The sequence below is a fragment of the Ammospiza nelsoni genome, chromosome 6 (assembly GCF_027579445.1).
Source record: "Ammospiza nelsoni isolate bAmmNel1 chromosome 6, bAmmNel1.pri, whole genome shotgun sequence".
Classification (NCBI taxonomy): domain Eukaryota; kingdom Metazoa; phylum Chordata; class Aves; order Passeriformes; family Passerellidae; genus Ammospiza; species Ammospiza nelsoni.
In genome coordinates this window covers 23,587,038-23,659,126 of record NC_080638.1, presented here as the reverse complement: position 1 = coordinate 23,659,126, position 72,089 = coordinate 23,587,038, and positions in this window count along the sequence as shown.

Sequence of the window (72,089 nt, the reverse complement as noted above, 5' to 3'; positions counted from 1 at the left end):
TCTGTGAAGTGGAATCCTACATCTCTGCAAATCTCATCAATTGTGTTATTAACAGCAAAGAAACACCGTACATGCAATTTTTAGCAGACCATCATGAAACACCCAACCCTCCTTCCCTCCCCCCCTGTCCCCTATGCCAGCTATTTCAAAGCTTTTATTTCATGTTATAGTAAAAGATATATATAAAATGCTTTCTCAACATACATGGATAGAAGAAAATTAATACTTTACAAATACAAAGATCTTCCATCTTACTATTATAGGCACTCCTGGATTTATCCTACATACCTTAAGGTACTTGACAAATTTAACTTGGCTGTAGCAATGAGCTACACAGAACTACAATTGATTTATCCAATATGACACAGGAAATCTTGAAAAGAGCCAAGCCAAGAATCCAGATCTTCAGAATTCTCATCCTATGACTTATCCATGCATTTGCTGTCACTCTGTATTTCTTTACATGGGTTGCAAGGCTTGAAATTTATGCAAAGTGAGTGGAGATATGCTAGGTTGTGTTCCCTTTACTGTCAGAGAAGACAGTGTTGGAAATACGTTGGTGGGCCATATAAGGAGTAATGGATTGCTCTTTGCTAATCAAGATGTCAGCTGACAGGGCACCTTTTCATCCACTGCAGTTCCAACATTAATTTACAAAGCAATAGTTTATACTAGGAATTGTCAAAATCATTAAAAGAGAGTTTTCATAACCTGACTCAAGACACAGGCAGTAGTAAGTGATTGTCTGAAGTCAGTAATGAACACTGGTATATTTTATGTGTTTCCTGTTACTTTAGCTGAGTCAAACAGATATTTGAAGTGCACGCTATGATCTCCTGAGATGAAGGAATTACATAATTTCCAAAGATGAAAAAGGGGTGTATTCTATAAGACCTGAATGTGTTTGCAGTGCTAGCAATTCAACAAGAAAAAACCAGAATGAAAGGTTGGTGTTCTACCTGGTACAAGGCTGAAGAAGTTGCTCTTGAGTACATTACTATTCATCACACAATAAAGACAAGGTCATACTATCAGTGGTTTTTGGCTTTTGAATTCAAAAGGGTCTTTATCAGGAAGCAAAAGGAACCAGCCTGGCAGTTCTGAACACTGAACACCTTTGTAAAAAAGCTTCATCCATGCACTCCTGCCCATGTGTGCCTTCAACACCAGGCAGTGAATGGCCACAGAGCCCAGAGTATCTCTCTGCCTGGACGTGTTCCCTCTGCATCAGAGATGAAGAAGGTCTACAGAGAGAAATGTGTGTGGTAGTGCCACAGCTCAGACTTCTCTGAACATAAACAATGGACATCAGTCTTCAGGGCTGTCAGCCTAACATTCAAGCTGGCATTAAACTCACTTTTTAAAAGAACATACTGACTGATAGAAGAGTTTAACAAGGGCAAAACCAGGACTCTGGATAACCTAAATGTGTGAAAAGAACAGAGGACATGCTCTTTTTCAAGAGTTTACTTCAGAGTCTAAAAGACTAATAGCAAATGGATGAAAGCAGGGAATACACCAAAGGATATTTTCAATGTTTTTTGGTGCCACAGAGTTTCAGTAATAAGTGAGATGGCTAAGCTTGCATGAAAACAACAAAAGGGAAAACTTTAAAAACCATAAAGAGAGATGCTCATGTGAAGTTAGAGTATCCTACAGTTAATTGTATCCTTTCTCAAAGCCTACAGCACTTTCCCCTAGGAAAAGTTATGGCTAGTCTAAGTACTTCAGATTTCTGTGGTATAAGAAAGAGGATATCAGGATCAAGTTTTTTATAAAATAATGATCTATAAGGCAATCTGTGACTTGATTCAGTAAAGCATGTTTTTATTGCACAGTCAAAAGAAAATTCTAGAATTGTGGTCATAGACAACTTGCTAAAGTCTTACAAATAGAAAAGATGGATTTCTAAATTTCCAAGATGTTGAAGAGTGATGGAAAAGAAGGAGCGATGGTGAAGTTATCTGAAAAATGGCTGGTAAATTTTAAAGTATCAGGAGCTACAAAAGTAGAAGCAACTACAGCACAGAGGAATAATGGGAAGGGCTAAGAATGAGGGATTTTTTTAAAAAAAAACAGCAGCTGCATTTACATTGTGGTTAATCTGGAGATGAGAAAAATGATCAGCTCTTAGGGATCTGTGCTTCTAATAAAGAAGCTATGAGATTGGTTAACATCACTGGTGAAATCTTGTTCTACTTTGATAAAATTTTAAATGAAAAGACCAAACCAAACTAAAATCTCAGTTCCTATTAAACCAGGCTAAACAAGACTCCTAAGGTCTCTTCTTGTTAAAATAATGAAATTCATTACTACGTTTCCTCATACTGTCTGAAAGTTCTGGTAATCATAAATGAGAAGACTAAGAACAGGAGCAGAGTTGATATCAGATTAAAACTACAAAGCCTCTTCATAAGATTGTCAAGGATAGTCCTTTTTAAGTACATGACGTTTCTCTATTTTTTTTTCTTCTTATGACTGTTTGTATCATAATAGCACTTACTGGATAGAGTGAAGGGTGAGCTGGATGCTTCTAGCTGTGTTTACAAATAGAAAGAGAGAGCTGGTATCCTAGAGAGCTTATCCATTAAGTAGGTAAAAGTATGAGAAAGAAAATCTCAAAGGATTAAAGCCTGGGATGGTTAATCCTCCCTTTTTGCCCAACATATGACTCCAGAATAGTTCATGCATACTGGGAAGATTCTGAGATCCAGAGTTGTAAATGGCTGGGAGTATGTACCTTGTTTCTAATTAATTGAAAAATTCAGTTCAAATATTGTAATTTCCTTTTGAAATGTATGAAATGTATTAAAACCTCAATGAGAAAATCACTTTAATAAAACGGATTATGCTATTCATGCACAACTCTAATTTTGTGGTTGAAGCAGTCTCCCTAGCTGTCTCCATGTAATATCCCCAGTCTGTCCTCATGGGACATTTCTAAGTGTTCTCAGCCTGCACTTCAGTAAGCAGGTAATATCAAAAGAAGAGACTCAAGAATGGGATCAACAAAGTTTACTTTTGTGCACCGTCAGCTATTGCCTGTAGCAACACTAAGTTAGGTTTAACAGGAGAAGTAATGTTTTTGAGCAAAAGCTAATTTCTGGAGGTCAAAACAGACAGGAGAGCTCCACTTTTTTCCCTGTTAAGAGAATGAAACACTTTAGTGGTTTGTGAGTCAATGGAGGATGACAGATTCTTTAAATGGCATTACTTTTTGTTCTGAAGGAGGCAGCAGAGACACAAATATACTGGTATTTCCTTGTTTTATGGAGGTAACAACAATACCCTTGCATCAAAGATTCTCTCTCATTGCTGCAAAGGGATTTTTTTGCTAAAGTCAAAGCAAGTACATTCGGTTTAAATGTCCATGATACTGAAAAATAACAGATCATTCTAATTCAAATATGTGTAAAATTAAACTTACTGATACTAATGTAGCAAAAAAATCAGTCCACCCTGTCAAATCTACATGTCTTGAGCTTCTAACATATTTAAATATTCTTTTTAAATTTTGGTTTGTTGCCCTTTCTTTTCACTTGAACTAGGTTGTTGGATGTTTCAAGTTGCATGGGTGATGTGCTCATTCTTTAAGTCCCTAGGTATGCGCAGGCATGCAGAGGTTACTAGAGAACTTCAGCACTGTCAAGCTGTTGCAGAGAAAAGACTGCTTGGTTACAGAACTGTGAGTTACAGATTATGGAGACATCTTCATCTGTGGGACAACAGGCTTCAGTGCTTGATGCAAAGCTGGAGATATGAAATAGAGGGATAAAGGAGAAATGGAATGAAAAAAAAGAAATAGTGGCAAGATAAAAGCCCCTTTCTTCTCTTAGAATACAAATAAATGTTTGCCTTTGGCTTCTAGGGTTATTGAAATAAAGCAATTTGAAACCATGAGTTCCTTGCTGCATGAACGCCTGTCTGACAGGTCCTGGCATTAGTGGAATTTACTGATATCCAGAAATATGTAAAGAAGATTTAACTACAGGAAACAACTACTGTAAAATAAATTTTTGTCCCAGCTGAAGTAGAGACCTGCTTTGTGATCTGGTGATATTGTGCTAAAGTGGCCAACTAATAATGTTTTGTACAGGTGCCTACTGAATGTAACCTGCAGCTGTAATGCAACCTGAGCAGATCAGATCTGGGAGTACATGGATGTACAGAGCTGATAGTACACAAAGAAATTTGTCTCTTTGTTGCACATGAACGTCTGGAAAAGACAAACCTTAACAACCTTTCCAGCAGTTTAAAGCAATAGAAATTCACTTTTCAATACCAAGATCCTCAAATGAAGTCTCAGTATACCCAGGAATTTCTACATGTACATTATCTCTCCTCCTTCTGTGGGAACCACCTTACATTTTGCAGGACCTCCCTGCAAAGACCTTTAACAGTCTTTTCACTGTGTCCTGGGGCACACCTGGAGGAGTTCAGTGGCTCAAAAAGGGTCTTTAAGGGGTGATAGGGACAGTGCTTGACTTGCAGCACCGAAACACTCCTTATGCTTCTCAAGTGCCAATGCACATTTGCTGACATTTAAAAATGAGCCTTTTTTTGTAATGGACGATTCTTTTTAAACTACAATGAAATAAAGATTCTTTAGAAACAGGAGATACTGGAAGAAACCTGCGTTATCAATGACAGAACTTACTACAGTTATTCTGATGCAAATTATTCTCCTTTGCCACAATTTCAGAGACAATAAATCTGCATTCTCTACATTAGATTGTTTCACTGCTTTTTACAGAGATTTTCTTCTACAGTATAAATCCAGTATAATGGGCTAAGATTAGCAAAGTTACTTAACAGATTGTTCTAGTGGCACACTTATTAGTACTAGATATAATGAAGATTTAACTGTGTAGAACTATAGTGTCTTTATATTTAGCATAAGGAAAAAGTACTCTCCTCCCTAACAAAACACACACGAACAAGTGAAGTTTAGAGTGTAGGCCCATTGCCTTGAAGGATGAATATTATATCCAAATAATCTTTAAACATATACTAGAAGTTTATAAACCAGTTAACGGTGCTCTAATTCACAGAATGAAAAAACCCATATCTATTATTTGTTTCAGATGCAAGAAAATAATAAAAAGAATCATAAACATCTGCCTGCTACCAAGCAGGGAGGCTGAAGAATTCCTGTACTGATGCTAGGCAACCCTGGAGGAAGAAAGCACTGACTTGGAACACAGTCCTTTCAAAATTGGTGTTACAGCAGAATCCCAACAGTACTTTCAAATCTGTCACAGCTTTCTAAAGCCACTGTGTCACTTGTCTATGACAGCACAAAAATAAGCAGTGACAGATAGGAGCTCTTCATTAAAGAACACCAGGATATAATGATATTCTGAATGATAGCAAAGATGCAGCCAGTATGCAGAGGTTGCCATACCTTTGCTTATGCAGCTGTTATGTGGGAATGCAATAGAAATTCTTCATTGGAAGAATCAGAAGAGTTATTTGGCACACTCTGTTCAGGGAGAAATAAGGCTCACCCACAGAGACTTTTTCAGATTTAGGAGATGATAAATTTTAGGGCAGATATGAAAATCTTCAGCTTGCTTTAGCATTTTGAAGGCAAGTTTTCACAGACATCTTAGAAGTGAATAACACCCAGCTTTTGATGGCTTGTTACTGCCATCACTTTGCTAGATGAAAGGAGACCTGCATTCTCCAAACTGAAGTGAGAGATGTTGAAATACTTGGTTATGGAAAACTGTGGGTTGGGCCTTCTCTGGGACTGAGAATCACTTGCCTAAAGGGGAAAATGCTCACATAGCACCCTTCACAGACTTTACAATCACCCAGGATGTACTATATCCTCTCAGTTCTGGTTTCTGTCCTGTTGGAATAGTCCTTTGTTCTGAGGTGAAGAGTCTATTTTCATGCACAGAACTTACTGTTTATACCGACAGTCTACCTCATTAACTGTTAATTTACAGATTTCCATAAAATATCTGCCACTAACAAACAGTTCACTCCAATATGTATGCTAACAATATACTAGTTGGGTAGGGAAGATCAAAGGAAGATTTCCTTTCCTAGCACTAATGAAAACAACTCACAGTTTTCAAACTTTTAGTCATTCAATATTTAAATACTCACGAAAAAAACCCCAAAACCATGGTTTGTGACTCATCTGGAGTGTTTACAAGTCCAGAAAAGCTACATGGTCACATTTGTTGGTTGTTAGATGTAGTATCCTTATGATTGCCATTACTATTAAGGGGCTCTTCAGAGCCTCCATACACTGATGAAGACAATGCAGTAGTTTTAATAAACATTTTCCTTAAAGACTGATTCTACCTAATCTTCTGATAAGCTTTTACTCCCTTTCTCTGTTTTTCACAGTCATTGTCATGGTATCTGACTACTCCACATTTCACTTAACCTAGTTTTTAACTGTTTTTGTTTCATATAAAATAAAAAAAATCGCTAACCTCTTCTTAAATGTTGTGTGATATTCTAAATGGGTTGTAGAATGCATCACATTTTAACCAAGAGAGGCAGGCAGCTTTCTGTCATCTGACTCTGTCTTGAAAAATTAATTATAATTTCTTTTTTTTAAAAGCTCCTACACTGATAGGTCACAGCTGGGAAAGGAAATGCTTCATAAAATCAATGAGTCACTTCTGATCTGTTGCCTACTGCTCTGCTAAGGTCACCCCTGCCCAACTGCTGATCATCTGATGGAGATAACACAATGTCAATGGGTATCTCCAAGGGGAAAACAAAACCCCCATAACAGCTTACCTTTTTACCTGCTTGCTGTCTGTAAAAGATATGATTTTTTCCCTAGAATTTTGTCCTTAGTAAAACAGGTACAGTCTTGGAGGTCATTAAACTAAATTTAGGTAAACAGCTTCAGGGACTGTGAGCTCCTTGTCACTGTTCCTTCTGGTAAAACTTTCTGCTATGAAAATTCCTACCAACCCTTTAATGACATTGCAGAGGATGTACACATTTGGCTACTAAGAGCTGATCCTAGACTGTTAATCCTGCATGTTCCTGAGAAAATTTGCCCTTTGATGGTCTCACTGTAAACAACATAGATCAGGTCCTTTCTGATCAGAGGAAACAGCAAACTCTTCCCATACTGACCCTTTCTCAAAGTTGTTTTTCAAAGTGGTCATTCACTCTTTATTGACACATCCAAGCCTACACAGTTTAAACAAGCTCCAAAAAGACAGAAGCTACTTTTAAAACCTTTTGATCTTGAGCTAATTTTAAACCTACTCCAGCTGAAATATTTACTGCATGTCTTCCTCATAAATTATGTCATATTCAAAAAGTGAAAATCCTATTTCAGCATCATCATCTCAAGTGGAAAAACTGCAAATCCTCCAACAGAAAATTAGAGAACATTTGTTCTGTCTGTAACAGCTCAAGTGTGCAGCATTTTTTTTCCCTGGCACAGATGTGTTTAGGCTTGCTAGCTGAGGAAACTATTGTAGCTATTCTGCTGTGTCCCTGAAGCCAGGCATCCTATGGCTACAAATGACTGTATTATTTAATCATTAAAAGACAAGACTTTGAGTAAGAGAAAGCATTTCTAAAAGAAAAGTTACCAAGAACTCTGGGATCTGACTGCATAATTCAATCTCATTCCATTTTTTGAATGAAAATGGAATGCTGCTGAAATGATGTATTTGTGCCTTGGGAATACACTCAACGATCATTGAAGTGCAACGATGTACTTTTTTCAGCCTTGGATAAAAATCAGCTTTGTCTATAAGAGTACAGGAAAATATGCTCTCTGAGCATTTCACAAACATTAATCACTTCATCCCTCCATTGGAAAGATATGTGCATTGTCCTTCATTTGCAAAGTACTTAGCACTGCTTCCAGCCTTAGGATGCATCTGAAATTCTTTGAAGGGGTTTCAGTTTTAGTAAGCATTTGGTATTTTCTCCTGCAAAATGTGTTTGGTAAAATACCTTCATGGAAACACTCAGTTTTGAAATGTAAAAGACATCAAATCATCAGGCATGTATGCACTTTTATATTGAATGCTACCATTTTGCTCATGTAAATGAGACACAGCTTTTGTAATTTACCAAGAAGTGACTCAAAAATAAAAGACCTGGTGAAATTCTGATGAAGCCTAAGCAACAGATGCATATTGCAACTAAATACTAGCTGGCTCTTTGAGTGTACTTCATTTCTTCTTGCCCTTTACATTTCCTTTCATTAATATCTGATTTTTTTTAGCTTCAGTTTTAGCAAGTCACGTTTTTACCTGTTCAGTTGCTGAGACTAAAACCAGCTAAAAGTAAATACACTTTATAACAGTCTAAAAAAAGCAACAGATTTAGGAAAGGTGGCAAGCACAGGAAAGTAATTTAAAAGTATAGCAGCAGCGCAAATATGGGAACTTTATCAGAAATAAGGTAAAAATAAATCTTACACCCCTAAAGACTAGAAAATGCTAATTTTTTTTGCTGTCCCTGAGACACAAAAATATTCCTTTAAATTGGAGCAAGTAAAGAAATGTCACTTTTAGATTAATTTTTGAGACGTGAACAGATGTGGTTCTGCTGCGTTCTTAACCTTGTATGCCTACTTAAGTTCATACAAATGACTGTGTCCTGGCTATGGGAGATTAAAAGAACCTAAGGTTAGGTCTTAATCACACTTCACTACACCTTTCAATTAACATCTCTCCATGGTTTTCCCCTCCTGTTGACAGTGGCTGTCATGGCTCGTTCATAGCTCATCATTGACAAAGAGATTAAATATTGTCCAAGGATATAGAAAATGGCAACCTGTACACTAGGGCTGAGACAGATCACATTCAGTTTGACATCTGACTGCAGGAACTGATTGCAGAACAAGCTCTGCTTTGGTCTCCAGGTGTCACCAGTGCTGTAGAAGAAAACATGAAGTGCAGCTATGGGAACATTCCCTCCAGGAGCAATACACTCAGTATTGAATGGAACACTTTAAAATGGAGAATTAAAATATTCTGGCCCTCACCTTTTACAACATTCTATATGTAAAATAGCATGAATTTTCACATTAAGTGTTAATTTTGTCTTTGTTTTTTAAGACCAAAACCTCAACTATATCTGTGAATGGAAAGGATACAACATGCCTATAGTACTATATTGTCACATTTTAAATGCTATCACATAGATTTATATATGATCACAGAGAATTATAGATCCAGTTAGACCTGTGGCAAACAGGCTGTATAGTGAACAATGTCATACAGTTTCATTTACCAATTCTTGAAAAAAATTAGAAGTCAGCTGCTTTGAAGTTGTACTTTGATCTCACTACGACCTACAGCCCGGCTTGTAGCCAAAGAAAGGGAGATGCCATGAATGAAAAATTGAGCACCAGAATTTTAGAGTAGTGTCAAGAACACAGACGGAGGGAAGCTGAGACTGCTAGTAAGTCAAATTTCATTTTACAATCACTAAACATTTGGTGGTACCACACAAGACAGATGAAGAAATTTCTGTGGTGCTGAATCCCATGTTATGCTTTGAACCTGCTATTAAGATTACCCAGTAATTCTAAATAGCTTCCTGAGGTCACACCATTCACTGCACATTTAAGGTCCAAAAGAAAAGACATGCAGGTGAACAGACTACTTAGGCATGCACTCAGACAAGCTTCATTGTTAAACTGTGATTGGATGTAAAACAAGAACATTTTCATCCCTGTCTTCAATCATACTCTTCAATGATGTTTGAAAAAATTATCCTGAGTTCACAACTGCAATTATCACTCTGATTTCCTTCATGAGATCTCAGATTTTTAGCTCCTCATCTGAGGTCATCGAGTGGTCCAAGGGTGGGGGTGATGCACTGCCACACATTCCCTCCCTCTTTGAAGCCTCTAGGATGTTTTGCCCAACTACTTCAAAAGAAGATCAGTAGGTCCTCATGCATGTATGCTTGCAGTTTCACAATTTTGCTGACACAAAATCCTTATCTTGTAACAGAAGGAAAATATTATCATTTTTCACACTGTATACACACTATATGAAAAAACTTTATGTACTTCTACAAAGTTACCTATTCTTTATCCTAAATTGAAGTCCCTATGATAACACACTCCTTTTTGTTTCTTTATAGGCTAGAAGATCTTCAGACAGAGCCTTCTTTTGCCCTTCCTTTGTTCCTCCCTCCTTTCCCTTCATTCCTCCCTCCCTCCCTCCCTCCCTCTTGGCATAATTTATCGACATGGGCTGTCTGACATTTCACTGTGATGATTACCTCTGGGAAGGAGACTTGATTATTAACAGGTCAGCTGGACTCTTTATGCTTAAAGAACAAAGTTTTCCTCCCTTCCAAATGCACCCTGAGTTTAAGGATACCTAATTTAATACTTTGACTCTTTGCAAAGACATCACAGAATATTCTGAGCTGAAAGGGATCCATCAGGATCATCAAGTCCATCTCTTAAGTGAATAGTCTATGCAGGGATCAAATCCATGACCTTGGTGTTCTTAGCAAAATGCTCTGACCAACTGAGCTCACTGATGTGCTGAAGAGAGGCTTACTAGCAACTACATCAGGTATTAATGACAGATAAATTGATATCAAATATTAAATGTTCTGGAATCACTTAGTTTCTTGAGTTAAACACCCAAGGCTAATTCAGAATAGCATACCTGTACTTTTGTTTTCCATGTGTAAAACAGAACTGTACCTCTCTTCACACAGCTGATATAAATATTAATATCTTTGCTAAGAACTATGACACAGCATCATGAAGACAATAGATTGGCCTTTAATTCTATATTCAGTGAAAGTATTAGATGGCATTTAGTAAATAAAGCATGAGAGTCTCTGCAATAAAGGCTGAAGATGAAAGGCACTATTGAACAGCTACCATTCAGTAAGTACTACCCAATTGGTGCACTAAATGAGGCAAGGGACCCATGGGAAACATTTGATCTTGTAATTAAAGACTATCAGAAAGGCATATGCAGAGGGGATATGAATAAAGGTTGCACTGGAAACATTAATTCTGGAATTTCATAACTTCAGAGTGTTCTATTTTTCAAACTTGATTTATTTTAATGTCATTTTAAGGAAATATGTAATATATATGATATTTGTAGTCCTTTATACTAAACTGTGCTTCACTCATAGCTTCTGAGGGGAGGAATTTTATTGTCAAGGGCATCAGTGAATGGTAAAATATCTTTGAAATCACAAAGGAGAGTGACATACCCTAAGCAGACATACTGAACATTGTCAGAATAACAATAAGATGTAAGAGTGCTGAGGCCCATTCTATAAGTGCAGCTGTTAAAAGAAAAGTTTTTTTCTGGTGAAAAGCCCCATTACTCAACAAATTTTAGGAGTAGACACTGGAAAATATATGAATGAGAATGACCTTGTTTTGACAGGGAAGGAGAAAAGCCTCATGGAATCTGCAAGAGCTCTTCCTAGATTACATCTCAGCACTGTTTCAATCCATTTCTGCCCTGGGGTAGCTCACTGTTACACATGTTGCTGTTCTCTCTGCTATGGGGTTGCACTTTATCTTAAGTAAATGTGGAAAAGTTTGCAGCCAAGAGCTCTGATTACTAACTAGGGAAGATTTTGCTTAGAATCACTGACATGGCTCCTCTCAGAGGTTCTTTGATGGTGATGGTGTCACAGTCTGAAAGAAATGTGTAGCTGGTTCAATTTTACCCAGAAGTTCAGCTCAGCTGCTGAGCTGACTAAATTTTTCTGCTATGCAGAACCTGGAAGTAGATTCCTAATGTGAATAATCATATCAGGTTTATTTCTGAACCATGAACATAAAAGCATCATTTAGGATTGTATCCTATTGGTTTGACAGCTATACTTTTCCATGTCCAGAAGTCAGGCCTTGCCAGCAGGAACTCATCTCAAAAGCTCAGTCAGACTGATGAAGCTATCTGCAGATAAAGCTATACAATAGATTTTGGACTTGCCTACAAAGGGTGCAATGCAACCTACCTCACAGTCACTTCTCCTGGAACATTCAGCTACTGTCAAGGAAAGTCATACAATCAAATATCACCATCCAAACATTCTAGAGTGAGCCCTGGATTGTGGTAGGCTTGTTTTGCTTCAGTGTTGGTATCACACTATTTATACAAAGAAAAGAGAAGCAGCTTCAGTGTAGTACTGTAGCGATCTACTAATAGTACAGCAGAGTTAGTATCTTTTCTTAGGAGTGTGTTGCACTATGTGAGCACATCAGTATATTTAGTATAAACGTTCCCATTTAGCAAATTGTTCCCTGCTTCATGCAAGCAGCTCAGACTGCTTTTGTCTGCAGTCAGAAGCACCTTCCATCACAAAAAGTCACTTAGCCAGTTGAAAATAGGCCTTTAAGTAGCTGTGATTAATTAAAAATATTGTTTATGGTACACAAGTCTCTCAGATGTTACTGCTCAATTCCAGTTCAAATTCTACACATCTGTATATTATGATGTGCAAAATCTAAGTGTTCATCTTGAAGGTACAACTGGCACATATTGCAGAGTTGATCATTATGTAAATGAACAAATTTTTAGGTCAGCAAATCAACAGAAACTACAGTTCTAGTCTCGTGAATACTATTAGTTATAATATTATTTATTTCTTCAAACTTCTACATTAAAAAAGGAAAAGAAATACCTTAACAGTACAAATTCACAAATATTTTAAAAACTTTTTAAACAGCATTTCTGTTCTATGCACAACATAGTTTGTTACTTTATCAGTTTGTTTTCCTTAAAGCCAACTAAATGGCAAGAAATCTTGTCTAATCTTTCTGGTAAACACAACTTCAGACACAGAGACAGTTTTATAGTGTAAATAACAGTCAGGTTAAATTGCCACTATAAAAACTTTCTACTCATGATCAGTGGTTTCTACTTTTCTAGAATGTATTTGCATTTTGACTTTGCAAAAGCAGAATATTTTTTTTTGTTCTTGTTGCTCTTGAATATATAAAGAACCCAGCCCAGCAGCTAAATCAAGATAAAAGACATCAGTATTCTCTTTTCCCTGGGATGTATCAACCATCACTAGGAATGCAGACAGTAAAAAGGCAATTTGGGACTCTGAGAGCAGGTTGCAAAAATAATTTACAGTTGTGTTCACTGTTGGCATAATACTAAATCACATCAAGACTCTTCATTTGTTCAGCCTACACTCAGTACCATATTAAAAGCTAGTCTTTCCATTGGTATTTTTATTGTTTTTGCAAATAGGATATTTTCTTCTAGAGGTCTAATGTGCCAATAGAGACATCTCTGCACAGATACCAATTAGTTACTTACGTTGTAACGATAGACTTTACAAATCAGGCACAGTGTGGAATGAAAGGAACTTATTACAGCATTTGTCAGGCAAAGTTGCTTCTCCTTCCTTTTCAATTATACGCAGGAGCAGTTCAATCAATGCTCATATATTAAATTTACTGCCAGTTTTAATTACTGATAATCTAGGACAAACACACTGAAGTCTTACATATTTACATATTTTACATATTTTTTCTTTCTGGAACATTTTTCTATTGAGTGCCATCTCAAAGTGCTTCATAAAATGTGAGTTAATCAAGAGAGCCACATGTAGCAGTTAATAATGTTGCCCCTTTCTGTAAGCAGTCTGTACTTAAATAAATAATTTTTCTAGCGTCTCAGACTGAACAGTGGAAAAATCAGAAAACCTTCTCATAATGACTCAGTTTGGTGTGTACCAAGTAAAGCTATCTTCTGTCCCCTTCAACTATGATCTGACACAGAAATACTTGTTGGGATATAACTTCAAAATTATTACCTTTGGTTATGTTGTGATTCTCCTCTGTTTAGAAAAAACACTTTCCCTCTTTGCTGGATTCCCTAGTTTCTTCTTCCATGAGCCAGAGACTGCTGTCACTGAGATGTGTTTTCACTGCTTCTGCACTGCTATGCAAACTCTCCTATCACTCAAAAACCAAAGGTCTATCTGAGTCCTTGTCCTGTCCTTGGCACAAATCTGATCTTTATACTGTAAAACATATGTAATAACCTTCATTTCTACACTGCTTATTTTCAAGCTTTATAACCCTGAACTCTTATTATCAAGATCTGTAGCTCTGTAACTCTGGGTTCCAGACAGGGAAGAAACACCCAACCAGTGCAGGCATGAGCCATTTCCCCAAGATTTCAAGCTTGTCTTAAAAGACTACTAAGTAGTTTAGACCGGTAAATACCTCTCCCGCTGAAAAGGTTTAAGAAAAATTTTCTTGATTAGTAAATTTTAATATTCTTCTTCCTTATGCCTTTGGAAGGTTAATATTCTTAAAGAAAAAAACCCCCAAAACCAAAAACATTTAGCAAAAAGAGAAGTGTTTTAATCTGTACTCCAGAGTATCTCTAATCCTCTGAATTTTCAGGTGCTTCTCTGAAATGCCCTCAGAGGCTGTCTGGGTCACAGGCTGCCCTCTTGGCTTTGAGACCCCAGTTCTTTTCTCTAGCGTTAGAGCTCACAGATTATTTCCACATTATTCACTACCTTCGTGACATGCTTTTGTCCTTCAAAGCAAGGTTTTACAGTGTAGTAACAGTGCTAGGAACTCATTTCCTCTGAACGGCAAATCTGAAAAGAGGCTGCGATGGCTCGTGGCACCCTGTCAAATACTGTAAATTGTTCTCACAGCACCGTGTTTCAAAGCCGATGGCAGTGTAAACTTATGGGTGGGTACGGTTGGAAGGTAACACCCACAGTGAGATTGTGGGGTATCAAATCTGCTCTCTGTCAAGGAGGTCAGAACAAATTGGCTCACTTCAAGAAACAGAATATTTTTTCTGTCAGGTCTTCAGAACCAGGCTAGATTCCAAATCCTAGGTGTGTTAATTCCATCTTTTGTAGTGCTGACTGATGATTTGTGAAAATGGAAGAAACATGAAAGAAGAAACATTTGCTCTCCTATATTTGTATTGCCTTGACAGAGAAAGAAAAAGGCAGTTTTTGTCTCTATTAAATTTTATTGATGACGCTCGCACCAAATCTGTGCCATTCTTTTTGAGAACTATTTCTGAAGTTCTGTGGATTTTATTGCAAAAACCCCCAGTAGTGCTTCAAGACAGATGGAATATAACTATTAAAAACCGCTTTGTTTTAAAAAAGAAAATTGAAAATATTTTATATTTAACAATGAAGTTATGAAAACCTATATGATGACTTAATCTATCACTGTACTAAAAGCATAATATGAAATACTAGTAGAAAATGTAGTATGCTTGCTATCATAGTGTTAATGTCTGTCAAGTTACCAAGATGGTAGAAGTAAGTTGTCAAATTCCAAACATTCACTACATTGACTTGAAAACTCAATCAAACTGGCTGCAACCTCTTCCTATGGTACAGAAAAGAAGCCATTATTAAAAAAAAAAAAATAATTATAGATTTCATGTAAGGGAAGAAATTTGGACAGACTTGATAAAAAGGTAAAAAATTTTGTTTCCTCTTCTAGCCCAGGAATAAAATCTGGGTATAAAAAGGAGAAGATGAACAAGTTTTAGAAAGATAAAGGATTTGGTGATAAGAAAAAGTCTCTTTGATGCATTAATAATTAGTGTTTTTTCTTTTTCTTAGAGACCTTTCTTGGTGGTTTGGAAAGATTTGCATGAGGTGAGGCCTAAAGTAACTTTGCTTAGATTTAGAAGAAAATGAAAATTAAACCAAAGATTTTGGTTGTTTTCCAATTTTTTTTTCAGCTTGCCATAATTTTCAAGACAATCACTACATAATTAATAAAAATGTAGAATAATTTTTAAAAATTGATGTCATAATTAAGGACTTTAATGACTATAGAGTGAGCTTTCTAAATTATCTACATTATGCTTACCATATCTACATTATGCTTACCAAGACAAATGCCATATACAAGAAATGTCCTATAGAAAATTATATATATATATATATATATATATATATAAAACTGGAATGCGCCAGTGGAAATAGAATTTAAGAAGTGTGAAGCAAATTATCTACTCACTGATTTGAATAATGATCAAAATCCTGTAATTTCAATCTCCTTGAGTTAATTCAGTCTGCATGAAAAGCACAATAAAACAAAGAAAAGCATTTTTGTACAGATCACCTCAAGGACTTGCAACAGCTTATAGCATGTTAGCTTTGTAAAGAGCTTAGCAAGTGAATTTTGGGGAAGCCTTGAGTATCCAAGGGATTATTGGCCTGAGGCAATGAACCAATTGTAAGAGCACAAGGGATAGCAGCATGTTTTTCTTCTCTGGCTATATGGATCCCAAAAGATGGCTTATGATAATTTTCCATTGTGCCTTTTCCTCTTTCCCTTTCCATAAAATGCAGGCCTAGTAGTAAGTGTGAAAAGTTTTTTTTTTGGCAGCAAACATAGCAAAATGAAACATGCCTAGGAGACACAAAAGGTTGGGAGCATGAGAAAATTAAAATTGTCAGTGTGTCCCATTGCCCATCAGTCTCACAATATAATTACTAATTTTCTAAGGTAAGTGCAGAGAATATTTCAATGAATTAAGGAGAAAGACCTGAACCTGAACGATGTTTTGAGTCCGGCTTAATCAATAACATCAGGGAATACTGTGCTTAAATTATGAATATATTCATTTTTACTGAAGCTAAGGATTGTGAAAGATACCCTGGATGACAAGCTAAAAAAATTAATTTCTATCATTCTATTTGATCTCCAGCCTGTCAGTTTTAGAGAGCGTATAGGCAATTTCATTTAGCTACGCAGTACAACTCAAGTGTGTCCTATAATACTCTGAATACAGTCAGCATTATTTATAAAACCAGCCTATGCCCTTATTTAATGATTTGGCAGTCGTGCTAAACCATTGAACCTTTTCGTGAATGGTGTTAGCTGAATGTCAATACGCACATATGATTGCCTTTCATCTGCACAGAGAAATGGTAATTAGGATTTCCATTGAATTTCTGACAGAGGCGAAGTTGAATTAAAGCCTATTTATAAATATTTTAATATCATAAAACAGCCTTAGAGCATTCAATTTGAGCAGCACTGTAAATATGCCCTTCATTATGTAAAGGTTGGCTGTTTAATAACAATATGCAAATATCTTTGCAAGAGAACTTGCTTTTGTTTTTTCACTTTGTTTTTTAGGCACAGTGTTTCTCCCACTGGGGAAAGTGTACAGACAACCCTACTATCACTTTCATTGTATATTTGTATGTATAGAGCTTATTTATACTTTTTGATTATAATCCTTAGCAGCTTTTTTCATTAAAGTTTCTATTAAAACTTGCATAATGTCATGGGAATATTCATTATTTACAAGTCAAAGTCTAGTTGCAGAAGCAGAAATTCAGACACTTTTTAGCATGTATGAACTGTTGCATTCCACTGACTGCAGATAGGGATCTGTGCCATAAATCCAAATTCTGTCTCACACTAGAATTTAATTCACTTTGTCTGTTTCAAGATAAAGCTGATCATCTTGCTCCAAGGGTGACTTTCTGCAGCCATAAGTAAGTGACTTTATTTTGGAATTGGATTTTCTGCCCCAGAAAAGTCTGGAAACGCCTAGCTTATTAGTGTATTCCTTTTTTTTAACAGGAATTCCAATTATGTTAGGATGACACAGGGACAGCAAAAATGAAATCAGAATTTGAATGAATTTTGACAGATGCAGGTGAGATTTCTAGTAAACCAACAAGGTGCAAGATGTAAAACTGCCATGACAAGCAGAGGAGGCAGACCCCAACAAAATAATATTCCTGCTCACCTGTAGAACCCCAGAAAGGTTAGAGCCTATGATCTGCAAAGAAATCAAGAACATTCTGACAATTTTACTGCTAGTAAGCTATAGACCTTCAGGGTTTTGTGCAGAACTGTCTTTCTATTCAGAGCAATATTATGTATTCTGTGTCTTTTGTCTCTTTCTTTTACAAGGTAGTTTCATCCTTCATCATCAACTTGTGGTAGATTAAAAAAATTAAATTCCTGTTTTGGCCTTTATACATAGAATCTCTTTAACATATCTTTCTAAATTTATACAACACTGACAGAAATTTGCTATCTTTCTACTTGTTCTGAAGCTTGTTGCATTAGCTGAAGTAATATACAACAATTTATAGATCATTAAGCAATTTGTTTACAATGCCAGGGATCATTTTTGGCCTAATTTTTATGTGGGGGGTCAAAATAAAAGACGTACAAAAACTTATATGTATGCTCTGAAAAATAAGCACAGACAAGTGACTTTGCAAAAGTTTTCGTGCAAGAGTCGCCTCAAGGAATCATAGAGGAGAGATGGAAATGACCAAAGTGATGGAGATGTTCCCTTTATCTTAATTGGATTTTCTAGCATGTCCATCACTGAAGACAATTACAACTACAGAATGGTGGCTCAAAAATATCAGGAGCAGTTGAACTAGAAGAACACCACAAGGTACCACTTCAGCATTAACTAGTGTACCAGCAAAACAATTTTACACCTCAGTTTTTACTTACTGATCATGTAGTACCATTCTGGGTCACAGAGGAAGTAGTGAACTACCCAAGTAGTTCAGTTCCTCTGTGGCAAGCATGTAGCTGCTTGCCAAGGAAAAGTGAGACTTTCATTTGTCCAGGGAGACATTGCAAACCTAGCACTTGGTAGAGTATCCTGTAGGATAGCCATCGTCTCAAATATCAGTGCTGCATGGATGGAGTGTAATTTCTTGACTCGGTTACTCCTATTTCAACTAGGCAGCTCTCTAGAATAGCTTGCCTGCTTTGGTAAAAACTTGGAGGTCACTAAAAGCTTTGAAAATGGGCCTTAGCTGACATGTTTCAGCAAAGAAAACAAAATATTAAGCACTACTTATATCAGCAGTTTTGTGCTTGTGAACACAAAACATCTTGTTTATATAAATCATGCTTTGAAGTAGCTTTCTGTATTTTTCTACAAATGCTGATCTTTATTATGAAGTTAATTTTAATAGGCTGTCTAGAACTGGTCAGATATTCAAGGAAAAATGAGAAATAATATCGGGAGAAATACTTTAAGATTCCACTTACAGCTTCTAAGTGTTTACTTACTGTCACACTTGAATGGCATTTTCCTTGGAATAAGTATCTCCTTTTTATTAAATCTGAAGGAAGGACACTGCTTACTGAATGGAAAAGTTGTCTTCTAAGACTACTTTGGCCTGTCTGTGCTTACTTTATGAGAATTGACAACATATTTGACTTCCAATAAGGACACATACTCAGAGAAAATGCCATTTATCCATGTCCAATCCAAAAGCCAAAAAGAAGGAGAACATGATGAATTAAGCAGTTGTCATGCTATTAGAAGGACAAAACTCTAATTTTTCCTAGGAAATTAATATAATTGTAAAGAGTACAAGCTGTGACAGTGTTAACTGAGAAACCAGGGGAATTTCAAAGCTATTTCTTTAGTTCCAGTCAGGATAAGGCTTTGGTTTATATCTCCTGGGTGTGCCCACTTACTGCATTTTTATTTCCAGCTCATTAAATGGCTTCCTGTCAGACCGAGGTAAACCAGACAATGTGCTCTAGCAGATTATCTACTGGGCTTCAGCTACTAATGGGTCCTCAGGCTACCAGAAAAGAGTAGATACAACTAGTCTGAAATGTAATTGCTGGTAAAGGAATAGAATTCCAATAGTGTTTATTGTCATTGTATTGTTAATGTTGACTCTTTTTACTGTTCTAGTATCTCTCCTATTGTACCATGCCATTCACTAACAGCTGTATCTAATTCTCTAACTGGCAGCTTCCCCAAGTGCTTGCTTCATGTTGATCAAATATACACAAGACACATTGAAAAAGAGTTTATGGTCTTGTCCACAGGAGCAGTCTTTTTGGGGAGTATATTGAGAAATATGAAGGTCTAGAAAAATCTTTAAAACTATTATCATTATTTTGGTGAGTTATTTTTTTCTTTTAGTTCTCACAAGCAGAGGCAACAAAGAGGAGAAAAAAATTCCAGTCATGTATCACTTTTTTTCCAAGACCAGGTAAGAAGAAGATTTCTGAGCACTCTCGTCAATGGTAAATATTCATTTGATGCTTCTCTGTAATCATTATACCATTTGTCATGAAAGCACATGTATAAAAGCTAGGTTTTAACTACAGGTAGAATTTTCAAAGAACAGTGGCTGTGCTCTGGGAAGACAGAAAGTATCTATCTTCCACTAAAATTATATAAAAAAAATTTCAAGGCTAACAAGGGTCAAAAGGCAAGATGTTAATCCTCTCTTACCATGATCATAGACAGCAGTGAGAAATGAGCACATTAGATCATTCCTATATGGATTTTTTGTTTTCTCTGGCTGAAGCTGACAAGTAGACACATGATATTATTAGATGTGTGTCATTAAAGAGAGCTAATTAGCAAAGGCTACCTGTAGGAAAGGCTAGGGATGGGATACCACACCTCAGCATCAGGCTAAGTGCAATGTAAAACTTGTCTACCTACTCCAGGCTCAGAAGGTACATAATTACTAATGCACCATCACAGATTTTAAAGTTTGTTCCAAAAAAGCCTAATTGTCTTTTTGAGCCTACATAAGACAATTTCTGCAACCTTAGCCAAGTACTGTAAAGGTATTGTTAAGCAACCTATGATCTCAGAATTTATGACCAAGTAATAATCCATATACACTATCAGCTTTTAATTTTGAAATCTGAGGTTTTGTTGTGCTCTTTCAAATTAAACCAGGAGTTAGCTTTCTTTAATTGTGCTATTATAAGTCCTTTCCCTTCACAAGATAAATTTGTAATTTAAAGTTGGAATCCTCATACCATTTAATAAGACCCAGAGGAGAGAACACCATATTACAAAAATTATTCTCTACTGATTGAATTAAAATTCTGTTAATGACAGAATTTTTAAAATACCCTAGATATTGTATGGACCAGGATCCCTGGTAATTACCTTCATCTAGTAATAAAGATGTGAGCAACTAGCAAAATATACAAAACAAGCAGGATAGACAAGTGTGTTGACAGAGATTTGAGTAGGTATGGTTAAGAACAAATAGGAAGCATAGAATCCTTAAACATTCAGCTGTAGCAGTAGCAACAGCTTTTCCATGAGTTCCAGAAGACCTGTCAGCTGAGGAGCTTCAATTTCCTGAACTGAGGCATAAGATGCCAACCCAAATTGTTCCATGAGAAGTATTTTACACATTGCAATGGCATAGTATAGAGAAAGTGAGGGATTATATGATCTGAGAACTGTTTACTGTTTCTGAACTTTAGAAAATATCTGGTCTCCCTGTGAACTCATGGAGAATTTAAATTCCAAAAATAGAAGTTAAAAATTACAAGTACATGAGAGTCTTGGTGGCTGACTTAAAAAGTATAAAATGTGTAGATGAAACAGTGATTCAGACAAGAGAAGTCCTTAATATGATTGGTCTGGAGTGACACAATTCCTGAAGTAATAAATAAATAATAATAAAAAAATTACCCAGGACCAATCTATCTTGCCTGCCTTTTTAGTGATAAACAGGGTGAAAAGAGTGCAACCACAAGTTTTGTCATCTCTGAAAAAGATATGACCACTTCCTGTTTTCTTTTCCTGAGTGCTAGATTTGCATCAGAGAGCTTAAGTATTGTCTGTACGAGCCTGTGAAACCCAGAAGTGTCCTCCAAGATATGTACAACCTGTAATTATTGGTTTGTGACAAAGAAAAAGGGAGAGGGATAGTGTAATCAAAATATATAATAGTTTATGACAAGGTCTACTATCCCCTGTAAGGAAAAGGAAACAAGGAAATGCCTTTATGCTGCAACAAAAGCTAAATCACTTCAACTGTCAGCCTCCATTAAGACACACTGAGCAGGGACAGTGATTGCAAAGCCAATTTGTCCATCAGTTTTTCAAAAGTGCTAGCAAATATAAATAAAGAAATAGTGATGAATATGTTTCTATAGGCATTATTATGGTTGATTTCCATAGATACAAGCCACCCCTGCTGATAATTTTCATGTCATTTTGGAGATCAGTGCTAGGAGCAAAATGCAGCTCTGCTCCAGGATGCTGAGAAACAAAAAGTAGTATTGGTTTTTATGCTAATAAGATTTGAAGAATGTCCCTTCATCCCTGGGGGTTTATCTTTCAAAGGACATCAGTCACTTTCCTGAACCAGTATTTAGGTTTAATTTATGCATTGTCTATCATCTCTAAATTAGGCAACCTGCATTAATAGAATTTCAAATCTTGGTTATCATACTGTATCCCAGAAGTTCTCCATGCAATCCAAAGTCTCTTTCCATATGTATTGAAGCAGTCTGCCCTCGGAAGAAGGTGAAGCCTGCTAGAGACAGAATGACTTGGGCTGATGATTTGCCAGCAGGTTCTCAGCAAGCCCATCCCATTGAGAAATGTAGCCAGTAGAATATATCCAATGTCCATGCTTCACAGACTGGGTGCTAGTCAGGCTGGCTGTAAGGCAGAGTGTGCTGGGTTTGGCTGGGGCAGAGTTAATCTTCACAGTGACTGCTGTGGGGCTGTGTTTTGGACTTGAGCTGAACATAGAGTTGGTAATACAGAGATGTGTTTATGAATACCTGAGCATAGAGCCAAGGCCTTTTCTGCTCAGTTGTGGCTGGGGTTGAACCATGACACATAGAAAAACAATCTGTTCGAAAAAGAGAGAATAATTTCCCTTGTCCAAGATGAAAATGAATGCTTTTTTTAAGTAGTAGATGGGAATTTGTGGATTTGCATCTTGCATTCACTCCCACATCTATTAGGGCAGGTAGCATAGTTTGTTTGCCTGAGGTAGCTACAGATCAGAGTATCTACCTAGTCACCTTTTTTTTAATTACCTACTTCATCAGTGTGGGTCAAAGTACTTGCTTGAAACTGTCAAGATAATTTACTCTGAATTCTTCTCTTGGAAATGCAGAGATACAAAGAGATGAAGAAAAAGAGAAGAAAATATGAAAAGAATGCTCTTCCAAGGCTTGAAAAGAGTGGTGGATGAGTATAAGGGCCTGGCCATGACAAGAAAAAACTTTAGACAGGGTCAATGACACATTAACTTGCTGTGTTCTAGGGATGACAGCTGGGCCTGTTTTTTGTACAGGATAGCTCATAATACAAGTATCAGAAAGTCCTAGCACTCCTCAAAGAGCTGCCTGATGGTCATCAGCTAGGCCTCCAAATATCTTTCTTTTACTGTCATCTGTATGATGAGGATAGTAACAAGTATGATAAAGTCATGTTTAAACTCCTTAGGAGTCTAAGTTATGTTAGTCACATTTTAATTATGCTTTAATCAGAAATCTTATATTACCTCTTTTTAGATCTGTTTTTGTTTCTGGTTTCACTAAAGGGATTTTTTTTCTTCAAATTATTAGAAATTGAATGTTAACAAGCAATAATAGGAAAAAGAACTCATAGATATAGGACACACCTTTCAGTAATATCAATTAGCAGCACTAGGTTCACTGAAATCAATTCTAACTGAGTCATTGACTTCAAGAGCTCTAAAGGCCACCAAAGATGTTTTAGATGGAGATATGAAAGGAAACCTGAAGAGATTTTCAGGCAAAGGTTTTCTTCTGTTTGTAGCAATCTTACTGGTTTCCATAGGGATTTCTAATGAGAAGAAATAAAAAAGGAACTGCTCAGCTAGAATCACCTAGAGGAGAAGAGCATATAATCCATTTAAAACAAATTAAACATCAGATATCATCTATAACTGTTCTTCTTCTTTTTGATATGTAAAAGAGAATTTGGAGCCCTAAGAAAACACAAAATACTGTTAAAATTCACAAACATCAGTTCTTAACATTGTAATAGCATTCATTAACTTCTGGAAGTGCTTCAAAATCTGAAATGTGCTCTGTATTGCTATTCAGACCCTGGGGCTTGGTGTACTCAATCTCTATAGACTGGTCCATTTCAGCTTTTCACTGCAAGGGTTTTGGACCTAATGTCCTTAGTTTTGCTGTTTGTATGTAACCATCTAAGGTGCAATCTCATTAGATCACAGTGTGTACTATTTGTGACTACTATTTCCCATTAGAGAGTGGCACCACAGAAGGCCCCTGAGGTAATTGGAGTTTTCAAAGCCCCAAATTATACTGAGAGGGTTTTTGTCTCTCTATACTTCCATAAACACCCAAAGACTCTGGCATGTATAAGGGAAGTTTTGTTTTCAGTTTTCTGCTCAATAAAAAGTCAGCAAAACACAGATGATGCTTTCAGCTATAGAAATATTTTTGTTATCCCTTTCCCCAACATATTTCTTACTTGAAAGTGTATTCATTTCCATTCTTATATCACATTTCTCCTAGGAATGTTATATTTGGAACTTACTGCCCATAGTTTTAAATTGGCCCACATATGCCTTTAGTTTTGACAAAATGATTGAAGAATGCCTAAAATAAACCTTTAAAATACATAGTTATTCCAAGTTAACTGCCAAGATTTAACATGAAATAAAAATTTCTGGTGAAGATCAGTCCCAGAGTTTATAAAACGTTAGTAAAAAAAGAATTATGTAGAAAGCTCAGGGGTTTAGGATTTGCAAGAGCCATTCTCAGCCCAAGCTTTGGCAGCAGATTTATCTTCTGCACATCCACAAGGTGTGGAGAACCTCTCTCTTGATTGCTGTGACAGAGCAGCATCTTGCAAACAGCATTTGACCCCTGAGAGGCTCAGGAACTACTCCTCCTCCTGATATCTTTGGAGAGTGAGCCACCAGCTTTCACTTTCCTCCAGAGCATGATATGGACAGCTGAGAGGAGCTCACAGCATTCTGCATGGGTCTGTCAAATTCTCAGTTGTCAGATTCTCTATGGAAAGTGAGAAGAAGGAGGATACTTCTGATATACTGAAGCACTTTTTGTGGAATAGACCTACTAAGAATCCTTGGGTACTGCTGTTACTACAGCCACATGTGAAAAATGGAGAAAAGCTACATTTAAAGTACAAATAATAATATCATAACACCCCATAGAAGAGCCTACAAGCTCCATTAACATAAGGGAGAAGAAAAACCTTTTTCTTGAGGGTTGATAGAGTGCTTGACTTGCATAATCACCTTGTTCACATTTTCTTCTGCAGCCAAACTAACAAGAAGATTTTGTAGATATAAAAATTACATATACAGACATGAAATTCCTTGCTTAACTTTATAAGATAAATACACAGGTGGATTTAGAAAATGACTGTAGACAAACAAACAACAGATATATAGAGATATTCTATAAATGGTTGAATAGAATGGAAGGTAAAAATTATTACATAAATGTTTGGACATCTTAAAACAACAAAGAGTTCAATATGATTTATTTAGTCAGGGTAGACTAAAATTCACTAGTATAAGAACAGAACCATTTGTCTTAGCAAGTATCTTGTTATTGGTGATCAATAATGTAGCTGAGATGACTGATGGCTTTGTTTTCCTGCGGTGCCTCAGCCAGACTAAATTATTTATTTGACATGCTGCCTCTTGGCAAATGCTAGGAAACAGTGATAAGAAATTTGCATGCCTCTGTATATACCTCTGAATGACTATGAGATGTTCCTCTAACTTTTGGTGAATGGCATATGGCTGTAGTTTGAGGGACAGTTTTGCTGACCAGACATGCTTTTGTCTCCTGGCATGAATAGCAATGTAGACATCAGAATGAAAACCAAGAGGCTATTTTTTTTGGTTGTTGTTGTACATGACAGAGGAGAAAATGATGGCATTTTGAGAAATATACAGAATTTGAATGTCTCTGAATACTCAAGAACTTGCCTCAGTTTGCCAGGATATTTAAGTTTTTAGAGACAATTTTAATTACCTTGAGACAGGTAAAAGTGTAAAAATAATAAAAGAGCATAAAAACTTATTAGCGGGACAGAGAAAAAGTCTCCTAAGCTCACTAAGCTCATTATTAGTGCCCCTGACAGTGGCCAGCGGAGGAAGATGAGTTGAAGAATGAATGTAAGAGTATAGCCAGTTCAGAACAGTATTTGCCCTTTTGTATTTTGCCATTTTTGTGTCATCAGTTCTCCACACTGAAGTGTTCTTTTTTTAAATATATACAGTCCTTTCAATAACTCCAGGCATTCTTGCTCTTCTCTGCACTGCTGTGTTACAGTCTATTAAGACATGATGATTGAAACTGCACTCAAGGTATGTGTGGAAAAGGACTTACACATGGTTAAACAATATTAATTTTTCCTATGTTTTCTTAATGAATAAGTCATAATACAATTTTTTTTTCTTTTTATATTTAATCCTATTTTACAGCTAATTTTAAACTCTTGCTGGGCATGAAGCTGATACTTTCAAACATCTATCCACAATAATTCCAGTGTCTTTGGACAAGAAAAACATTTCTGTCTATGAAAATGATAGTTTAGAGACAGTCATGATGCACTGTTTTCTCCTTACACATTACTTTGGGGTTTTTTCCATTTAATTTGACTTGCTGTATTATAAACCAGTTGCTTAGTATCACAAGACCCTTCTACATGACCTAATTGTCTGGCCTAGTGTGCTAGTGCCAGCCTAGAAAACGTGCTCCTGGTACTATGGTGCTGCACTGCAGCTCTTAAGTCCTCCAGCAGCCACAGCTGTGGCAGGGCTTGGCATTTGTTTGGCTGTGCCAGGACGCCTATGGCTCAGTGCTGGAGGATGGAAGAGGGGTTTTGTTCTTTTGTAATTCACAGCTGGGGACCACCACGTTGATTCCACTGCAATTTTTCCAGTATTAGGAACTAATTTTGGTGCTCATGTCTGCCTAGTTTTGTGACACATAGCTTCCAATATCTTTTATCTTGAGATCTGTAGTGCAGCAAGATGAATCTCTTGAGTGCTGGAAAAGACTGTGCTGTGTCTTGCTGTGAATCCTACATAGCAGCTAACAGCACTCCAAAACTTTTGTTTATTGTACCTATTCAGAGAAAATTAATGTCCTTTGAAGAGGTAAGGCACAATGGATGATTACATATGCTATTAGTTCTCATTTGCTTAACATAATTTCCTAATTCATAGCTCTAAAACTTTTCACAGGACCTTTAAAATACAATCAGTTTTCCTTGCCTATTTCCTAATAATTCAAACTGAGTGCAGAACCTGACATGCAATCAGGCTAATACAGGTCGATATCCATTTTCTTTCAGTTAAAGAGGAATTTTAACAGTGATACCAGCTGTGTAATCACAAACAGCTACTGTATATCTATTTGTCTGTTTGCTGAACAGGAAGGGTGGGGACTGACTCAGCTGCCTTTAGTCATGCTGAATGAAGCCCACCACTGTAACTCACTAGGTAACCCAAAGCATATCACTGCTGAATGAGAAAAAACTTGTTTGAGAATCCTTCAACCTCATCCATATCTTTTTCATTTACATTTCATTCACAAATGTAAGACTTAAACACTTTACAATTTGCTGTGATCTCACTTGGGAAAGTGGAGAGGAGAAGATATTCTTCTCTAACTAGAAGAGTTAAAAATACAGCTTGTGAGATCAAAACCAAGCCCTACATAAAATACACACAAAAAATCCTGAAAAAAAATAACCCACTTGCGTGCAGAGGGATCTTCCACTCTGTTTTTAACAACACACAGTAATGGAAGTTGATGGGTAGAATCTGCAAATCAATTCTGCACCCAGCTGAAATTGCCACAAAAGCTCAGGATGCCATGAGGGAAGGAACTGTCACAAGCTTGCCTACAGACCACGGCTGGATATTTGTGAATAGAACTCTGAGATGTCCAGGACTTAATTTTACATGTCATCCAAAAAATGCCACAGTCCCCCAGATGATATAGCAAATTATTCATGCATAAACTTAATTACCCATATGACATTTATCACAAACATCTATCTGCATTCGCTGGTTATGATAGCCTGAATTCTGAGTTTTTAATGTTGCTATGATGCAGTCATTAAAGCAAATTAGGGACAGAAAAATAAAAATTGCTTCATTTTTTTTTTAAAAACTAAGATAGTTTTTGCTTTGGTAACTGTTTTCAAGGCTGAGTGACTGATATTTTGCTGATGCATCACTCCATAGAGATGAATAGTCTACCTGAAAGTGACTGACTTAATTCTGCTGGATCATGGTTTACAGAACATGGCTAAAATGAATAAATTCAAGTTGTTTCTAGGTTTCAAGGTATCATTTGCTTGTGTTTGGAAAGAAGATGAGTGCTAGAGACCAAAAAGGAGGAAAAGACCCATGGCAGACAAAATGATTGAGATGAATGGTGGACTACATATAAAACTCTTACAAACAGTTGCACAGACAACAAAAAATCCAGAAAAATGAAACTAGGGGAGGATTTCCATCAGGTCAGGATGTGGTTAATTGTCATACTCACCTGGCTCCTTTTCATTCTATTTCACTGCAGGTGGGTGAAGGAGCTATGACAAACTTGCATATAAAGAAATAATTGACTGTGAACATGTGGACAGCTTTAGGCTCCAGGGATACTAAGCAAACACCTATGAAAATCCTGTGAGATTGCTCAACACATAGTTGACTAGAAGAGAGTGATGTCTAATCCAAGAGCTATAAACCCCAGTATAACTAATTCTTGTGACCCCTTAGTTGCCAAGATTTCCAAGGCATGCATGTGAGTGACACATAATTTATTGTGTGAGAATACTAGGACTTGACCCTTAAACATATACACTATATAGTCATACTGTATTATTCTACTTAGCTAGATTCTGCATTTTTGCATAATTTTATTTATGTTCATTTATTGTTTGAAAACAAACAAGGTCTTACTTAGAGGAAATGTCCCTCCTCCTTTCTCTCTCTCTTCCATGCTGTTGCAATCCAAACCCTTTTTTGTGCCAGTCTCTCTATTAAACTGAACTCTTGTATTAGGTTCAATGCAATTTGCACAGAAAATGACACTAACTGTCTCCTATGGTTTGGGTCATCTGAAGGGTAACATCTATTGGAAAAATTGTGTGAATTTTACCTATGGAAATAGTGAGGGGGGAAGTTTAAAAGAGTTTAATTAATTTGCATCCCTAAAGGTGAAGAGTTAGGCACTGTTGAGAATTAGAGAGTCAATGTGACTGTGAAAGCTACATGGGATGATTTGGTGTGTCATATTGAATTATGACAACCTATCCATGTCAAATAATGTATCTCAAAGGAGAAGATGTGGAAAGTCAAGGACAGTTTCTAAAGGTACCACCATTATCCCTGAAGTCCCCACTTCAGAACTAAATGTTCCGAGCAGAAACGCAGCCAAGAAGGAACAGTTTGGAACCAAAACATAGAAAGGCCCTGAAACCACAGAAAACTTCTGCAGATTGTTAGGGGAGAGATAGTCGAGACACCTCCACCACATGTTTTTAATGGTTTAAAATCTTTTGCAATGACATCCTTGTTTCATTTGCATTGCACATAAGATGGAAGATCAATGCATCGGCATCAGTGACTGTGACAAATCTTTACACACAGGCACAGCCTCTTGCAAAGAATTTTGTGCTATTGAAAATTCTGAAAATTATATATAGAGCAGGAATTCTTGCCCTCCCAGAGATTATTGTGGAGCCACAGGCTGCTTTATGCAGACAATTTTCTGAGGATAGACACAACTGAAGATCTCATGTCAGTTGAACAATGAATTTTAAAAAAAACCTATCTACATGAAATTCTGTATGCAGAAAAAAGCAACAGGTTATTCTTAATGCAGTGATGTGCATCTAAAGGATTGCTAAGGATCTAATAACTGTCCTATCTATCCTGATAAACGTCTAACCAGAACTCCTCCTCCCTGACCTCTGAAAACAGCCCATTTTTTGTGATAATGCCATCTTCAGAAAGACCCATTATTCACCTGCTTGAATACTGTATAGGCTGGCAAGGTTGAACAGTTCATTAATACTTCCAGTCTTGCATTTACATTGGGCATAGATAACCTGAGAATCCAGTGCAAGAGATCGGTAGACAATCTGGACTGGGCTGCCATGTGCTAAAGTATGTGTTCTAATTGCAACAGGAGAAAAAGTAATCATCCTGTCCATCAACAACACAGGTAATAGTGCAAATGCAAAGCTGAGGAAAGGAACTCTCCTTGATTTTAGCAAGTCCATACTGTAGATACAAATATTTGACAGGACCCATTGGTAGACATGCAAGCTGCATCATATTACTTTGGCATGAAAGAGTAACTCAAACAATGAATTATTTGGTGATAAGGGTGCTAAAAAGGTGCTCACATCTTATCTTAATCTTTTTTTTCAACTGTTTAACAGCTAGCTTTTTAATGGCAGCTGTCTTGCAACCTCTGCTATGATCTATTTTGCTCCAGAAGTACAGACCATGGAAGGACTACCATCCCTGTGCTGTGCTCTGAGCTCAGCATCTTAAATTCATTGAATCTGCAGTAATATTCAGAAGAGAAAGCTTTAGTATTTGTCATAATACCATATCTAATCTAATGTAAGAGGTAACTGTATAATTTTTTATATAATTTCTTATATATTATATTATTCTTTTTAAATACTACACAGCTGGACTAATATTCATTGCCTGCAACTTCTCCTTGTATTCTGGGTTAAAAAAACCTTCTTTATTACCTCTTTAAAAATTGTCTTCTGAATTTTCAAGAGGTTTATCGTTATTTTATTTTTTTTTTGTGAATCTGTAATAAAAATAACTAGAAGCACAGAATTACCTCCCTTTGCACAGCTCATTGCATCAGAATTTTCTCTTAATCTTTGCCTTGCCACTACAATTTTGTTTGTCATCTCATGCATGAAATGGGCACTTTGCATGAAACATATACTTGCAGTATCTATTATTTTATTTTTATCCTTTCTGTTTTTTTAGTGCTCACTGTGTCTTTAGCCTGTTTACACAGATGGAAAAATCCCCAGTGTCTATATTTTAATAATTTTATTAAAGTTTCTGATATGGTTAACTTGTCTAAGTTTGGACTAGGGATATTCTGAAGTCTGTGATGTATGTCTGGAAATAGATTATTCAGACACTTAGTTCAGATACTGGATTGTCTGTACCTGTACAGCTCCATTTGGTTTCAAGGGGTAGCACTGGGGACACCTGAGCTCTTAAAGTAGTCCAAGGCCTGCATTCTATGCAGCCTTGGAGGTGGAGAATAAAATAGTAGAACTTGGATGTGAGCAAAGTAAATTTATCAGAATTATAGTTCTTCTTTAGTTTTCATTTTTAATAGAATATCTGTGACAATTAGACTGTTTACAAAAGTGAAAGTTTGCTAAAATCTGGTTAAGGGAAAGGACTGGGAGAGTCACCATCTCCCTGATACTTCAGCAACTGTACTGCAGCCCTGAACTAGGAGAACTAGCAGCTCTACTGCTCCAGTATTGTTGGGTCTGTGACATCAGCCAATGCATTTCATTTTTTGCCAGAGAACTCAGTCTTTGTCATTTCACTCTGATACACTGAGAGCCTACATTTGTGCGATATTGTGCTGCAGTTTTAAAAGAGGAGCTGCTAGGTGAAGTGGCTAAAAGTGATCTCAAAAAGAGGATTCATTTGGGTCATTACACTGGGACAGGCACTGTGGGTCAAACCAGTGCCATCAAAGGCGAAAAACAAATGGATTAGTCTAGTGCCCTTTGCATCCATAACCATCATACCAGATGTCAACAGCTCTATGTTTAAACACAAGCATCTTGGATACAGTTTCTTCCAGTTCCTGGAATGACATACAGTGTCTCTCTAGCAGATTTTAACAAAACCTCTTGGGACTCAGAGCATATTTTTTTTTTCTTTTCAGTCGATTTCCTTATAAAGCAGGGAACATTCCTCTTGCATCTTTCAAATCAATACCAAGGCAGCAGGGTGATCTGCATACAAATCGACTTGCAAATTTACACCCTGTCTGACTCAGCCAACAGGATTAAAAATCGTTCATGAAACAACAGCTCCCTGTAATCACATCCTGAAATCACAGGCAGATTTCAATAATAACTCAGGCATATAAAAGCCTCTTGGTTTCATATGTATTAAAAATAGTTTCTTCTCATTTTCTACCTTTTCCTTGAATAGTAACTTCCTATTTTCTCGAAAGCTTTCTGCTCTGTGTTTTATCACCCATTCTCCAAAACCCCCATCTACTTAGTGACTAGAAAGATTTTTCTTATTAACCAAAAATAAAAGGCAATTGTTTATACCCTAATCTGATAGCAGACAGGATTTGGAAAAAAACCCGAGTCCTCATCACTTCACCACATATTGCAGCCACTGTCACCAAATTGTCACTACATTTTGATGTACAATGAGCTTAGTAGTTATAATACTACTCTCCATGGACAGTTGCCTACTTCAGAAATGCCATCGGTATCCTATTTAACATCTTATGAACAATATTCAATCTTTAGTAGGCAAAGCAGTTAGGCTTTCTCACTGGGCTGCTTTGATTTCTGCTTCAGATTATGATGTGACTATGTAATTAAATGTAGTGCCTGCTGTCTATTATTACACTGCATTTTTTTTTCTGGTTCACAGATTCATCTTGGTACAGTGTCATTTGCAGTTATTGTGGAAATAGAGCAAAGAAAAGGGGCTTCTCTGTAAATTGAAACAATACATAAATTCAAAAAACTGTACTCCATCCTGTAGTTCCTTTTGTCCAGGAGAGCTGAAACAGAAGTCAGGAGCTGTGAACAATTTTTGTCTTTCAGTGACAGGGCTGTGAAAGACCGATTCCAGTCGGAGTTCTTGATCGCCTCATGGGGACGATCTGTCATCATCTGTCAGGGGTGATTCCTGTGTTCACAGCTTTAGAAAGAGTAGTTACTGACTGCAGGTACAATAGGATGCATGAGTTTAGAGGGCAAAGCAAGGTTTTGGGCAAACATACTTAATAATCACTGCAGAATGAATTCAGTTTGAAGTTCCTGAAATCTACTAGTATCTTTTTAGTTGCTTAACCATTTCAGCACTCAGAGCACAGATCTGAAACTCAGCCAAAACTGCCCCCAAAATGAAATGATATAAAAAGCTATAGTGTATTAATTTTTCTCCCATTACTTTCTTTTGCACAAACATAGTTATTAATTAAGCAATCTGGAAAAGCATTACTTGTAATAATTTTTCTTTTACTCTTTTCTTATTAAGAGGGTAACAAATTGGCAATCCCAGGAGAAAATATGTGAGAAGATACAAATAGACTGAGTTGCTGAGAATGGATGAGACTTTTGCTCAAACCAGTCACTTTCAATGGAGCACTGGGGATCAGCACAATGGTTTGGTTTCCCTTGTGCACATAGTAAAACTGGCCTCGGCATTCATCATAGATCATGTGCAACAGGCACAATGCCTGTGCTTCTTGAGAGTTTTATGAAGAATATATGAAGAATCTTGCAAACATCCAAATTCGAAGCAGCTTGAAACAGTGAAATGGGTATGAAAGCAACTACCAAGTGGTTTCTTTTCCATTACATATATTGCTGCCTGCTGGCAAAGAGAAAGAGTTTCTCAGCCATGCCAGTACTTCCATTGTCATTACTTAATAATGCCATTATTTGTTTTTGCTGCTTCCACAGTGAGCAGCTGGGATGAGGCAGGCATGGGAAGTGGAGAGTGGGCTGTGTAAGTTGAGAGCTGTGGTGAGTGAATTGCTCTTAGAGCTGCTGGAGTGATGGTCTGTAGAGAGGGGGTACAGTAATTACTGGTGCTGCAGGGAAGGAATATTCCATACAACATCACTACCTCTAAATGTCATCCAATCCTACTGCTAGCATCAGGAACCAATTCTGAGGCTGAAAAAAGGCATTGCAAAGGAAACAGCTGGAATGTGACTATTTGCTGCTCTCAATAGTCTGCTGTCCTCACCCACAGCCTGCTTTGCTCATGTCTTTGGCCTGGGGCTCACAGGACCCCATATGATGAACCCACCCCTTCTCAGTGAATTAGCAGCAGCAAGGAACAACATCTGATTGACTTGATAAGCAGTACATTGCTCCAGTGAATTAAAACCATGAAGAATGCTTTAATGCTAAAGTGAATCTGGCTTGAGAAGCTATGTCACAAATAGGACTCTAGGTTTGCAGGTCTTAGAGGCACCAGGATCTGGGGTGCAGAAGTCAAAGAAGAGTTTCAGTGTAGTTTGGCAGCAATATGGAAGGGAAAAATCAGACAGTACTAACTGAAGTGCTTACCTCCTGTATTTGATGGAATCATAAAAATATTTTTATGTTAATAAGTTCTGCAACACCTTTAAGTCTTTTGCTTTATAAAATAACCTCTTAAATCATACCTATGCTGTGAGAATCAAAGAGAAAGCAAGTAGGTCTTTTTAATGCATGGACCTAGAACTTGCCTGTTTAGAAAAGGCCCTCAACAGAGGCAATAAAAAACATCCTGAGGTTGTAGTACCTCATTTTGATTTTCTGACTCTAGCTATTAATTCAAATGGACTCCTTATGTACTGAGGCCACTTTAAATGAAGACTGGAAAGTCTCTCCAAGGAAATTTATTCTTTGTACCTAAGCAACTACTTTTCATGTTTTCAACACATGCTCTTCACATACTTGCATGTTCAAAATACACAAACCAGACTGACTCTTATGACTAAGCTATATTTGCCTGATACAATTTTTTCTCATAGAAAAGGGCTGTGGCTATGAGTACGTTATGGCAAACTGAAACTCAGTCCTGTTAGTGCTTTCACATGTGCACTAAGAATGCCTATCCATCATCTAGGGCAGGACAAACAACAGCCAGCAACTTCCTGTTGCTGCACTGATACTTTTTGGAGATGCTGAAGAAGAGAGATAATACAGAAATGCAAAGTGCTTTCTACTGTGCAGATCTGTGGATTTACATGGCTACATCATCCTGGCCTTTAATTGAGATTTCCTTTCGCTGGTAGAGCTGGAGGCAGAACTTTTGGGATGGTGAACATGATAAACTATGAAATGTTGCAAGCTCTTCTTGAAAACTGTCTCTGCTAATAAATCTTGGTGAATTCCAAGGGCATTGAAGCTTGATTGCTAGAGTGGCACCTGGCATTTGGCCCATGCCAAATAGCAGCTTCCCAAATTATTCCTGAGCTTTGCTTATTCCAATAAGCAGTTTGCATGCAGCACCCTGTTTCAGAAGCTCACAAAATAAACCAGCATAGGCATGGGACATCCTTTGCCAGTTGGCATCAGTGTCTGGGAATGTTCCTGCTCACATTACATTTACTACCATAAGATGTAGCTAGAATGCCTGATGCACAGGGTGTGTTAATGAGGGACTGCAGCCTTCCTGGTCCCTTGGCAGTTCTGCACCTGTTTAAAGCAGGCACTGTGCATCGTAAAAGAGAAATCGTGAAGAAAAACAAGGCATGGAAATGAAATGATTTCTAAACTATTTGGCTTGCACCGCTTAATAAAGTCAGTTTTGGAATATCTGCTTTGGTGCTCATTTTCTGGCCAGGGAGATGTAAACATACAATCCAGCCTCTTTGGGAACACATGTCATAAGACATTAAGGAGGCAACTGGGCAAATGCCAAGAAATATCTATAGGACTTTGACAGATATGCCAAATAGCAACCATCACACTTGCTAGTCATATTCCCTTGAGTCATCCTGTAATTGGGCTGTGAAATTGTGTGCCAGTGCTAAAGGCTGTGCCCACCTCCTTAGCTACAGCCAGGCAGTGAAAGGAGGAAAATGTTGCTTACGTCATCCCCATACTGGACTACTGCTAAGCTCTAAAATATCACCTGCTGACAAGGTGGGCCAAGCCTGACAGACACGGGGACTGGTGCTTGACATTGGAAACTCAGTCTCAATTCAGAGTGATACAGAAATGGTGGCTATCATAGGAGAAAATATTAATGTCAGACACAAAGCTTTTCCCTCCTTCCTCTGAGGAAAAGACAAGATGCTGGATGGAGTATGCCAAGGTGAGATTTGGCCTGCAGGCAACCAGCCTGGCTGCACCTGTTTACAACTTTCTGAGGGCTACTCCAAACTGGATTCCCAAAAAGCCAATACTGTCATATGTTGTTGAGGCCTAAATCCTATCAGCATTGTGGCACAAAGATCCCAATTCCCCACCAATTTATCAGACCATGGTCAAGACCGTTTTATTGAATATGACAATGAGGCATAACTTTGGTCACACTAAAACTTCATCCCATCCCTATTACAGTAGAAACTCTGAGACAGGAACCTGGGAATGAAATGAATTACTGACACAACAAGCAAATGAAGTAAATGGGATAGAATGTCTCTATTTCAGAGTTGCAGTTACTTATGATACCTGCAGTGCATCAATGAACGGTAGAGAATGCTTTACAAAAGTTATTAAGACTTGGTAATATGGGAACACATGATGATAACCACTGGGAGAGGTGTGCTTAGACCTGGGGTGAGTCTATAATATCATTCCAAGGGAATAAAAAGCACTGATGCCATAGACTTAAGCACTAGAATCTACATGGTTCTATTAACTCCCAAGAGAGAAAAAATTGATAAAATGTTGTCATTAGGATGCTTTTCCTTAAGTAATTTGCAAGACCATAATTTACATGTGCCAGTAAAATGAAAAAAAACATTGATTTATACAGAGGTTTTATCACTTTGAGCTACAACCACAGTGTACAAACCACCACAGTTCTCCTATAAAATATCACAAGCTAATTGTATCCCTGGTGTAAAAGCTATCTTAGTGCCATGTAAGAAACCAGGATTAATTTAGATTTCTGATTAAAACTGCAGTTAGCATTAGGTATACAGGGAAATTTGTAAAGAATTTTTCTGATGGAGTGTTGGAAGTACAAATTTGTATGAAGACTATGTATTATGAACTTATATGAAGGTCATGCATAGTTCATATTCCTCTTTCTTTTTTGTGAGGCTAACACAAAACTAATTGCTGGAGAGGTGCTTTCAGAAGAGTAAGGCAAGGGCCTAGATAAGGAAATCCCTCAAACATCACCTGGTCAGGTGTATTCTAGCCTTGACTGTTATGAACAAGAGGTTGAGATTGTTTTATGAATCACCAGCAAGTTATAGTAAAAACCACATTTAATACCAAGCAACAGTGTGACAGAGTTCATTGGCAAGGTTCACTCTACTGCTTGCTAGGTGGTTAAGGCACGCCAAGGAAAAAAAAGAGCTACAAAAAAAATTCAGTCAATGAATCCAAACCGAAATTAACCAAGAACTCTGTGTGTGTGTGTGTGTGTGGCAAAAGGATAGCAGTAGCAAGAATAAGAAGAAATATGGCCTAAAGGCTTAACAGCACTCCAGCTTAACAAAGCTTAACTTATAACTTAACAATTTAGCAAAGGAACAAGATTTTACCAGTGTTTAACTTAGCTGATAAGTTCTTTTCAGGCCTAACTCAGATATCCAAAGTACTCAAACCTCTAAGAGAGCAGCATTTCTCCCATGTCTGCCATAGCATTTGCATCCTTGTGTGCACACAGACATAAAGAGTCAGTGCAAGGTACCTGTGACAAACTCCCTGGAAGGCAGCAAAATGCTCACCTTGGAAGCCTTTGTGTCTCCTGAAGGGCTGAAGGCCTGGGCCTCGAGGAATGGGAGTTTCAGTCCGGGATCCATCCTTGTTCAGCAGCCTCTGAGCACAGCAAACAGGAGCTCCCTGGCTCTAGGAGCTGTCCCTCAGGGGGAGGTGGCCCATCACCCTCACTGCAGTCCAGGAGAGCTCCAAAGGCCTCATTTTGGATCTCTGTGCACAGGCCGCAAGCGAGGGCCTCAATCATAACAATGTTTCACCCTGGCCACCGTCTGGGCAACTTTCTTTGAAAGTTTAAGAGCAAAGGTGTTATGCCATTCAGGCAAGAAAAGTAGTTTCCAAGGTTGTTCATAATAAAAAGGGCAGGAGCTCGTTAGGCAGCAGCAGTTTCTGGGAGCAGAGGATGTTCCTGAGGCGCTCAGGAGACGCTGAGCCGGGTGCTGCTCGTCAAGGCTGAGGCCTAACGAGCGATTCTGGGATCCTGCTGCGGCCTGGAAAGGGTCGGGGGAATGCTCCTCCACATTAACAAATGAGCTCTTTACCCTCTGATTACTTTTTCATACCACTGAAAATCTGAGATCGGATACTGTACCATGTCTGTGTTACAGGGCGCTGGAGAAATGTGTCTTCCTCACAGATCAGACTGAGTAGTAGAGGCAGAAGAAAGAGCTGGTCAGTCTGGTACAGGCATATCGCAGCTGAAGTATCACGTTTCAACCCCTTGGATGTGGGTAACACAGCACATATACCAGTCTTCCTGTTAGTTTGAAATATATGCCTTTAAGTCCTGTGTTGCGTTTAGGCAACATCAATTTGCCTTGTGACTCCGTCAGTAAATGCTCCTATCTGCAGGATTGTGAGAGAGAAATCCACTGGGTACAGTGCTCATTGGCACTTCTGAAAAAACCCCAGTGGTTTTGAACCCTACCCACTGTAGGGTTTAAATCGGTGCAATCTGGCCAGACGACTGCAGATGACAGACAGGCCAGACTATTTCAGTACTGTCACAGATCCATAACACTATTCTGGATACCCACTGTGCTCTCCTAAGTGCAAAGTCACTCAATCTTATGTAAGACAGCAGTCAGAGTGAGTGGAATAAAGGATACCTGAATTATGACTTTCTCTGATGCTACATTACATAGGGGGAAATGGAGTAGTTATTTAATCTTATAAATGTCAACTTCCCCTTCTGTGACTGTGCAGTATTTTCCTTTGCAAAACACTAGAAATCTTTAAATAAAAAGGTCTACCTAGTGGTAATTTCCCCCATATAAATGCATATTCATGTCCAAGATAACATGAGATTAGTAAGTTTCTTGGCCTTTTCTCTGTACATTGAATGAATCAGGTAGGCTTATATGAGTGTTTGGTTATACACAGAAGATATGATAAGATATGTATTTAGTCATCATGCTATCAGAGTCAGGATGGAAGGCAAATTGAAATGTTCAGCACTTTTGTATATGAGAAACACAGACATTGTCACATGCTGAGCACAGTTATGTTTCTGTTACAGGAATACTGGATCTGGGAAGAAGTGATATCATAACATCTGCACCCATAAAAGCTGGATTTAAAACTCTAATTTATTCAAAAATTTACTTGTTTAACTTAGTCCATAACACAACTGTAGTGCCTGTGTTAGGAGAATTGTATCTCTAAGATCTCTCTATAAAGAACAGGGTGATATATAAAGGGTGATATATAAAGGTGATATAGGTTGGATAGGGTGAAATATAAAGTAATTTAGGTTACTTTTGCTTTTTCACTTATCATAGAAGAAATCTCTGGCTATAAAGGTTTTTACCAGGCTTTAATTCCATGATGATTTAAATAGAGATAAGTTCAAATCCCTGGAAAATTATTTCCTCCTCCTCCCATGTTCTAGCTATGATGCTCATCTGCCCCTCTGGTGAATGTGTTCAATGAGTGAAACCAGGAAAAAACTATTTTTAGAGAAAACAAAAAAACAAACAAAAACCCCAAAACCAACCGAAGAAGTGGCTTTCCATAAGTTTCATTTCCTGTATTGGATAATTTTGCAATATGAACTGACGACTTGGGCTGGCCCCAGAGATTAGTCAAGTGTGATTGTCTGGAGACAAGAACACAGATCTGGGACTAATAACAGGATCATGGCAATGCTACCTTACATCTGCTTTTCATCACAAATGTGTGGATTTAAATAGAAAACAGAGATTGTGCACTGGAATTGAAAACAAAAGATGCCAGGGAAATTCAGAAGCTGTAGATACCTGCAGAATTTCAGGCCTAATTTTGGGTTTGGCTGTAGTTATGTTTATGAGCAAAGACAAGATTTACTCTGTATCCAGATTTGTGCAAAACAAGTGCAGAGTGAGTTCAAAACATTGTCATATCAGAATGGAAGCTGTGTCTAATTAATTCCCTTGGTACTATAAGGATAATTTTCCATTGCATGCTCAACAGTATTATGTTCAATTGTGAATTTTAAGTAATCTATAATTTTGGGTATGTGGTTTTTGTAAGGAAAGTATTCCAGAGCTCCAAACCACTGCTGATGGAAATCCTTTGAATGATCCTTTATTTTCCTTAATTTACTCTTAATTTTTCTATTTACTACTTTATCAAAAGTGGCAGGCATATTGATGGGAGATAATGAAATTTTAGCAAGCTTTTATCTTATCTAGAGGTAATGATAGCATGCAAATCTAGCTAATTAATAAATCAAAGCAAAATACAGCTCCAGGTTTGCCAGCACAGCGTTCCTTGCTAACCAGTTCTCAAGAGCAAACGAGCTCTGCAGCTGGAAAGGGGTTGGAAGTGTAAACTTCTCATAGCACAGCTGCACTGTCTTAGGAATGGGAGCTGTGTCTCAAGTCCAGATTCCCCAGGGCTTCAATGCCAGCTCTTGTCTCAAGGAAGTCATATGGCTGGCAGGCTGTAGATGAGGCAAAGTCTGAACTCCAACCTGGAGGCTTGAACTCCAACCCAGGCAAGGAAGTTGAGTCACCTGGCACAGTGAACTGAAGCCACAGTCAGACATAAAAATGAAGTTCTACAAATGGCTTCTGGGTGAGAGGAAGAGGCTGAAAATGTGTTACTTGCAACCTGTCCTCAAGGTTAAGGAGAGCTAATGGACACTCGTAAGCTGCAGTTGTGTCAATAAAATATTTCCCGAGGTAGCTCATCAACTGACTCAGCAGATAAGAATTTAAAACTTCCTTTATTTGCAAGAATAAGAAGCAGTACAGCCATTATCTCACTAAATTATGTTTTTACTGGATCTCTTTCAATTAAGCACATTTCCAACAAGTCCATTCCATTTTGCACAATAATGCTCCTTAGTGCATATGTTATGGAATATGTGAGAAGACAGACAACCAGCAATTTCAAACCTCACCTCATCAAAGCTTTCAGTAATATCTGGTAATGGCTCACTCTGCTACAGTGCCTCTCATCGCAAGGGACATTGAAGCCACTTAAGAAAGCAGAGAGAGAAAATGACATCACCTTTCACCAAAATGCTGCCACTTCTGAGGACAAACACTCAAGTGGCAAACAGAAGAATGACAGCAAATGAAGAATGCTTTCTGCCATGAAAAGAAGAAAAAATGGAAACTACATACAGCATCCCATCATGAAGACCATTTAAAACGCCACCCTTCCCTCTAACAATGGGGAAATTTCCATTAGTATTTAATAACCACAGCATATCAGGAGGTTTCTTGATTTTACTTTCAAATTAAAAAATGACCCCTGGCAGCACATTGCCTCCTAAAAAATACCAGAGACCTTTTTATTATTGGCTTGGAGTGGAAATTTTTATAATTTAATACTGCAGAACTACATCATGCAAACCCCTTAAATTTCACTGGAAGTTTCTAACTACTGACCCATGTTGTGACATCTTAAAAAATCGTAGACTGAGGCAACATAATAATAATGCTACTTGGCACCTTACATCTTTAAATAACTATGGAAATGGTAATTAATTTTCACAACAGCCTAAGGAGTAAATATTTTCATGCTGATTTTACAGATTAAGGGGATGAAACATAATGTGTGGACATGACTTCTCTAAGGCAATCTATCAAATAAGTGTCAGATGTAGGACTAGAATTCAAAGATTCATCAGGCTTTTAAACAATGGTGCCTGGGGCAGCCATTTATTTATTTATTTATTAAAAGTAGCTTAAACCATTTACAGATTCTCTTTAATATGCTATTGTACTGCGTATTGGTTATTTAAAATAAAAGCTGATTATCAGGACTTATTTTGTTCTATTTTTACAAATATTTTTTTTATATTTCAGCCTAAATTTCAATATTATTTTCCATAAAATTAAGTGGAGAAATCAGGTATTTTAAAATATGTTTAGAAGAGATCAGGATATTGTATTGGAGTAGAATTCCTGTGTCAGAATAGGCGTGTCAAATTTGTCTTTCTTTCCACTGTTTGGCTGGTTCTTTTCTTAATGATATTTAATTTTTATAAAAGCAGATCATAACCTTTAGGCCTGTTGATTTGTTTTTTATGTTATTTTTGCTTTGTAACAGTAGAGAGAAAAATTTCAGATGCATCTTTTTAAAAATTATTATTATCCTAAATCTCCTGTACCCAAGAGCTCCAGTGTCTTGTGGAAAGCTTTTTAGTACACCAAAACAAAACGCTCAGAAATATAGCAACTTGTCCAACAGATCAACTCAATGGCCAAAATGCAAAGTATTTGAGCAGATAACAAACCTAATTCACCAAGCCAATACATCTCAAAATTCATATTAAATACAAGGACAAGAAAGCAGCTAAGACAGATGTACTACCTTACTGCATAATGATGAAAGTTTTTTGCCTGAGGTAGTCCAAGAGCAAATCCCAAAGCTGAGGGGACCTCTTCTTCCTCTGCTTGATCTTCTCCCTTCATAAGTATCTGAGGTCTAGTCTAACAGAACTAACAGATAATGTTTTGCTCATGCTACCCTACAGCACATCTAGGAAAGCACACTTTGTAATACAAAAAGCAAATGATCCACTTCCAAAATAAGCACTACTCTTTCCAGTCAGTGTCCCAGTTTTGTCAGTCTTAAGTCCCTGAATAAACTTGAGCGCCAAGACTGCAGAATTCTCCTGACAGCATTAGGCCCATATAAAATCAATCTGTTTCATTTTCTCTTGTTTAGAAAAGAAGCTCTTCAGCTTCATCCTGCAGAGCATTCACTCATCTATGCCTAAACAGTGCATTTCACTTCCAGCTCACAAGAATTCATTTCATTCACTATTTGAAGACAGCCAGCTGAACTGAAAGCTCTGTATTTTCCTATCAAAGAGAAAAAATGAATTCCTATAAAGTCCTTTGGAAGGAATTCTGATAGGAATCTGATTAGGAGTCCCACTCCAGATTTTCTATAACTCTGTGTACATTTTAATTCTGTTACAGCTACCAACATACAGAAGTGTGTTCTTTACACTTGCTTATGGCAAATATCAGTACAATTTCGTTTGGTTTGATGGCATGGTGTTTTCCTTCCCTGGTAGCAAGGACTACCAAGGCACATTAAAATATGGGATTCCTTCTCTCCTCTGACAAGCAGAGTGTCTCAAAGTCCATAACAGAAGCCTTCTGGAAGAAGGCATCACATGTCTTATTGAGTTATGGCTCCTCTGTTTATCCACACACAGCTGATGATGCTCTGACATCCTCTAGAAATACTTTCTTGAAAAGACCTTTTCCTTGCAGTATCTGTTTCCTTGCAATACTCTGTTTCCTATTTTTTCTATGGTGTGGTTATGTGCTCTTTGCTGTAATAAAAAGCCATAAAATTTCTCAGTTTCTTGGTTGCTACTCTTCATGTCAATATCATGCAATATGATGGGAATCCACAGTATGACAGAATCCACGGAATGTGCAAATGTACATCAGTCTCAGTACAGGGAACTGTCTCAAGAAACAATGAACTTTGGATGCTTTAGGTTTTATACTTAATTAAATAAATTCTTCAGAGCTGGAAACAGGTCTTTTTTTAAAAATCGTTGTTTGTTTTGGTTTGTGATTTTCCAAAGGTTTGTTTCAAAGAAAGTTAGGTCAGAGCATTAGTCACTGCTGTCAGCTTCTGTCATCTTTGTTCCCCTGCGACAGGATCTGAAGGCCTGTGTTCAGTCGTACCTATCTCTGTCCTAAACATGCATCAGTGGTTACCTGAAAGGCTGTGGATGAGAAACTGCCATCTCCCCTTGAATAATTGTAACAAGGAAGGAGGACACTGTGTGCACAGGTTTGACAAAAGATTAACCTGTTTCCTCTACTGTAAAGTTGTAATGGGCTCATTCATTACTCACAGAGCTTCATGACATGTCACATGTTAGGGAGTGATGCCTCTGGTTCATTCCGGGAGGTTAGGACAGAAGGGATGGGAGACAGAAAGGAGTGCTGGAGGAGGAGGGCTAAGTTAGACAATGATAATTAATGCTGATATAAACTGGAATAACAATTAACTGATTTTAAGCAGTCTTTTAGTACTGTGAAAACATTAATTAACCTTAACAATTACCATTGTTGGGTAAATATCCACCAGTACACTATGATTTGCCAAAGAAATCCACATGATCTGAGACAGCAAGAAAGAAAGAAAGTAAAAATTGCTGGTTGTGGTATGCACATATATTTGAAAAATAAAGCTGTGCAAAAGTCATTCAACCCTATGGTTTATGTCTTCACCATGCTGTAAATGGCTGTGGTTTTGGGGGCTGTCAGTTGCACAGAATGGAGCCCTGGAGCAGTGGTGAGGTGATGTTGGCTGGGATAGTCAGTCAGCATCCCCCCCCCCCCCCCCCCCCCCCCACCCCCCGGTGCCTTGTCTCCACTCTAGCACAGGCAGGCAGCACGTGTGATTGCCCACACTTCACTCTGGCAGCCTCCCCATGTCAGGAGCCTGGCCCATTTCCCTACGCTTAAAATTTAATCAGAGATTTTACTGCTCATCAACAGCTTAACGGGAACAGTTAGAACTCTAAAACTTTGCATATTTTGGCTTAATTACCACTAACAGACAGATGCCACTTTCAAGCACTCTCCTTCCCCAGCCCTTGCTCCCTGCAGCTGCTCAAACCTGGAACATAAATTCATTGGTTAAATAACTGATAAGAGGCAAAATGATTAGGGATTAATGGGAAAGACAGAAATCTCCTTATTTCTCTTTGATGTTTTAATTTTGCTTATCTCTGCTAAATTGCAGTCTGTACCTCCCAATTGGCAAGATAACAGCTCCTCTTATCCCTCCTCTAAAGCAACAAGTGAATGCAGACAATACAGAATGGAAAAGATCTTGAAGTGTCGGGGCTTACTGCTATCATGTATGATTGGTGTGTATAAGCAAGTAGAATTCAAACACAATAGGGGAACAGCTCCTGATGCCCCTTCTCTGGATGGACTGTTTCCATTTGTTCCTTTTTTGGGTGCTGGGTTTCTCCTTTGATAGGGGAAGTAGAGCAGCAAATAAGCAAAATGTTGTTTTAAATACAGGAGAAAATGTCACAGTGAACCAGGAACAAGAATTAAAGTGCTCATGAATGATGATGGCTGTTCCTGGGGCAAAGGAGCTTTATGTATGTGGGACAGACATTAATCTCCTACTTCGTGATTTCCCATTACTTCCAGAAAACCACATTTTAATTGCACTTGTGTTGACTGAAGCAATAAGGAAACTGGTGCATTGAAAGAGGAGCCCAATGTTCCACTTTTTAAGTTCTCCTGGAGGAGTGAATTCTGTCTGCACTTTTTGTTTTATGGAACTACCCCTTGAAATGGAGGAAGAAGAAATGCTCTTCCTGCAGATCTGAATATTCTCACTAAGGATTAAAGGTTTTGGAAAGCAGAGCCTAGGATGCTGTTTGTTGTCACTTATTAAAAAAGTAACTTATGAGGTTAAACTAGATCTTAGATTGAATGTCTGCACTGATATCTGCTTTTCTCAAAACAATAGTTAGTTTCGGATAGAGAAAATTGTATTGAGCTCATAAGAAAAATACTAAGTGAAAAGCCATTTCTACATTAGCACATGGGTGGATGCATGAGCAAGCACAGATTCAAGATTTGTCAGTTTCAATTGAAAATTTGTCATTTCCTCCTAGAAAACAGGGTTCATACTTCTAATGATTTTTTAAAGAAATAATACCACTCAGACGAACAGATTCTCTTATGTCCATAAACTACCTTGGGGAGAAAGGAAAAAAAAAAGCCAAAATTACCAAAGAAACACTCAGCCATGAAACCCAGCAGAACTTTCAACAAAATCACAGTCAAAACCTGGTTCCCAATCCATGTGGGCCTACAATCTTGCAAAAAATATTTTCTTGCAACAGTTCTTTTACCTTGGCAGAAACCTGAGAGAATAGAAAATGAAGTTTGCTCTGTCTGTTCTGCCTGACATGTTGCATATGTGGAAGAAAATAGACAACAGAAGTTCAGGATTAACAACCCATGAAGAGCTCATTAGTACATTGTGGGACAGATCCTGGATTCCACCATGCTGCATTTGTTTCACCTCACTAACTCAAGAGAGGAGATACTCCTTGCATCTTGCCAGTGCAGAAGTGGCTTTCTGCACTTGTTCACCTGCCTGATTTGAGGGACACCTTGAAGGAAGGGAAGGGCAAAGTCCCAAACAGAAATAGCCCTGATGCTGTCCTGTGTTGACGTGTAAGCAGCAATTAGTCAGCAAATAGAGGTCCAGTAGATGGTGCTCAAGACTGCAGCAGAATCCTAGGTTTTGTAAGGGTGCACTTCAAATGTTTTTTTACCATACATCTCTTTCAATCCACTTCTTATTCAGCCACATCCCATTTACACAAGGTTTTCAGAAGGGCTTCTCAGAGCTCCCAGACATTAGAGGCACCCCAAGACTGGTCTTAACTTTGACAGAGTCAGCATAAATCTGACTTAAATTAAAAAACCAAACTGTTTTTCAGATGCTGTAGTCCCAGTAAAGGTTGAATGTAAAAGAGGATCTTAGTATTTTTAACTTCTAATAGTTCAAGATTTCAGAGAAGGGTCTAGGGTTTGCACAGTAATATTTAACAGCCATTTTGTCTATTTTTTCTACTTTTCTGGATTTATCCCTATCCATTACAAACATATTTTTAGAAGCAGTAAGACAATCTTTGTTCCTTACTCACCATGGCAACTGGTGGCTACACCAGCTTTACAGCTCTCTTTTCAAAACTTGGTAAGGCTGACTAAAGGTGTAGTAGAAGTCTGTATTTCAGAGCATAATGATCTTTGTGTTGCATAATTATGGCTTTAGACTTGGCAAAGTATGTAACTTGTCTCATTGTACAGAGAAAAGTTTGGCTTTGTTCTTTGAGTGATCAAGAGATCTGGGTTCATTGGATATGACCACAGACTTACCGTGTGACCTTGACTAAGGTATTCAGTCTATGACTCCTGCATTCCTGTTTGTCATGGGAGACACTTCCCTACCTTTCGAGTTGCTGGAAAACTGGACTTATTAATGCATGTGAAGATTTCTACAACTACAATGATAGAAGCACTTAAAATGTCACAATACTTTTGTATACCTATCCAACTGACATCAGGTAAAGTCATCCTTTGATAGAAAGGACACAGGAAAGTTTAAGCATTTCAGCATACCTGTGATATCACAAACAGTCATTAATTTCCATATGATTCCATATATTTCATCTCCAGAATATTCTCCCTTCAATGAACAATAGAGCCTGTGAATTCTGCAGCAATTACTTGTTCTTCTGCAAACCATTCTTGGGAGTTTTATTTTTAGAGATGGGAATTAAATGACTCAATTTTCCCTCTTGTTGTCTCCTATCTCAGCAAGCAATAAAATGTCAGCACTGTGGTAGGTAATGGGAGGGAAAAATACCTCTATTGACTGAATAGAGTTATAGCTGAATATTTTCATGAACATTCTACTGGTGCCTTAAGCACAATACACACTGCAGGTAAAAGATATCAGAGATAACAAAAAATGAACTGAATACAAATGAAATCATTCATCGGGTGACAAAATACCACAATTCATACGGGAGAGCATTTTAAGCTTCAGCCAGTTACTGCACTTTATTTTTTCAAACTATTTTTGGCAGGTTCAGATAGAAGATAAATAGAATATCCAAAAAAAAAAAAGGTATGCTGCAGTAATCTACCCCAGTCACTGAACTTAAATAATGAAGCATAGTGATTGAAAGATTGTTGTACGATAGGTTTCTCAATTTAGGTATGGAATATAATTAGAATTAAAGAGGTGGATTGCAGCTCATGTTCTGAGTGTTGAGCTTGGAATACAGGAGGTATCATCAGAATATTTATCGCTGCTTTAAATAAAGCTGGAGTTTCCATAACCCAGGGCTGTGGTTTAAACCTAGCCAGCAACTCAGCTGCTCACTCCCTCCTGGTGGGATGCAGGAAAGAACGGAAGAGTAAAAGTAGGAAAACTCATGGTTTGAGATTAAGATAGTTCAATAGGTAAAGCAAAAGCCACACACATAAGTGAAACAAAACAAGGTATTAATTCACTACTTCCCATGGGCAGACAGATGTTCAGCAATCCCCAGGACAGCATGGCTCCACCACTTCTAATGGTTACTGGGGAAAACAAATGCCATATCCCTGAAAGTCCCTCCTTTTTGTTCTTCCCTCAGCTTTATATGCTGAGCATGACACAATATAGTCTGTAATAGCTGTTTGGTCACTTGGGCTTGCTCACTAGTGGGATGAGGTGAGAGCAGAAAAGACCTTGACTGTGCGGAAGTGCTGCTCAGCACTCAGCAGTAACAAAAACATGCCTGTAGTATTAGCTCTGTTTCCAGCATAAGACCAAGACAGTCTCTTATACCAGCTATACTATGAGGAAAATTAACTCTGTCCCAGCTGAATCAGAACACCAAGCCAGACTGAGACTCCAAGTAGCGTGGCCAGGCTGAAAAAGTAGGTTCACTTAGGGCTTCTGATCATATATCAAGAATGTTGAACTTTTATATACATAAAATTATCTTCATACCCTGCTTTTCTTAAGTCTAGCCTCTCCTTAATACCTTCTCATGTACTTTTTTCATGCTCCTTTCCATCTGACTGTGAAGTCAGCAGCAAAGAAAGCAGCAAAACTCCCTCAAGACTTTTCTGCAAGAGTGATGTAGGACATGTGCTTTCTCTGTCTAGTTCTCAGCTCTCAAACTGCTTCAAAGAATTCAGAGCATCTTGCATGAAGTCCCAGCCAGTCACCTATATCTTTTATCATATCTCCAAACCTTTTGGTTTGACCATACAGATCCCAGATCTAGCCTCCCTTTAAATGTTACCTAGATGGAAATCAGACCCTGTCCTTAGAGTCTGAGAGTCAATGAGGTATGTCAAGAGCTGTGAAATTTCTTGTCTAAAAGCCTCACCTAACCTCTTCTCTTTCTTTCATGAACTTCAATTTAGAGATCAGAACAGAGCTTTCTGTATATCTCATGGCATATATATTACACATATACTTAATATATTACCTAAGTTACATATATTAGATATTACATATCTATATATCTATATGTCTATATCTATATCTGTATGTTCATCAGGTCCTCTGATGAAGCTGAGAAACAATTTATCCAGACAATATAAAATGCAAGAATTTCATATGGGGCACATCTAATGGCACTAGTAACTCTTTTCCCCAAAGGCTGCATGCAGTCAGGCTGCTGGGATGGCTTCATTGAACTCAGCCAGGCTCTATGTTCATGATCAAAAGAGTAAGAAAAAATAGCTAGGAGGAATCACCAAAGATTGCCTGGTGAGTTAATAAGGATCCTGATGACACAGCAGGGATGGTAGGGGGGTAGGGAGGCTGTGCAAGTCTGCACAGCTTCTGCCTTCCAACTGAGTTGTACTCATGGAGTGTGTAATTAATTGTTACTGTTCATTTATTTGTACAAATCAATGAATTTTCAAGTGAGTGCCACCCAGTGACAATCTAACAATTGGCATGAGACAGCTAAGGCAAAGTTTCCTTCTGAATAGCAAAAGGAAATCCATCTCATTTTTTATTCTTTCAAGTCTGCCCAGACTTGCTTGCTCCAGTCTTCCTAGGCTATAGAGGAGCCTTCTTGCCCAGAGATGTTAATGTCCCATTACTGGAAATGTTCAAGGCCAGGTTGGATGGGGCTTTGAGTAGTCTGACCAAGTAGAAGGTGTCCCTGTCCAGGTAATTAAATCTGAATCCAAGGACAAAGTTGTGTTTCTGAGATGTGATATCAATGAAAAATACTGAAATACTGTGTAAATAAAAGCACATATTGTTGATTGCCCCAGTTTGAGACGAGTTAGGAGGATTTATCAAAGTTGTCTTTTCTGATTTGGACCTCAGGCTCTTTATCCTTTACAAACTTTTCCTTTTCCTTATGTTACTATCCTATCTTAATGAGGCATAGCCTTGACTTTGCATAGACAGAGACTTTTGGTAGATTCTCTTTCTACTTCTATGGGATTTTTTTCAAATGACTTTGAATGAACTTCAAGATTAAATGAGCCAGAATTCTCTTCTCCGTCCCAAACATTTTAGTTATTAATCATCCTATTTACAGCTGTTTTAAACATAGGCTATGATCTAACTTGGAGTTTATTGTATAGATGAGAAGGGGTGTTGTGTGTGTGTGGGTAAGCACACAGGCAGACATTTAGGAAGCCGTGAAATCTCCATGACCTTCAGTGCAACTTTGTCATGCTGAAGCTGCAGTTGTCTGCAAAAAACCTGTCTAGTTTAAATCAAAATCTCATTTTTTGTCTTCCTTAACTTAGGTTTAGAATATTCATTTGTCCTTCTGGATTAGTTGCTGATGAGGCCTGAGGTATTTCATTTATCTGAGCCTCTGCTCCCTGTCTGTAAAAGGCAAGAACAAAGAGCTTTGCCTTTCTGCATCTGGTGCTTGAATGTTTGTGTGCTGAATCAATCATCCAGAAGCTGAGAGCTGTAACTGAGATGAAATGGGCAACTGAGTAAGAGGGAGGATTAGTTCATGAGGCTGCTGGAAATGAAGGTCAAGATTTCTTTCCAAAGATGCACAATTAGACACAGCAATTTCTATGAAGAGAGAAACTGTTAAGGGAAGCACCTTTGACATACGCACACAGAATATCACTTCCTACAATATTGTATGATGCATGAGTCAGTGTTCAAGAAGCTTTTCCCCCCTGCAGAGCAAAGAGTTTGTTATCAGCTTGCATATCTCCTAAAATATATTATACTATGTAAAATTAATACATGCTGCCTTTTTTATTACAACTCACTATTGATTCTGGCTTGTTTATAGCATATGAAAATAAAATGCTGTGGACTGTGTCCTATATGTAATTACTTCCAAAGCCTTTTATCACTGCAGAGAACCTAGCTTTTAAAGAAGCTGCAGGTACATTTCCTTCAGGGAAAATATAATCACTTTTTATTCCATTCTAAACCTAATTCTTGCTCTATATCCTCACTGTAAATTGAGATGACAGACAGGAGCTGAAAGACTGTCAGAGCAGCTGCCATAATTTGCTGACTTCCAGCAATAAATGTTCCCCTGAAACACAGTCCGTAGACTTAAACTGAAAGGGCCACATGAAGGAAAAAAGGGAGGAATTCTGTAGTGATGGTAGAGAGCAGCAATAAATCTCACATGACACAGAAACAGAAAAATAATGACTTTTTCCATAGCATTCAGTCTTTACATTTTGTATTGATTATTAGGTCTCAACCTCTTATGTAAGTTCCTATAGTTTTAATATCCTTAATGTGCTCCCCATGCATTCACTAAATTGCTTTTCTGATTCGCTTTCACCTCACACCACCTGTAGGTAAGCAATAGCTAAACATTTGCAGAGCTAACCCTGCTGTCGTGTTACTGGATTGCCTCTAATCTGCATTTCTTTCCTGTATTGCATTGGGTCCTGATTAATGTCCATACTCTAATAAGGTCATATAGAGATTAGACCCATAGGACGTCGGGTTCTCCATGGACATTGTTTGGATTTAATCTTGGGAATGGGACTACTGCTCTGAAGTGACAGAAAGATTGTGGGGGGATACAATTTGGATAAATCAAAGCCTTTTTTCCTTCCCTTTTCTTGGAAGAGATGGAAAAATATTTGTGTTTCTAATTAAAAGATTTAGAGCAAATTTTGCACAACAAGGGTGCTATTTATTTCAATTTGAACATCTGCTGATATTTTGCTGGCCAGTCCTGATAAAGAAAAACCAGCCCTGATCCAGGAGTCAAAATTACTAAAAGCTAATTGAGTTTTGTTGTCAGCATTGTTTATCAGCAGCAGATAAGCACAATCCTTCTCCTGTGGATTTCCCACCGAAGTAAGGACTACCATCCTAAACATGCTGCAAATATGCATTTTAGTGTCTTCTCAGAGCAGGTCATAGTTTTGATATGATATCTATTTAAGGTTAAAACTACAAATTCACAACTGAGAATTAGCAGCAGTGAATGATCTATGCTGAATCAAGCAGCATTTTCCAGTGAATGATTTCCAAAATATTATGAATTAAGTTTTCCAGACAATCTGGAAAAATGATGTGATATCAGTTTATACTTTTGGTGCTGTCTAGAGAAACACAAGGAAATGTTTGGAAGGCCCTTTAACAAGTGAAGTTAGAGAAAGATATTCCAGTAAACATAGTCACCACTGTTTTCAAAGTTAGATACTACATAAGGAAAGCCAAAATACTTTTCTGTCCCCCATGACTACTGTCTAGAGGCTGTAATAAATAAACTACTTTTCTTTCCTTATTTACAGCAAAAAAACTTATGCTCTATATTGTTCCAGATCAGGTTCTCCTAAAGACTATTTGAAGCACCTTTGCTACTTTCATTTGTCCTCTAATCTTTGTCTTGGCTGAGTAAGCCAGTGAAATAGGCATCTCCCTTTTTTTTTTTGGTTTGTTTCTTTGCTTGTATTTTTCTTGTTTTGTTTTATTAAAATGAATTAAAGAAATTTAAAGTGCACAGTGAGGGCACTTTTGCCCTCTCCCCCCTTACTACAGTTGTATTGCTTTTGTATGTCTAATTCCACTCCCATTTTCTATCAGTTGCACCTTTTAGACAATGGCATTAATGACATGTAGGCCAGAAGTCTAGTGAATTGAGGTATATTCTTTTCTATATTATCAAAGACCTATAGAAATCTGTTCTATAAATAGATATCTTGCGTATCTTGTTTTACAGACAAGAAACCAGTACAGATGTATGTACAGGTCAAAGCCTACTAACTTTTCTCAAAAAGGCTGTCCCACTAACTCATGCTTTGAACTATACTAAGACTCTCTTTAATAGTAATCTGTTTCTTCAAAGGTAAGATTTTTTTTTGATACTACTAAGCAGCTTATAAAGCACTTTGAATGTTTCAAACTATTTCAAGAAGTTCGTATTTTATATTGCTGACTTTTTTAGAATTTCTTTTAAAAAGTTTTTGTAGGCAGTATTTTGTTATGTTTCCTGCTCTAGCTTTCTCTGACTTTTTCTTACTTGTGTTGTTAGGAAATGGATTCTTATTTATTACAGACTTATACCAAGAAGAAAAAGAGCCCAGTTAATGCCACAAAATAGATAATCATGTGATGCTACTGTACCCTTCCTTTTCTATATAAGGCTCTTTGAAGATGCAAATAAATCCATCTGAATTCTACCTTTAAAAATTGTCAAGTTGTTTCTTTGATGGCTGAAGAATCTCTAGAGTAGTCATTGTTCCATTTTTACAGAGAAGGAACAGCCCCAGATCTAAATCCTTGAGGAGGTATATGATTAGAGTGAAGAAAAAAACCCATTTGTTTTCATTGTGCTGGAAAAATACATCAGATGGGTGCAGCTTTCTTTATAAAGAAAATCCAGAAGAAATGAAGTTTTGCATTTAACAAAGTTTATGCATCTTTCACCAGCATGAATAGAATTTTTTTCTATTACAGTTCTAGTTGATGTTAAGGAATCAGAATAATTGCCTCAATTGTATTGTCTAATATGAAGGCTGCTTCCTGATTTCCTTACATAACAGCTTTGAGATAGCATTATCCTACTCCTCTTCAAATGGACAGTAAATCAGACCTGGTAAACAGCAGTCCTTTGAGAAACAAAGGATTGTGCATTCAGATAAAGAAGAGCTAAGATTAAAACAGTAAGAGCTCAAATTAATTTCATACATTGCATACATATATATACATATAAAAAAAAAAACAAAATGAAAAAAAAAGCCAACCCATAAAATATCTCCTTACCTTACCTCTTTCCAGTAAAAGGACATCTACATTTAGAAAGGGATTATGCTTCAAAAGATCTACATTTTATTGTCAGAACACCCAGCTTTGCCTTCCATAGTTGATCACCTGTTTGCTGGCATAGTTATGAAATTAGGATATTGAAATCAAAGTAGTATTTTGTACATTTCAGCCTGTTTGTCTAAGTCAACTCCATTTCAATATTTATTCACTCATTTAAATACTTATGCCATCATCACAATTTACTGTCAAAATATGCTGGTATAGTGCTTCATTAGTACTCAACAGCTGTAACCTAGAGTTAAAAACCTGGTGTAAATCATCCTTTTTTTCTCAGAATATAAATAGAGTTAAATAGGTGTCTTCCCTATAGGCATGTTTTAAATCTAAATTCCATTACATATAGAGAAAAATCTGAAATATTTATACTGAAATCTGGATTAAAAAAAGAAAAAAATCATTGTTCAAATCAAAGGGACTCTAAAGAGATATGGGAAAAGGTTTGTGATAGATGCCAAGAAATGACCTTGACAGATATTTAAAGTCTCTGTTTCAGGAGACAGAGAAAGAGGAATACAGTTGCTGATAACAGATCATAAAGTAGCAGGAGAAATTATGACTCAAAGATGTCTTCAAAAGGTGTTAAGAACAAAGAAGAATGTGTATTCTTAAGATATGATCAATGCTACCACTTCCTTTAAGAAGAGGATATTTGACAGAATAATTGGCAAGCTGCAATATTAATGCAAAGATAATGACTATTAATAAGGATTAGATAGAAAAAATGAAGAATTTCACCTTGTACATCAAGGATGCTTACTTGAGACATGATAAAAGTCTTTAGGAGTCAAAAAAAAAAAAGACTGGCAACAGTAGGGTACTATAGACCAGTAAACCAAGATAGTATTACAGATGAGGCCTTTTGTGGCTACTTAACATGTTATCTATAGCAAACGATTGCACGATAACAAGAGATTTCAAATACACACATATAGCCTGGGAAAGAAAAATGGCAGGATAGAGGATGGGGGTAGGCTATTTACCTAAATTTAATAAAAGATTTCCTTGGGGCTATTCAGAACACCACAGTTTGGGATATTATTGCTTTGTCCAGCAATCCACGTACAAGTGATTCAACAAGTTCTTAGGCTGTTTCAATAATTTTTTGACTATAAAGGAAGGGATATGTGAAGGTAGGATTAAGCTCAAATGAAAAAGATAAAGTGCTTGTATTTTCCAGCCACAAGGAATGGATGGAAAGCAAAATGCAAACTTAAAGAAAATCTGTGTGGGTCTGTGTCACTTCAGGGTGAAAGCTAAATGAAAGATAAAATATAGGCAATAGATTTTTATGTTTGGTGTTTTTCTGCTTTCTCTTCAGAAGTTGACTCATGCTGTTGAATTTTACAATATAACCTGAGGCTGAAACAGTCTCAAATTTTTAACTGTTATCTGATAACTCATGCAAGGCAGATAAGGCATCAGAAGCCTAGAAAGGACACATCTTTAAGCAAGAAAAAGGAAAGATCAGTGACATAGCCAGCAGCTTACTCTCAAGTTCATAAAATACTTGAACGAATAATCAAAAAATAGTATTTATGAACATTGGAATTTTTGTCAGGAAGTGAATGACAGCAAGTAATGAATACACTAAATATCACATACAATGTCTAAAAAGATAGTAGGATTTAAGAGTAAGAAGAAAGTACCAGAATTTACACAATACACTTCAAGGTTACAGTGGCAGTGTGTGGCTGTATTCTGTCTGGTCTAGTGTGTTGTACCTGAGTGAGTGACTAGAAAAAAACCTTACTTCAATTTATACTTAGTACTGTATCATCACAACAATCAGGTGAGGCTTCAAAACTTTCCTGACAAACAGAATGCAGTTTAACAAAGCAAAATGCAAATTGCCACATTAATCTAAACCAACAATCCTAAACACTTGGTAAGGTCAATGAAGAAATCAAGTGCATCTTCTAGGAAGGTTAGCTCCTTCAAATTAGTTCATATAATGGCTATTTAATATACCCATGTCCACAAAATCCTATGCTCAGATTCCTCTCCTGGCTTTTAGAGAAATGTTTTTTTTAAAAATTGGATAATTTACAATCAGGTAGTAAATAGAAAAGTCTAGGTTTGTAATCTAGTGGCTGGTGACTTGCAAGTACCAGAAGTATAGAGTCCTTAATTCTAGTCTGCCATAATTTCTTTTTTTTCTGTTGGCTGAAATATTCCTCCAAACAAAATCCCTGAGGACAACACTGCTCTCTCTTTCCCTCTACTTCCCCATTAGTACTGTGCTTAGAAGGAGTGCAAACATTTAATTCCATTGCACTGGTCTTTTACCTGCCACTGTTCTATATTTCATAGTGCAAAATTTTCCATAGTGCTTGCATATCCCAGGCACAGGCATATCTAGGTGGTATTTTTCTGTGCCAGTGTTCTGGCTTTGTGAAATAGCAGGAGCCAGTAGCAGGCATTCTTTATACATGGGACAGCCTTGCATGAATTGCATGCTGAATATTAGCAGTTGCAGACATAAGTTGCTGTGTTAGTTACATGGAAAATGCACATTTTTATTTTTGATACTACTCCTGTTTTTAGGGTATGCAAAGACATGATGATACAAGGACAACACAGGACTGGTTATTATAAACTATTAATGGAAGAAGGTTTCTTATATCCTGTACAGAACAGCTAGTACCCTGTATGCTCTCAGTTTAATTTGTGTTATCCAGGCTGGTTTAACTATTTTTAGTATACTGGAAATTTTCTCTCTGTTTTTCTTAAAAAAAACCAAACATACCCTGAAAACAAATCCTGTCTGATCTTACAACACCTCTATAGTCATGAACCAGCGAGCAGCATTTTGGAATTTTTTGCAGAAACAAATCTGAAAACTCCTAAGGTTCAATTTCAGACATCCCTATACACAGGAAATTAATCACAACTGTGTCATTTCATTTGCAATGTTTTGCTCTGAGGATATATAAAAATACATTAAAAAAAAAAGCTCAGAGAATGAATTTTAGGGATTCTTATGGTAAAAACAAACCTTTGGTGGCATGAAAAGTGACATATCTTGCATTGCAGCAATTTAATACATGCCCAGACTACTTTTCAGAAAAAGCATGAAACAGATTATGAGCCAAGTAAAGTTCTGGTAAAAAACTGCTACACTATTTAAAATTAAGTTACATTTATTTCTATTTTTGCTATTATGCTGTGCAATAAATAGTGTTCTTTCTAGATCCATGCCTTCAGTGTCAGTGAGCACAGTTGGAGAACACAGCAAGGCTAAATGTCACACCATCTGGAACTTGAAAGTGATTTTGGCTACAAATTCAGATTTTCATATCTTGTGTTCAAAATCAAAATCTGAGCAACGAATGCTTTGGAATCTTTTTGTCCTTCTATTATTGTGATTTTATCAATTCCCCAAAGGCAATCCAATTTAGGCACTAAAAAATGCAAACTAAGTGAAAATTGAAATGTCCACTTTGCATAAATATATCATATATAGATAAATTGTACTATAAGCAGCATTTGATTTGATAGTATGGGGGGCAACCACTGACATTTTCCTGCTGGTGTAAATGAATTCTATTGAATGACTGTCATTATTGTCATTGACAATCAATGCTGATTTATAGCAATTTATTGACCTGGGCATTTTATGCTAACACTGACAAGCTTCCAATACAAATCAAAGCAAGTCAGTTATGCATTTCATTATAAACTTATTAATTACTTCACCCTACTCTGAAGTCTACTAATATATTAAAATATTGGGGAAAGATTCTGGTGAAAAGATTTTCTAGAAATGGAAAGCTGTTTTATCATGCTCAAGGCCTTAGGGTCTTTGGTTTGTAATTTACCCAAAAAGAACAAAGTGCCCAAATGAAGGGCTAGACTTTACCTACAGGTTTTTTCTTTTTTTATTTCTTCCAGGACAAAATAACTGTTGAAATACTATGCTATGAGTGGTGCACATTTCACTGTCCTACTGAAAAAAGCCAAAAACCTCATGAAAAATGAGATCATTAGCTCATTTTATTTCTTTCCAAGATGGCTTGGTGCTATATAAAAAGTATATTATAGTAAATAAAGAAGTGCATTCAGTAAGTCTCAAAAATACCATTATAAAGCCAGCACAAGTAAAACTTGCACTTGCAGCTCTCCTTATAACTGTACTTACTTATCTGAATGAGACCTAAGAGAGGTTTCTGTTTCAAACCAAACAGGAAGATTTACACAATTGCTCATAAAACTTGCCTCACTTATTGTTCACCTCCAACACATTCACTTTTCTGCAGCTATTCCCATGGTCCCTCAGAGACTTCAGGAGGGGTCTTCTATCCAGCATTAGCCAGTGCTAATGTAGCTGGAAACCTCCAAGGCCAAATTCCTGTTCTGCCATCAACTCCCTTAAGGCTTCTGGGGGAATCCCTTGGGGTGTGCCTGCAACATGGAGTCAAGTACTGCATGGAGATTGGAAACAGGAGCATTCACACGGCACTGCTCAGTGAGGAGGAGAATCATGAGATCTGAAAGCATTCTGAACACATTTGACATTGCTATGCCAGACTCATAAGTTCAGTCTTTCATCACAGCAGTGTATTTTGTTCAGAGGCCGTGCTGAAACTGTACTGCTTCCGATTTGGAAGCAGCCTTGAGCACTGCTGTCTCAAGGAGGTATGCTTCACACTCCACTGCATTGTGCAGACGTGCCAGCAGTCTGCCTGAACCGCGAAACCTACCTGTAAGAGAGGGACAATGGTTTGACCTATAAAACATACAGATACAGTAAGTAATACATTTTGACAGTATTGTAAAGTTTCCCTAGAGCTCAGTGTACTGATGAGGGCCAGATGAATAATGCAGATGTTTGAGCACTCATGCAAAACTGCACAATCCTTACATTTGTTTCCTCGGAGTTAGTGGATATTTTTGAAAGTATCACTGATTTTTCCCTTGTTCTAAGATAAGGTAAGGTCAGTAAAGGTGTCACATCCCTGAGGACACTCAAAAGACTAACATTTATGAACAGTGTCAGCTGGGATCTCTATCCACTCTCCTCCTTTGCTGCTGTCAGGACCAGGGTCTCTGTTTCAAGTCAGGACTTCCCTTCCTTAGGTTGTGCTGTGGAGATGCTTGTTTCCAGTTCTGCCTGTATCCCTAAGCCTCACAGCACAGCTCTCTCCTGCAGATTTGCCAGCACTGCCCAGAGGAAGCAAAGTCTTGCTGCGCCTGGGGCTGTTGCAGGGCCTTATCTATGCCTGACTCAGCCCCCACAGGCCAGTACCAGCTGGTGAGCACACAGTCTGTGCAGGGCTCGCCTTGGCTCCTGCCCTGACCCCTTAATCACAGACAGCTAGCCCTTGCTGCCCCCTGGCAAGTACTAGACTGGAGAGAGTCTGGCCCTCCTGCTGTTCTTTTGGGAGCAGGACAGGACATGTCCTCCTCTGGTGCCAAGCATAGCTCTGCTGTGTTGTTCACAATTGGCTGCTTCTGCCCAGTTTTTACCAGCAGCCTTGTGCTGCCACTCTGGAACCCTGAATGGCTGAGAAAGGGGTTGACATGAATAACAATGGGAGGTTGGATCCCAGTGATTCTTACTCTCAGACCCTGATATCACTGAATTAGAAGTGAATGCTCTTATTAATATTCTCAGTTTTCTGAAAAGCCAGAATAATTCCTTTATCTGAAAGGAATTATTCAGAAATGTAGGACATTTGACAGACTGATGATGTGGTGAGGAAGACAGCAATAGCCTCCTGACTTTGGAGACAAGTAGAGATTTTACCAAAAGTTGTAGACATTCAATTATGAGGCTACTGGAGGACAGGGGCATTGGCCTGCTCAGACTGTATGGAGATAAGGTACTCGCCATCCTCTTTCAGCAGCTGACTTTCAATGATACTGTTAAATGATTAACTGGTCTGATTTTGCTGTGTGCTAAATACTTAGCACTTGTACTGAGTTTTACACTTCAAGGTGCTTTTTGGACACAAATTAACTGCTATCATTCTGATAGCAAGAAAGATGAAGAGAGAAGGATTAGAAAGATCAGAATTATATCAGCAGCAGTGCATGACTGTACCACGTATTTTTCTGATTTAGACTCAAAGACCAGGTAAAACATAGCACTGATAAGAAAAGTCTGTCAGTTTTTCAGGTTAGTTCTTGCTGATAGGATCTGAAGAAATAAAGGTGAGAAGGAAACATAATAGAATTTCTACCATGCTCTTATAAAATACTTTTGAAAAAGATGCCAAAGGACTTAGGATATTTATAAAAGTGATGGGAATTTTATTCTTGGTAACTGAAGACCCCAAATTACCCACAGAAGAATACGGTATAAAATCACATTGAACATTATTAGCAATTAGTTTTCCTTTGTGTATTTTTCTTAGAAGTCACATATATTCCTTATTAATTTTCTGTTTCTGTTTCTTTCCTCTCTACCACTGAGAGAGGCTTGGGATTAGACTGAGACTGTCTAAATACTCTGCATAGTTCATCAAGGTAACATCTGCTTCATCTGCTCTGAATCCCAAATCAATAATCAGGAGGTAAAATTTTGTGTCCATCTATTTCTGTATCATTACAGGTGGGAGAAGACAAGTGTTAGTAGGGAAGATTTGCTTGCTAGTTGTGTATGACTTCTCTTAGTGACTATCCCTTCTATTTTAAGACAATTACCTGTATTTTTATGCGCCCATAAACTTTTCAATAAGATAAATTTGATGTCAAAAGCAGAGATTTACACCTCTGGATGAAGAAACTCTTTCTTAACAGGCTCTTCTATTATCTTGTAGGTCAATTAAATCCATGCTAATTACACCAGTGATTTTTAGTGGAGCATGTGCTGGTGGGGCAAACACTGTCACAATCTGATGTAGAATTATTGCCAGAAACTCCTAGGGTTCCTACTGTCATGTCTTTCTCTGCCTTGACTTTCATCTGCTATATCACTAAAACCATAAAATTAGTGCATACAGCTACTGCAATGTTAATTCTTCCCAGTTAGACAGCAGTTCAGTTTCCCCATCTCATATTTTATGTCAATTAACAAGCTAGAACATGAATTAAAGGCATAGAAATAATAATTATAGCTTATTTTCCCTCTCCCTGGAACAGCTCAATTAATTTGTAATGAAAGTACATACACTTTAAAAGTGCTTTGATCATGTTAGGTATGTGATCCTTCTAGCATCTCTACAAGGTACTGATTTCACTTTGTTTACTCATTTTGTACATCAAGAGACCAACAAAATTGGATGCCTTTCCCATGGCCTCACACAAGAAAAGGGTATGTACTGGGGGCCGTGCTAAAATGAATTACTTACATTTCCAGAGCCAGTGACATTACAAAGTAAGTCTGACTCAAAAAGAAGTAATTTTTTCCCTTTCAAGAAAGTTTTGCACTGTTTCTCTGTAAAGCTGTTTTTGGGGTATATAGTTTCTCCTTTTCTAGTCTTTGGCTATTCTTGCATTTCTTCTGTTAAAACTCCAGGATTTCTTTGAAATGGAAACATTCAAATTGTGGTGAATTCAGCAATATTCTCTCTGATCTTCTCTGTTGTAACACTCACTTTGTTTAAACTGCATCTCTTTCAAAGGCAGAAAACTCATCCACTAAATTTGGAGGACACTTTTCTGAAGGTCTGTAGGGTGCATGTACTTTGAATGAAGATACAAATGAGTTATTTGGAAGATAGTCCAGGAGGACAGGATGTGTACTCACTGTTTCAGAGGAGAACCTCAAACTTTGTTTCTCTTCTTCCTTTAAATGATCCATGCTAGCATTCCAACTCCAGAAACCAAAACAACTTCCCCTCTTTCCTTTAAGAAGCTGTGCTTAGGGAACTGAAACATGGGCGGTGATTCACCATAAGAAAGAGCTCCTTTCAACCTTCTCTGTAATGATCCAGTCCTTGTCATTGTCTGGCTTCTCTGTCAGACAGATTTAGTGCAGTAAACTTACAGTTCTTTGACAAAAGACTAGGCATAAACCTTCTAGTTTGTTGCATGAAAGAATTACTCTGTTGTAAATGAGCTATGAATAAATGTGCCAAAGGAAAGCATCACTTTTTGTAGGTTCATATAGAATACAATAAAAGCACATAGTTCCTCAGTTATAAAATATATTGAAGTTTTTCAACAGTCCCATATTTTTAACATGCCTTCACAACTGTGAGCAGCTGCCTCTACATATGTTCCTTGATTTTTATGCCCACATTACAATGGCACTGGAGCCCTCCTGGCTGCGCAGGCACATTTTTTATCCACCTCCAGCCTTCTGTTGCTGGGAAGGTAAATGAATTTGATAGAAGAGGAATGGGGGCATGAGGATAATATAGAATATGTGGCACAGAGTCTCTGATGGAGGTAAGGAGGATTAAAACCTGGATGTTTCCTAGCTGAATTATGGCATGTATGAAGCATTCCCTCAAATGTATTCACTCTATCAGGCCTGCTATACAAGAAGGCTCCTTTATACTTCATGATAGGGCCACAATTTTATATAGAGGCTTTGATCTGGAATTCTCAAAATAACTAAATAGATTTTCTATAAAATAATGTGTTTCTGTCATGGCTGGAGCATAGCAAGAAAAGAACTCTGCTTTGTAGTGGAGTATGTAGGGATATAAGGGAATCCTCCTTTCAACAGTGAGGAATCTCGGGGCACCAATGGTGCACTTCAAAGGGAACTCCTCACCGTAAGTGCCATTAGAGTGAAAATAGTACTTTTCAGGTCTCATTCACACATCTTTTTAGTAAATTGACTTAGTATTGACCGGAGTGTTTTTTTCAGATTGTTGTGTAAAGAACAAAAGTTGCAGCAGTTTAGGACTGGAAGTGAAGGCATACAGTCAGCTGCAGGAGCAAATGGGCAAAATGTAATTAGTTAATGAAATTTTGATTTGTGGAGTTTTGTAACAGTCTTTTTCTTTTTAAAGGAGAAGTATTGAGTAGCCTGCATAGTTTCACAGGCAATGTTGACATAATATGAAAATGTGTCTCTAAATATTGTCTTTCAGTCTTCCTAATGTTTCCAAGTTTCCTATTAACTGGTCTTGCTTAATTTGTAAACTTTGATCTTTTAAGATCTTTTAAGTGTTTCTGAGAGTAATACCTGAAAAAAGGCTATATGTAAGAAAATAATCAGTGTAATTATTTATGGTGTTGTACAATACCTGGCTACAATTCCAATCCAATTTCAGTTACTTCTTAATGTTTCTCTAGGCTCTGCAAAAAAAAAAAAAAAAAAAAAGCTGATTAATACTTCTGGACCTCAATAAACACCAAACACACTTAGTCCCTCATCACCTAACAGTGCCAGTAAGAGCTACAGAACTTTGCCTGATGCTGCCTTCCATGAAGGCAAATTCAGGGCTTTGTCTAGTCTATTCTTAAACAACTGTTTAAGGAAAAGAGGTTTCACACATTTCTTTTTTAAGACAACATCTCTGATAGGGAGTACCTCTTAGTCCAGCTCCAAACTGTATAGCTACCATCTGCTTAGACAAAGAGAGAATAAGAGGAGTGGGGTGCTTTTATCTGTCTCTCTGAGAATCAGATAAGTAAATGCTTTCTTGCACTCTTAAAGTTATCACAATGTCTTGCCGTGTGTGAGGAGAAAGCAGCATTTGCTCTACCAGCAGAACAGGCTCTCAACAGTTCTTATGGGTGAGCATACCACCATTCTCTTTCAGTAAACAGACAGCTTTGGTAAGCTTATTCAGAGGCAGGGAAAAGTTTATTTGGCCACATCATATCTGTCACTGGATTCCATATGATACAGGGAGTAAGAACTCTTGGTGAATTTATATTCCCAAATCCCAGAACAGCACGTTTTCTGACACTTTTTATTGCTCCATGGGGCTCCCATGTGAATTCTGCATTAACAACATATTGAGCTAAGAGTGAGGAACCTCAGCATTTCTCTCCTGTGCTGCTTTCCTTTGCTTAACCTTGTCTACATGTGAAACTTCAAAAGCTCATCTGAATTTCAGGTAGACGACATCTACTAGACTGAAATTACATCTTGTCAGTGAGTATGGATGGATAGAGACACAGCGGGTGATACAAAGCATATTCAGCAGTAGGAGCTGCTATTAGTCTGAGAAATTTTCTGCTTGAGTTCTGTGGCTGAGTGCCTGCCTCCTTATGCTTGTGAAATAATAGAAAACAGCCATAGACCAGCACAGATCCATTATGCAGTCTCTTGTGGGAGTAGACATTTTTGTCTAGTAACAGAGTTCATTCCTTCTTAGAGGAGCCCTGTGCAAGGTTTTAATTATGAAAACACATCCAGATGTCTGTGCCAATCTTTGCTGTGTGTTTATCTTAAAAGGAGTTAAGAATAAAATGAATTAAGGGAAGGAAAAAAATTGATAGTACAAGAATCCCATTTAAGTTACTGCTATTGAATCTCATCTAAGCTAAATAGTGCAGTAATTAAAGCAGTATTTACAACGCTATAAAGACAGAGCTAATTACTGGGAAATATGAGATGGATGAGACTTTTTCTTAGGGAAACTAGTGAAGAATCAGGCCAGAGCAATAAATCCTTCAACAACCTCATCTGTTAATCATGTTCATAATCCTCTTTCTTGTAATGATCATCTGATTTATTACCACAAAACAGGAAAATAATGTAAGGTGAAACAACTGAGGAAGTCAAGTGAGCCAAGTTTGTAAGACTGACTAACTCTTCGTGCTGTGTGCAGGAACCAGGGCTGTGGAACTGTGGTTTTGGATATTGACTTGTGCCAAGACAGTTGAGACTGAAGCAGAATTTGTCAGAAGGCAGAGGCTTCATCTTAGATAAAGCTGTGTGTTGCTAATACAGAGCAGATATTCATGGGGATCTTCTTAGAAGATCTTCCTATCACAATTTAAAACCATGGGTTTCCTAGCTATTCTAAGTTTAAGACTTTCAGAGAGGACAAACAATCCAGATTATTCTATCAAGCAAACTGCAAGAAACTATTTTAAGTACATAACTAGCCCTTAATTAAATATGGTACATTGTTTTTCAAAAAACGCACCAAATGAAGTCAGAGCTTACACACTGGTTTCCATTCTCTGAAGGAGTCACTTGGCTGTGGGTGCGAAAGAATAATTTGGGAAACTGATTTTCTGGTATACCTGTTTTTACAAAGTGAACAAGTTCCTTTTTTCATGGGTTCTTAACCAGGTAGGTAGAAGCAAAGGTCACCATAGAGTTAATTAACTAGTTAAAATATAAGAAAACTGGGAAGGAATGGTCAGTGTTGGTAGTAGAATGAGGTCACGCAATAGAGTCTTTCTATGTCTTGTACCCTTTGGCAATTAAAACACAAGGGAAAAGGCAGATTTTCTCTCAGAGAGCTTGCAAGTCTGATGTTGAGCCTTTATTGTCCAAGACAGAGTTTCCTGACCTGACTGTTAAGTGAATTGAAGTACAAGTGGAGACTATTGCAATCCCATACAGATTATCTTAAATCCTAGAAGCAACTTTGCTGCATCAGTGTGGCTTTGCATGTAGACCATTGTCTACACTGTCCTGCTCATTGGCTGAAATTCATTTATGAAAGTGCAATGCCATGATGGCATGGTTATATAGCATTTGATGGTGATCTGTGACAGCACAGGACCCCTGTACCAATTCCCACTATGCTTAAATCAGACAGATCTTGAGGGACAGAAGGCAGAGATGCCCATGTCTGGGAACCAATGTGAGCACCTGAGAACCACTGGTGTATATTTAAATCTCAGTAAAAATCTAAGATGTAAAAGGAAACACAGGGCAAACTAGGAGAACAGCTATGAAGAAACCAAAAAATGTCTCCAGAAAGATGAAGTCATACTTTTGAAGCTCCTGAACAAAACACGGATTTGGTTTGTCATCAGTCACTGTCCCTGAGCCCCAAGTTCCCCAGGTACACATTATAGCTCTCAGACACATTACAGCCAGTGAGAATTGCCTGCAAATGTGAGGCTGAGTAGGACCTGCTGGTCACAGAGAGCATCTGGCACAGTGCTAGGAGAAAGGGTAAGGGTTGGAACAAATAGAGTAAGAATTAAAATAATTTTCATAGGTCTGAAAGCTGAATGACTGAATCTTTCCCTGAGCTGTCCAGACATACCAGGGCAATAAAATATATTTTCTAGACACGACATGCCAGCAGTGAATCACTGATGGTGACGGCTGTTTTATTCTTTCTGCTTTCTAAGCCCCACAACATTATTACCCTTTTGCACTGTCAGATATTAAAATCATATTAACGATCAGGAACTGTATTAAACTGTCTGAAAATGAAATAATATGGTAGCACGTTTGAACGTTAGAGAGAGCCTTTGGGTGTAATTCACTAAACTGTAATCTACCTGCCTGCTACTCTGCAGATGAAGCAGGAAGCATTGTTTGTGGGAAACTAATTACTGCCAAGATATACACTCCCCTACCCCCAGACATGCTCACAAACACTACTCTGTGCATCTCAAGCTGCTGTTGAAGCTGGGCACCTGGGAAAGGATAGTCATGTGTGCACAAACCAGCGTAACAGACAACTTCTTCATTGCACCATCACAGTTTTCTGTAGCAGGGCCACGAGGAGAGAGATGGAAGAAAACCCATTGTCTAATGATCAGAGAAAGAATTAGAGAATTAGAAATACAGTCCATTGCCACAGCAAAATAGACAGTTACCAGGAGTAGTTTAGGAGTTCTTTGAGAGGTTACTGAAATCCCCTAGAAGAAAATAGTTTAGTGAAGGTAACAAGACTCTCAGCCAATTCTGACTATTGGTGTTTGTAAAAAGAGATGTCTGTGCCTCTGCCCTTACATTAATGAAGCAAATTTAATTACTGTTTAAACTTACTCTTATCTATAACACAGGTGACCCATTAATCCAGATTCCAAAGAAAATATAAATTGATCAGTCCCTTATGAAAGGGTTGTGCTGCCATAGACCTGCCACAAATCATGCAGAAAGGCGATGCCCAAACCCTTTCTGAATTTCTATAATCTCATTTTATCCTCTCCAAAATGAAGAATGCTTTATCTGGCAGACAATAAAATGGAGAAAACTTTATTAATTATGTTTATGACACAACTGAAATGAAAGTGTTTCTCTAGAATTTAAGTTTGTTCTAAAAGGGTAAAATATTTTTTTATTTGATTTTGAGGACACAGTAGAGGGAAAATGCAAGGAAGGGAGAAAACCATTGGAATATTTCCCCCATATCTTGAGGGATTTTTTTAGCTCCTGCTTCTTCATGGTTCTGTAAAACTGAGTGACAAAATCTGTAATAATGAAAGATTTTGTAAATAAGAGTGTTTTACAAAAAGCTTGGTGCTATCCACAGACTCTTATTTGGTCTCATCGCTGAACAGGGTCACAAGTCCTACAGATGCTATGCATCAGTGAACTTGCTACTGCCTTACTCATCTGGAAGCAACTACATGGTGCTTTCTCAGTGACAGTTAAAATTACAGGAATATTCATTATCATAATATTTTTCTAATGTGGAAATATGAAGGTTGGAAATACTTTTCTCTGCAATGAAATCAACTACAGAGCAAGGGCAGGACATCTGAAGTTTATTGTAGAATTCACAGGTGAAAGAGGCAAACTTGTTGAGGGAGTAGTGAGAGGGACCCTCCCTATACTGCACATATATAAACTTTGACAGGAATGATTTCTATGTGTTATTTGACATAAATAATATAGACAAAGAACATGATCAACTGTCAGAATTACTTCCAGTTGTAGAGTCAATGTAAGTGAACATTTTTGATCAAAACTCAGAGCACAGTACTTCAGTAAAATGATTTGCTAGTTAATTGTGACAATTCTTTGTGTGTCAGAACAGCATTTTAATTTCACTTCACCCTGTCCATCTGAGTGCCAGCCAGACATGATGTTCTTCTACTAATGCACTCAGGTACTCGTGGATAAATGCTACACTAGACAATGATGCACAGGTCTCTGCACTTGCATTAGTCTGTTTGGTACCTCTTGGTACTACTTACTGGTAGTACCAAGTAAAAGATTGGTATCTCTTTGGTATTACTTACTGAGAAAATATATTTTTTTCTGAGTTAAAGATATTGAGAGATAGCTTTTTCAGGCTGAGCTGCTACCACCTTGTATTGTTTAATATGCCTGTCAAATCTATCAATTTCTCAATGCTCATATCTTCTTTATTTTTCCACTACAATTGGCTCACAATGGCAAGTAAAAAAAAATGCAGAAAATTCTAGCAGCACTCTCTGTTAATCACAAAAATTCTTGATTATTATTTAGCTGCTATGGTGGATGCCACCACCCACTCATCTAGTCTTCTTTCTTTCCTAGGAAAAAAAAAAAGCATTTATCTACTATTTTCACCTCTTGAACCATGGGCAGCTTCTGCAAGTCTGGAGGTATTAAATGACAGTTACATTTTCCCTGCTAATAGAAGATTGTGGTATTATGGTCGTGCTAAACAGAGGTTGAGTGAAATGTCTTAAAAAATTGAAGTGTATCACTTTTTAATGAGGAAGCACAAATCATTATATACTGGAAGTGAGAGTCACCTGCAGCTAATAAAATGCATAGTTTATGTGCACTGAGACAAGGATATACATTGTTCTGTTCTCTCTACAGAAAGTTTTATTTTGTGAAATCTTTCTGAGATGGCATACACTGCTTAGTGGATGTCATATACTTTTGTTTTCAGTAATCTCAAAATATATTCAAACACTTAAAAAAAAAGTTCTCCTGAGAGGTAAAATTTGTATTTCCTAGTTGAAAACGATAATTTTAAGTCCAGCTTCATGTAAATACAATGAAAAAAGAATTATGGTGCTTTTCTGTTTCATGCAGATCATTGAACTAAATACTGAAGTACTATTTCAGATATTGTTTGGGTGTTAATTAGGCTAAGCTTTGGCTGAGGTCTCTGGGAGATTAAAACCTCAGTTCTCAAAATATAATCTAATTGCAAGTATACAGCAAATGGATCATCTCAAAAGTATTTGTAAGATAGGTGCCAGAGAATCAGCTTATGTGTTTGATTTCTGCTTCATTTCCTGCTGTTCAATGTCATGCTCCAGTTAACTGTGGAAAGATTATTAATATATGAAAACAGTTCTTAGTTAGAGTGATATTGATAAGTCATTCCAATTCATGAAAGATCATTTGTGATACAACAGCATTTGCATATTAGGTTCACTGACCTAAAATGCCTCATATATCTCCAGGACTGAGGCAAATAAACTCACATTGTGGCAAACCCCTGACATTTGGTATATGCTTTCCAGTCAGAATTAGGGTCCTAGGAGAGACTTGCTTACACCATGTGAGAGCATCTCTGGCCAGCGGGGTCTTAGGCAGCAATGAAAACGTCTCAGGGACATTTAGTCTCCCACTTTGCTACAGAAGACCAACAGCAAGGAGGCTGGTGGAATAAAAGTGTGATGCATGTAAAAAAAAACCTCATCATTTATTAGATCAAAGACTCATTCTAACTAATAGCAGCCTGGCATCCTTTTGAATGAGACATATCTCTTCTGCCTTTGAAATCATAATGTGATGCTGTTTTCTGCAATCACCAGAGTAATCACAGTATTTGACATAAACTCTCCCAATATTTCTGCTGCATTCAGGATTCTGTTTTTTCCCCTTTTCAGAATGGTTGATTGGCAGACACAGCTCAATAGCTGCTGCACTGTACCCTGTAGTAGCTGCTTTTCAACAGTGTCTGTTCAGTAGTTACTTCAGACATATATACATCATTTACTTTATTGTGAGCAATTGGTATCTTTTGGAATGATGGTGACAGGATAAATCTGAGTTTCACTACAGGGATATTTGAATGAAAGCTGTCCTGCCTTTTGAGCATTTCATTTTATGCTGTGTCTCTTATAATTATCAGCCAGTACTTTTCTAATTGCATTTTGCTTTTAACAAAAATGACTATAAAATAGATAGAAATTATCCATGCCAAATGACTGTTTTTCCTGCATGCTAAACCTCTTCATAATTGCCTCCTCTGTGGGAACATAACTTGGAGGATTTTTATGTTGCTTTGAAATTCTAGGTCTTTCTGATTTGAAATTAAAAAATGGAGAGCTCCCCTTCCTGTTTAGTTCAATTTCAGGACAGGCTCAAGGCTCTGTTGAGCTATTCAGCATTCAGCCTCAGTATTCAGAAGGTTGGGGCTTTGGTGTAAAAGCTCCTCCAAACATAAATGTCACTCCATCTCCCTGAAATCATACTTGTAATCCATGAGTTATGTCAAATACCTAATACTATGTCTCCCTTGTGAGTCAGTGTTAATAGACCATGGCTCCAAAAAAAAAAAAAGAAATTATTTTTCTGTCAGATGCTTAGGAAAAAAAGAAAAACTGCATAGAGAGAGGCCTAAATAGAGTCCTGTTTGCCTGCTGTCCTAAATCTGTTGTGTTTACCAGCTGCCAATGAAACTATAATGAAAAATAGTTACTGACTGTTCCTCCGAGTCAGTAAGTTCATCCCAGCAGGAGATTGAACCTCATGAGTTTTGCAGGTAATATCTGCAAATGAAACCAGACATGCTGCAAACTCCCCTTCACCCCTGTGTTTGAAAGAGATTCTGGAAGGCATTCACAGCCCAGTTGGCCATTCTGTACCAGCACTGTCAGGCTGGTGCCACGTGACCTGTAACATCTGTTCCTTCACCAATTAGACCACTTCTAAAGGATAAATTAAAAACAATTCGAATTAAACACTATAATGGAACTATAAATCTGTGTTACTGAGTCAGAACAAGGATGTAATTAATTATTGATACAAAAAGATTTGTTTAAACTGGTTTGGTTTGCTGTCAGGCACCATAGGCTTTTAGCAAGCTTATACAGAACCTGAAAATAGCCACTAATGTGTCTTTATTTTAATTGAAAGATACACATGGGAGCAGATTTTTGTAAACTGCTCAGTCAGTCATTCCATGTTCCTCACTACTTCAGGCAAGAGATTTGCACATTTACGTTGAAACTGTCTCTTTTGACTGGCAATGCACTGCTTCCACTATTCAGATGATCTATTTAACATATATTGCATTCAGACTATAAGCAGTCTTTTTTTTTAAATATCCAAAAACATGGAGAAGAATTCTTTACCATTGCTGCCTCTGTTACCAGACAAAATGGTGTTTTAAACTCAGACAAAATCATGCACAGTCAGATTTAAGAAGATAATGCGGAGAAAACATGATGACTGTATATGAAATGCAAGAGGATGTGGGAAGTTTTATCTGAATGGGAAATTAATGTGAATGTCTCTTCTTTGTATCACAGAAATTTGGTGTGGCTTTTTTGTTGGGGGGCGAACTGTGATGAATGTACAAAGTGCACAAGATTGCATTGATCAAATTCAGATGTTTTACTAAAAAGAAATATGGAAAGAGCTGGAAGTGAGCTGGCTTTGCTAAATCAATGTTGCATTTTATTCCATCTTCTTTTAATAGTTTTAATTCATTTTCCTTCACTATTTGCTCTATAGCTGTCCATGATCTTATGGTAAGAGTAGTCCCTATGGTTACCCACATCATATTGTTTGGATGCTGTCTTAAACAGAATGAATTGTGCCTATTCCTCAGGTATTGTACCAATTCTGTTATCATAGATATTTATAAAGCTGCCACATATGCACCATTTTAAAATGTGTGCCTTCTTCATACATCTACAGCTCTCACAAAGGCTGGACTGTTCATCAAGGAAAGAAGCAGAGAAATTCTTCCAGGAGTATCCTGGAAATAGTTTGTAATCTCTGCTGCAATTTGCATCTCCTCATCCACTTCTGCTTCCCAGGCAACAGAAGCAAGTTCTAATGGAACAAAGATGTAGATATTACAGTAGAGTAGCAACTTCATCTGAGTTCTTCTAAACTGTGAACACTACATTTTCCCCAAATTTTATTAGAGGATTAATTAAAAGGATAGTGTAATCTGATAGTGGTTTGTTTCTCAGTAAATATAAAAATATAGTAAAAAAATTGTATAAAGCTATAAATGTAAAAAGTATAAAAGATTATACTTTAAAAAGTATAATAGCTTTGTGTTTTGGTGTAGATTTTATTCAACCATCAATTTGCCAGGTTGTCCATAAGTAGCCTAATAAAATTTTGAACATTTAGAAAATAAAAATATAAAATTATTTTTGAATAGCTGGGGGAAATGGTTTGTAAAATGGAGGCAGATGATGTTATTTTGTCCCAATATAAGTACACCTCTACTGAGATGAGCACTGTACTCAGTCACGTCTTTAATAGAAAGCAAAGCCAGCACCAGGTCTCTACTGCATAGAATTTTTCATCTGCTACCAGAAAACAATTAACTCTTTGTATAACATGGAGACTTATTAAAAACCACTCTTCCATCAACCTGGATTTATTCTTTTAAATCAAGACCAAAC